The sequence below is a fragment of the Oncorhynchus masou genome, chromosome 11 (genome assembly GCF_036934945.1).
Source record: "Oncorhynchus masou masou isolate Uvic2021 chromosome 11, UVic_Omas_1.1, whole genome shotgun sequence".
Classification (NCBI taxonomy): domain Eukaryota; kingdom Metazoa; phylum Chordata; class Actinopteri; order Salmoniformes; family Salmonidae; genus Oncorhynchus; species Oncorhynchus masou.
In genome coordinates, this window is record NC_088222.1 from 14,807,068 (window position 1) to 14,878,656 (window position 71,589).

General features: G+C 43.6%; 4 protein-coding genes across 5 annotated transcripts in view; 3 read left to right on the forward strand and 1 right to left on the reverse strand.

Moving 5' to 3' along the window:
- The first annotated feature begins 4,036 nt into the window (after positions 1-4,036).
- Positions 4,037-8,919, forward strand: LOC135548166 (Golgi phosphoprotein 3). 2 transcript variants are annotated; one of them, XM_064977488.1, is made up of 5 exons: positions 4,039-4,104; positions 4,250-4,453; positions 4,751-4,882; positions 6,531-6,645; positions 6,873-8,919. In XM_064977488.1, exons 2-5 carry the CDS (start codon positions 4,250-4,252, stop codon positions 7,295-7,297), a joined length of 876 nt encoding a protein of 291 aa, XP_064833560.1. In that variant the 5' UTR covers positions 4,039-4,104; the 3' UTR covers positions 7,298-8,919. The 2 variants fall into 2 exon arrangements, with proteins under 2 accessions (XP_064833559.1, XP_064833560.1); XM_064977487.1 differs by having other exon boundaries at positions 4,037-4,453.
- Positions 8,920-12,622: 3,703 nt separating this feature from the next.
- On the forward strand, positions 12,623-25,825 carry LOC135548167 (activated RNA polymerase II transcriptional coactivator p15-like). The gene is made up of 5 exons (XM_064977489.1): positions 12,623-12,830; positions 21,805-21,886; positions 22,146-22,274; positions 22,377-22,485; positions 25,407-25,825. The coding sequence occupies exons 2-5, from the start codon at positions 21,806-21,808 to the stop codon at positions 25,484-25,486; spliced, it is 399 nt and encodes a 132-aa protein (XP_064833561.1). The 5' UTR covers positions 12,623-12,830; position 21,805; the 3' UTR covers positions 25,487-25,825.
- A 7,072-nt stretch (positions 25,826-32,897) lies between these two features.
- Positions 32,898-58,788, forward strand: LOC135548165 (proline-serine-threonine phosphatase-interacting protein 2-like). The gene is made up of 15 exons (XM_064977486.1): positions 32,898-33,039; positions 33,811-33,911; positions 34,947-35,021; positions 41,190-41,224; positions 41,402-41,508; positions 41,910-41,972; positions 48,897-48,995; positions 49,515-49,560; positions 49,660-49,739; positions 49,952-50,050; positions 50,244-50,340; positions 57,431-57,515; positions 57,700-57,734; positions 57,895-57,962; positions 58,115-58,788. The coding sequence occupies exons 1-14, from the start codon at positions 33,007-33,009 to the stop codon at positions 57,945-57,947; spliced, it is 1,008 nt and encodes a 335-aa protein (XP_064833558.1). The 5' UTR covers positions 32,898-33,006; the 3' UTR covers positions 57,948-57,962; positions 58,115-58,788.
- A 9,438-nt stretch (positions 58,789-68,226) lies between these two features.
- The window catches only part of dhx29 (DEAH (Asp-Glu-Ala-His) box polypeptide 29), a 26,220-nt gene continuing 22,857 nt past the window's right edge, over positions 68,227-71,589 (reverse strand). Inside the window, exons 23-27 of the mRNA XM_064977490.1 lie at positions 71,253-71,343; positions 70,324-70,656; positions 69,912-70,043; positions 68,807-68,903; positions 68,227-68,612 (exon numbers count right to left, since the gene is read on the reverse strand). Of these exons, the coding sequence (XP_064833562.1) occupies positions 68,557-68,612; positions 68,807-68,903; positions 69,912-70,043; positions 70,324-70,656; positions 71,253-71,343 (709 nt within the window). The 3' untranslated portion in view covers positions 68,227-68,556. The remainder of the gene's footprint in view (positions 68,613-68,806; positions 68,904-69,911; positions 70,044-70,323; positions 70,657-71,252; positions 71,344-71,589) is intronic.

A 71,589-nucleotide genomic window follows, 5' to 3' on the forward strand; every position in this document is an offset into this window, starting at 1 on the left:
GACTGTAATTTCTCCTTGCTTATTTGAGCTCTTCTTGCCATAATATGGACTTGGTCTTTTACCAAATAGGGCTGGCTTCTGTATACCCCCCTACCTTGTCACAACACAACTTATTGGCTCAAACACATTAAGAAGAAAAGAAATTCCACAAATTAACTTTTTAGAAGGCACACCTGTTAATTGAAATACATTCCAGGTGACTACCTCTGGAAGCTGGTTGAGAAAATGCCAAGAATGTGCAAAGCTGTCATCAAGGCAAAGGTGGCTATTTGAAGAATCTCAAAAGTAAAATATATTTAGATTTGTATAACCCTAACCCTAACTTTTTTAGTTACTACATGATTCCATATGTGATATTTCATAGTTTTGATGTCTTCATTATGATTCTACAATGTAGAAAATAGTAATAAATAAAGAAAAGCCCTTGAATGAGTATGTATTCTAAAACTTTTGACCGGAAGTGTATATGTTGAATGTAAAATAAAATAATTTAATGTGTTAGCTATTGTAACAGAAATGTTAGAAACAGGAATCAAATGTTATTGCTAAAGTTGTGGACTTTAAATCTAACTAGGGAAGGGATTTAGAATAATGATTGGACTATGACTGTGTGAATAGGGTGGGCGTTCTATGTTTTTGTATTTCTTTGTTTTTGGCCGGGTATGGTTCTAGATCAGGGACAGCTGTCTGTCGTTGTCTCTGATTGAGAACCAGACTTAGGTAGCTCTTGCCCACATGGGTTTTGTGGGTAGTTATTTTCTGTTTAGTGTGGTTTGCAACTGACGGAGCGGTTTCAGTTGTTTCTTTTGTTCCTTGTTAGTGTTCAGTTTATTAAAATAATGATGAACACTTACCACGCTGCATCTTGGTCCTCACCTTCTTCCACCAACGGTCATTACACTATCACAATATTACCTACTTCTTAAAGTGATGAAGACAGGTCTAGAACAAGAGAATCAAAATGGCTTTGAAGTGTGAGACCTAGAAGAGTATTAGTTGTTATTTAAGTGAATTAAACTTCTTAGCGACAGGATCCACAACACAGGAAGATGCATATGAGAACGCATTAGGTAGAAATGTTTTGCAGAACACAAACATGGTTGAGTGGGTATACCGGAGTCCATGTTTGTGCTCTGTGCGCGTGTGTATTTTACATCTGACTAGAAATTAAAAAGGAAGTTATTTAAACAGAAAAACATTTCCTCATGTGTGCTACCTACAGTTGAAGTTGGAAGTTTACATACACCTTAGCCAAATACATTTAAACTCAGTTTTTAATTATTTTTTTTACAATTCCTGACATTTAATCCAAGTAAAAATTCCCTGTTTTAGGTCAGTTAGGATCTCCACTTTATTTTAAGAATGTGAAATGTCAGAAAATAGAGAATGATTTATTTCAGCTTTAATTTCTTTCATCACGTTCCCAGTGGGTCAGAAGTTTACATACACTCAATTAGTATTTGGTCGCATTGCCTTTAAATTGTTCAACTTGGGACAAAAGTTTCAGGTAGCCTTCCACAAGCGTCCCACAATAAGTTGGGTGAATTTTGACCCATTCCTCCTGACAGAGCTGGTCAGGTTTGACCAGAGGACATTTATCCAAAAAGTACGATCTTTGTCATCTTTGCAGTTGCAAACCGTAGTCTGGCTTTTTTATGGCGGTTTGCACTTTTCACACCACAGTACATTAATCTCTAGGAGACAGAACGTGTCTCCTTCCTGAGCGGTATGACAGCTGCGTGGTCCCAGGGTGGTTATACTTGCGTACTATTGTTTGTCCAGATGAACGTGGTACCTTCAGGCATTTGGAAATTGCTCCCAAGGATGAACCAGACTTGTGGAGGTCTACAATTTGTTTTTTCAGAGGTTTTAGCTGATTTATTTAGATTTTCCCATGATGTCAAGCAAAGAGGCACTGAGTTTGAAGGTAGGCCTTGAAAAACATCCACAGGTACACCTCCAATTGACTCAAATGATGTCAATTAGCCTATCAGAAGCTTCTAAAGCCTTGACATAATTTTCTGGAATTTTCCAAGCTGTTTAAGGCACAGTCAACTTACTATATGTAAACTTCTGACCCACAGGAACTGTGGTACAGGGAATTCTAAGTTAAATAATCTGTCTGTAAACAATTGTTGGAAACATTCCTTGTGTCATGCACAAAGTAGATTTGCCAAAACTATAGTTTGTTGTGGAGTGGTTTAAAAACAAGTTTTAATGACTCCAACCTAAATGTATGTATACTTCCGACTTCAACTGTATATCCCCCCAATAGAATTCCCATACTTTAACTATGTGTTATGGGATTTTTTATGAATAATTACTAAATTATGTATACATTTAACATAGAATTATAACAAACAGAATTCTACCCTGTCTTTCTAGTAGTGTTAAATAATGTTTGTTCTTTAGGAAGGGGTTATGTAGCAGGTATATCTCTCTGGTCACCCACAAAACCAATTATTTCTTTGGCCGCCTCTCCAGTTCTCTGCTGCTAATGACTGGAACAAACTAAAAAAATATCTGAAACTGGAAACACTTATCTCCCTCACTAGCTTTAAGCACCAACTGTCAGAGCAGCTCACAGATTACTGCACCTGTACATAGCCCACCTATAATTTAGCCCAAACAACTACCTCTTTCCCTTCTGTATTTATTTATTTTGCTCCTTTGCACCCCATTATTTTTATTTCTACTTTGCACATTCTTCCACTGCAAATCTACCATTCCAGTGTTTTACTTACTATATTGTATTTACTTTGCCACCATGGCCTTTTTTTGCCTTTACCTCCCTTATCTCACCTCATTTGCTCACATCGTATATAGACTTGTTTATACTGTATTATTGACTGTATGTTTGTTTTACTCCATGTGTAACTCTGTGTCGTTGTATGTGTCGAACTGCTTTGCTTTATCTTGGCCAGGTCACAATTGTAAATGAGAACTTGTTCTCAACTTGCCTACCTGGTTAAATAAAGGTGAAATAAAAAATTAAAAAATAGATCTAGGAAGAAATTAATGTATGTGGGTGTAGAAAGAGAATGAAGAGGAGCATTAACCTATGTTTGAACCAAGAATTCAAAGTATGGCACAAACACCAAATTGAGACTCTGCATGCAGAATTCTGCACAAACATCCTCTGTGTGCAACGTAAAACACCAAGTAATGTATGCAGAGCAGAATTAGGCCGATACCCGCTAATTATCAAAATCCAGAAAAGAGCTGTTAAATTCTACAACCACCTAAAATGAAGCGATTCCAAAACCTTCCAAAACAAAGCCATCACTTACAGAGAAATTCACCTGGAGAAGAGCAGTCTGAAGAGCAGTCTGGTCCTGGGGCTCTGTTCACAAACAAAAACAGACCCCCCCCCCAGGACAGCAACACAATTTGACCCAAAATTAAGGAAATATTTGACTATGTACAGAATCAGTGAGCATAGTCTTGCTATTGAGAAAGGCCGCCAAAGGCAGACCTGGCTCTCAAGAGAAGACAGGCTATGTGTACGCTGCCCACAAAATGAGGTGGAAAATGAGCTGCACTTCCTAACCTCCTGCCAAATGTATGACCATGTCAGAGACACATATTTCCCTCATATTACACAGATCCACAAAGAATTCAAAAATAAATCCATTGTTGATAAACTCCCATATCTATTGGGTGAAATAGCACAGTGTGCAATCACAGCAGCAAGATGTGTGACCTGTTGCCGCAAAACAAGGGCAACCAGTGAAGAACAAACACCATTGTAAATACAACCTATATTTATGTTTATTTATTTTCCCTTTTGTACTTGAACTATTTTCACATAATTACAAAAGCATACATAGAAATAATATGACATTTCAAATGTCTTTATTATTTTGGAACTTCTGTGAGTGTAATGTTTACTATTTATTTGGTATTGTTTATTTCACTTTTGTTTATTATCTATTTCACTTGCTTGGCAATGTAAACGTATGTTTCCCAAGCCAATAAAGCCCCTTAAATTGAAATTGAGAGAGAGAGAATAGAGAGCGAGCGCATCCATCCTCATCGGACGTCATCACTTGTCGCCATATTGGTTCAGGAAGTTGAAAGTATCAAAGTAGGATTCTGTTGCAGGTTTGCTGCTGTATTTATTCGAATATTCACTTGACCTACAGCACAGTTTACGACAGCCGTGTTCATTTATGCATCGGAAACCCTAAAACCATCTTGAGGTACAGAAATAATTTGTAATTTATCTGTTGTTTGGACGTGCATCCAGATGACTTCCCTAACACAGCGAAGTTCGGGCCTGGTGCAGAGGAGGACCGAGGCCTCTCGTAATGCAGCCGCCGACAAGGAGAGGGGGTCCGAGGATGAGGACTACGAGCCGCGCCAAGAGGAAGAGGACGAGAAGGGAGACTCCAAAGAAACTCGACTGACGTTGATGGAAGAAGTGTTGCTGTTGGGATTGAAAGATCGAGAGGTATGTTAGCTAGCTATTGTCGTTAGCCTGTTGTGCTAGCGAGCTGAGTTAGCTTGCTAAAGTTAGCTGGTTTGTTTACGTTCTAACCAGCTAACGTTAACTAGTTAGCTAACATAATAATGTGCTATTCCTACATTTAGGTAGTTAACTAACATTACTAGCTGTATTTTCATATAATATTCAACATTACAACCTGAAGGTTATCAAACGTGTCACTTGTATGTCTGTTTTATTTATCCAGGAAGTGTCGCTAACCCTGTGAAGCAATACGGACTCATTACAATCTTTTTCCAACAGGGATACACTTCCTTCTGGAATGACTGCATTTCTTCTGGTCTTCGAGGGTGTATGGTCATTGAACTGGCTTTGAGAGGAAGACTGCAGCTAGAGGCTTGTGGCATGAGGAGGAAAAGTCTGTTGGCCAGAAAGGTGAGCACTCACAAGTTTCAAACGTTATATTAAAACATAGATAAACTTGGTCGCCTGCCAAACAGCCGGACTTCCGTCTTCACCCGATGATGATGATGATAATAGGGCTGTCTCGAACTCGTCATACTTGTATTTGTAATCCTATCCGTTTACCACTTAATAGGATACTGGTAATTGGATTTACTCGCGATCGGAAAACGCTCAGAGCGCTTCTGATGTTCCTTCACTCATGCACACATCGTTCACGATCCCGACATCTGAAAGGCACATTACTTACTTTCATAGTCCTGATTATCAACAAAATAGGTTCATACATAATGCATGGCTGGCCACTGCTGCCTGCATTTATTTCTTACGATTTAGTTGGCTCGTCCTAGAAGCTTAGGCTACATTTCACTTTCGAGGAGCAAAACTTATCCCAACTTGTAGCCTTTGTCACAACATTTCTACAATCAAAATGAACAATTTACATTTTCTAATTTTATTTTCTAATGATCTGTTGCTCAAAAAACAAGTCTGGGGGAAATAATAACAGCAAGCATGCACTGGCATAGCTCACTGCATAACAACAAATAAGTCTTCTTCAGCAATGGAATAGCCTATGCAGACAGACAAAGAAACCCACAAAACAACACCAAGTAGACAGAGAAAAACAACCATATGGTGGTATAAAGTAAAACTAAATTGATAGCTAGAACAACAATGACTAGTTATGGATTGTGATTCTCCAGTCTGGACTGGTGAGTTGATTCCTAAGGTGAGTGAGTGTAAGGGGAGCCTTGAGTGTGTATCTGGGGAATTAAGGGGAGGGAGAGCAGCTTCACCAATGCAATTGAGTTGACGGATAAAGTATTAACCAATGTCAAAAACTTCCATGATATGGCCTCAGAAAAGTCGACTGAAAATATAACTAGATTGATAGCTAGAAGAAAAGTGGCTAGCTATCAATCTATGGATTTTGATTCACAATGTTTGGAGAGAGTTGTGAGTGAAAGTGGGAGCCATAGCGTTTGTGCAAGAGACGTATCTGTCTGGGAAAACGAGAGAGGCTTTTTCTAATCCAATCATGGCCAACACCTGTCCGTGTCTTTACTGACAGCAGAATCAGCCTTGTTGAGGCAGTATTTGGCATGGCTTGAGTGATATGAGAGATTCTGGCTTTTGGCTTTCTCCAATTACAGAAAATTACATTGTTTCCTCATGTCCGTATTGATACTTGTTTTGTCATAATACCCCTAGACAATAACAACTCTGATCTGGAGTGGGAGGGGTCAGAGTCCAAAATGTCAATTCGGACATGCCAATTGATGGAATGTCCGAGCTTTGATTGGCAGCTCTGAGTCGTTGCTGATGCATGTCAAATCATACAATACCTGGATGGGTATTTTAAGTATCAGCTAATCACATATGTTATAGCAGTCTGGTGCCCGACTGCACAGTCGATGACTTCTCATGTGGCACGCAACAATTGGTTGATACATCTGAGCAGGGCAACGCCGCCTTGGCCTTCTGCGTGTTTATGCTGACAAGGTTGTCTGACGTGTGTTTTACGTGTTGCAATGTTTGGAGGACGAGCAGTGTATGCCAACACTAGCGGTGTAAACCTATGTGTGTTTGACCTTTTTAAAATGGGTTTATTTTTGGTCAGGTGATCTGTAAGTCGGACGCTCCTACAGGAGACGTGTTACTGGACGAGGCCCTGAAGCATATCAAAGAGACCCAGCCCCCAGAGACAGTTCAGAGCTGGATAGAGCTGCTGAGCGGTGAGCAGAAATGGATTACCCCCCTGTCCTTCTCCTGTTCTCTTAAGTCCCTCTGTTTATTTTACTGGCTTTCTTCATTATCATGTAGATTTGATTCAATCCATTTGACAGGTGCTCTCACTGTGCCCCCCCCCCTTTCCCTCTCCCATACCCAGTCCATTTTTAAACAAAATATCTTTGTTTTTATATATAATATAGGCCATTTACGATTTTGACTTGATGTTCAGGTGAGACGTGGAACCCATTGAAGCTGCACTACCAGCTGAGGAATGTCCGTGAGCGCCTGGCCAAAAATCTTGTGGAAAAGGGCGTTCTGACCACGGAGAAACAGAATTTCCTCCTCTTCGACATGACCACACACCCGCTGACCAACGACACCATTAAACAGCGGCTGGTCAAGAAAGTCCAGGAGTCCGTCTTGGACAAGTGGGTGAACGACCCGGGGCGCTTCGACAAGCGTGTGCTGGCCCTGATCTTCCTGGCCCACTCTTCAGACGTGCTGGAGAACGCCTTTGCCCCATTGCTGGACGAACAGTATGACCTGGCCATGAAGAGGGTACGTCTGCTGCTGGACCTGGAGCCAGAGGCAGAGAGCACCAAGGCCAGCGCCAACGAGCTGCTGTGGGCCGTGGTGGCCGCCTTCACCAAATGAAGCCCTACCGGAAACAAACAGACGGAACTTTAAAAAACACTACAGGCCTGTGGGGCTCAGAACTCCCATGTTCTGATATGATGATGGAGATGGCAGAGATGATTAAGATCACAGAGGGTGGCTCTCCCTCTGTGTTGAGACAGGACAGTTACCCCTGACCTCTGAGTCACTGTCCTGTCCTCTACCTGGCCAGTTGGTTGACATCCGGTACCCTGTGGGTGTCTCCCAAATGGCACCCTATTCCCTATATGGCTCTGGTCAAAAGTAGTGCACTATATAGTGAATCGGGTGCCATTTGGCACGTGACCTTTCTGTTCACTGTGAGACCTTGTGTAACCTTGAGCACTTGTGCCAGTAGCTGGCACCCACACAGGTCTCTGTTCTTCCATTTAGAAGGGACTTTAAAACTGCTAGGCCTTGCTTGACCACCATGGCCCAGACCTACCACCATGGCCCAGACCTACCACCATGATCATCTGACCTAATATGATGACCTATGACCTACCAGAGGACCTGATATGATCGTACAGAACATTATTTGTTCTTTGCGTTAGTCACTTTGAGGAGGGTGCATTCTACACAAGCTCTTAGACATGACCTATAGACATCGTGTCGTTTTATCTTGCTAATAAATGTTAACCATCTCCAAACCATTTTGCACATTCAACAAGGGATCTGGAAGGGTTTAATATTTGTATAAAAAAAACTAACAGAAAAAATATTGTAACGTTTTATTCCAAGCACCATTTATTTTGTTCAGGGCACCAAACAATACAAACTTTATTCCTGTTCGGTTTTCCTTCCTGTCCCTCTCCATGTACTAAAGTGTTGTAGCTTGTGAATGCCATCAGTTTCAGATTAGTCTCTGCAACTCTTATCATCCTATTGCAGATATCCAGACATTGCATGTCTCCTCTTAACAGGCATTGGTTTCGGGTGTTCATGTGTGCAGCGTCATTTTGAAGAGGTACAGTCTCAAGAAAAAAATTCTCTCAAATCGGACAAATATCTTTGTCCTTTAGTTAGTACATTGAAAAATATGACTGGATAGGAGTGGAAGCTTCTCCTAAATCAGGCTAATTGTATTTTATATGGCTTAGTGTCCCTATATGGCAGTATAATCTTAACGCTTTTGGTTTTATGCCATGTATTTTATTTTCCATTGATACATTTTTATTGCTTTAATATAATTCACATTTCATTCAGATTTAGTTGGTCGCCATCAATGGTTTGGGCTTTTTCTTTCCTCTTCTATGCCTGTGTTGGTTGTACTGTTCATGACTCGGTGAGTAGGAGTTGCTCCCAACCACTGACACGGGGTCAGATACCATTTGTTCCCCGTAATGGTTAACGTTAGGACAGTGGTCTGGTAGGGTTATCTGATCCTAGATCTGTGGTTAGGGGTAACTTCTACCTTGAGCATTTGACTCACCTGGAGGCTGTAAAGACCCAAGTATGGTGTAGGGATCGGATGGGGATGATGATTATATGGTATGGAGAAACTGATTATGTAGAATTTGATAAATGAATGTACAGTGTAATAAATGAAAGGGTGTTCTCTATACTTCTGTAGGTTTTTTTTTTTACTACACAATAAAGGATATTTTAAGTGCCTGAATATAGCACTGTGTAGCTCTCCTGTCATTCTTATCTGCCCTTTTTGTATCACAATTCCCTGCTGAAGATGAATTTGATGATTATTTCTATATCATACACACCACTTGGCTGAAACGGCCTACTATCTGACTGTGACATTATTGAACAACCAATACAGATCAATTCAAAATATTGCAGACTTTTAATCGCTCAAGGCACAATTCTTTAAAACAAACTGAATGTAAGCCTCACATAAGGCATCAGAGCACTTCAAAGTCATGTGTCCATGATCCAAAACATGTCCCCAACAACTGATAATCCTCCTTTGTCATCGTACTTTCTTGTAGGATCGGTCCTGTCAGCTCTGGTTCCGATGTTCGCGTTTGACGTCCATGTGAATGGCTGCCCATCGGGCTACCAAATGTCCCAACGACAAACCAGCAGAGGTCCACTGGTTTTGCCATTTACACAAAGTTACTGATCCTTTTCACTCTCCATTGACATGGTGGGGGGGGGGGGGGGTGAGCACTGGACACTTTGCCACTGGATTGTGGGGCAGGGCCAGGCAGACTGTCCTCTTGACTTCCATCTCAGGTGGCTGCAAATGCACCTCTAAACGACCAGGTGGGACTGCTGCACAGCTACCAAAACTGTGGACTGAGATAGTATTCTATCTTCTTGTTTCCGTGATCTTCACTGAGTGGGTTGAACTCCCTCACTTAACTTTGATTATATTCTTGTAATGTTTTGTCAATATTTCCAATAATTTGGATCTCCAGTCCAGGGTGTCACGAGCGAGGACGTCTCCAACTTTACGCAGCTGATGCGCACAGTCCAGAATGGCAGTTAGATCTGGAGAGAAGAGAAAGTCATAGTTTAGTCAAGAAATTAATCATAGTACAATGTCTCATTTGTGGTAAAATCTTAAATTCAATAGCAATTTTAACAAAACTATCAAATTAGCTGTTACGTAATTACCTTGTCCAGTCATGTTGATTTGCGCTTGCTTTCTGTTTCTTTGTTGAGCTCTTCAAGAGTTCTGTTTGTACTTGTGGTACAGAGTAGACTGAGTATCCAAACGTGTTCAGCTGTGTATGGCTCGTCAGTCAGTGAGAGTCTTCTGCTAACGTCAGAAGTTCACTCGATTATATAGCCTTAATGATGGTGATGTAAGTTGTGGATCCCACCTGTGCTAGTCCCGCCTCCCAATCACCTGCTGTTTTTACAGTAATTTTCAAACCTATGTTGTTAGACATGTCCTTACAGATTGAACTGAAATCAGATAGGCAGCTGTTTATCATTGTAGGCTAATTCCCTTGGAAGGAACACAGTGATATGTCCTTGTTTGCATGGAATCAAATTGTGCTATTGTTATTCCATTTGTACAGTGAACTTCAGTCAATGGTTACCATAGCAAAATATTTTTGTTTGTGAACAGAGCAGACCACTGACTCACCACATCCTAAAGCTATTGCTTAGGCTACATACATACATACAGTATATTATATTTTTAGTAATACATATGATATGATTGGTCATTTGTGGGGTGGGCCTTGAAAAAAGGTACACATCTAAAAACACATTTTTGGGCCTCACTGACAATGGGTGCCCAAAGACCCAAGTTAAGGTTCATAAGGACCAGAGATAATAACACTTTATACTATTATGTGGAATAAAAAGATCCTCATAAATATCTGAAGTATTGATTCATAAATTACTAGACAGTTATAACCTTATAATAATAGAACATATCAATTAGGGATATTCTCTTGGCCTCCATTTGAAAGTTAATTGGCCCAGTGCACTTTGCACAGCATCAAGCAACAGTCCATAAAGTGTGATAGGTGATGCTATGTGTACAGATATGTTGTGTACACTACGCCTGCAATCAATACTATGCTGGCTTAGGACACATGTTATTTGATATTTTTTGGATTGGGAGAGAGCTTGCACTTACATAAACCAGTCATAAAAATGTATTGGTTTGCTCAAAGTACAATCGGGAGTTCATAATTAGAACACAGGACAGGAACATCTGCCAACAGTTAACCTGTGATTGAAACATACGTCATTATTCATGAAGTAACAAATGACAATTAATAAAGCTAGATTGATTGTGCAACATGGCAAGTGTTTCTAAGAAATGCAGGTGCATTTGAGGAATAATTGTTGACCCTATAATGAACATTACAGAGCATCAGTTGACCTTACTATACTGAGTTTGACCTTTCTGGAGGTTAATTTTAGGGTACTTTGTGCTAACTTTCATGGGTTAACAAATCATGTCTAATATGTGTCAAAGTCCTGTATCTGCACCAGATTCAGATCTGATTTGAAGATAATTTCCCTCCTGTCCTGAGTGTCCTTATATCCCTGGCCATAATAGCTACAACAGTGGTGACTAACATGTTGTGGCTTGTCCTGGGTGTGCCTAACAGATGTGGGCCAGTACTGTACAGTTCTGTTGTCAGCTGACTCTTGGGTCCAAATTATTAGTGCACCCTATAGCAAAACGTTTTGGAAAGGAAAATGAAAAAATGGTTTCTTATTGGACAAGTTCAGGTAGTCCCTCCAAGTTTCATTCCATTTTCCTTTCCGTTTGGTGCCTGGTGAATATGACCCTTGGTTGAACCCGGAGGCTCAGAATGACATATTACAAGGAATTATAAAACACAAATGTTATGTTCTCTTCCCCTAAGGTTACTAACGCACTTTGACCCGTACTTAACATTGTGCCAAGGAAGATTTTTATAGGATGTTTTCATATTAGGGCCTCACAATGTGGAGCAATTGTATGCTTCTGTTTACAAATCTCGTCACCTTTAACCTACTCTCAACAATAACATCCTTTCTTCCAAAAATGGAACCTTCAGCTGTATAATGAACCAAGAGATAAATGAACCCTTAATATTGATCTGATGCAAAGGAAATTAGTTGAATATAGACCTATCAGATAGTACACTGTGTCTAGGCCTAGTTCACACAACCTAAAACAACTCTTACAAGCATTGATATAATACATTATTTTGATATTTTAGTGATTGCTAAAATGTATGCATTTTTTTCTTCAGAACTGTTGTCAAATTTACTATCAATACAAATGCTTTCTGTATGCATGTATTTTATTTAATAGCATAAAGACTGTAAATGTGGCTTTTAAAGGGGGCAATATGCATTTGCAACTTCCTTTTTGGACTTTTAAATTCATGATATTGTAGGAAACGGGCAAACGGCAGGGAAGCAAACCCGGGTCACTGGTGTGAAAGGCAAACACCCTGCGCATCGCACGAATAGTTACCCCAGTTGTGGGAATTGTATATCGAGCATCGCTACAATATAACCCATAGATTTTTTTGAAGACTTTAACTTATACATGCCTCTTGAACTGCCGGACCCTATCAGAAACCAACATATTATCTTGTTTTACTCCAATGTTTGCAAACAATGCAATTGTAAACAAACACTGTATAGCCTCAAAACATGGTATATACTATAAATTGTATATTGTGTATGGTAAGTAAGTCCTTGCATCCATAGCTGTCAATGAATTTGAATGGTTACTGGTTACATTTCTCCAGAAACATCCCTCAGCTATTTACCTAAACAGCGGCGCGGTTTTGCTTTAAATCGCAGATTGCCGCTTTAAAATTGTTAACACAGCCTAACTGTGACCAGAAGCACAGAAAGAGAACATAATTTCCCACAATTCAATATAAACGGTACGTCCGGGTGCAACGAACCTGAAGCAAACTCGCGCGACTGACTTCTAGATCACCGGGACAGCCTTCTGGTGAAAGTACTTCATCCAGTTCATTTGGAATCAAGATCTGGTAAACCTCGAACCACTAGGGTAGACATTTTGCGGGCCTGTATCTACCGCCTTCACACACAGCATCCGCGAACACTACACTCGAGCTCATACAGTGAAACATTGCACGTAAGTACTGTAGCTAATGTTGCTATTTAGATTTAATCCCGAGCGAACCCCTGTGCAAAGCTATCGTTATATGCAACATTGTAACGTGCTGCAAGGACGCTGCTGTTGCATGCTCGATTGATTTGATCGTGAGACATTTTTGGTTAATTCAGGCCTACCTATCTAGAAAATGTGTACTATAATAACGCAACGAGCTGTGCAATAATTCGAGCGAAACAGTCCAATATTGCGAATGAAAATAGTGAACAGAACAGAACAATGACTCATTTGCATATTCGATGATCACGTGGACAACGTTTGGATAAGGTGAAAATAATATTGGCAAATAATATACTGGTTTTATTGCTTTAAAAACAGTATATTATTTGCCTATATTATTTTCACCTTCTCATAATTCAAACAACCACCACCATTACCAGTAGTTCTTTCATACAGGTTCACTTCTTATTTGGGGAAACGGTAGCTAGGCAAAATTTTCTTCGCACCACATGACAATTTGTAGAATTGCAAGAACGAAGCTATAAACCTGCAATATTCTCCCCACCAACAAGAGGGGTGTGAACTATTTGTGTCATGAACAGTGCTTATGCGTACGCGCGCTGGAAGGGGGGTCCGAGTGAAAACATTTGGGAACCCCTGATTATTATGGATAAGAGCGAGAATTTTTTTATTTGTCAAATGGTTGTCAAGCATCGATCATGTCACCAGAATAGGACACTCGATATTTTTGGAAAAGTAGGGTCAAGATCACCGTGGATTTTCACCAAATCAAATTTATAATTTATTTAATCTGTAGCCTAATAAACTGAATGGTTTCCCAAGTCGTAGTGGGAGGAACACAACATATAAACTCGTGACTCCAAATTTACTATGATATGATGGTGGTTGTATCGATATTTGCGCATAAAGGCGTTTCCAGCGCCATTTCTGGCATAATTAATTTGACCAGCATTTAAACATCCCACCATTTTGAACCAACAAATGATCCGTCGGCATTTATAAAATAGTGCCGAAACTTCCTGTTTACATGACAGCTGTCGTGATTTATTTTTATACAGTTGACTTTACTCTCATAAAAACTGTCTGTAAAATGTTTTATAGTGTAGCTATTTTTCTAAGCTGGAAAATGTTCAGTGTAAATGTTATAGATATCTGCATATTATCAACCCAAGATGTCTACAGTATGAGGTATCCCAACCGGCCGGTAGATGGCGTTATTATTCCTTATACGTCGTTTGCCTTCTGCTTCCAACTGGAATGTACGCAGCCTGCTATACACTCATGACCCGCGGCGACCGGCTCGTACATTAAACATCCTCCATTCAGGCTGCAAGGGCGTCGGTTTCTGCCTTAACGAGCTTTAACGGCGAGCCGCCTGAAAAAAAACGACATGCGTACTGTCTCAATAAAACAACTTTCCACCAGGCTTGTAGATTGGCTAATGCTACTTCCTGATGCTGCACATAAAGATGAATGAAAACAGAAAGTAGCTTTTTGGTCTTAAGGTTAGATATAAGGTTAGCAATGTGGTTACGGTTAGAATCACATTTTTGTAAGAAGAACGATTGTAGAAATATACCTGATTTATGACTTTTTGGCTGCGGTAACTAGTAACGACCTTCAGCCAGACTGCTACAACCTGATTAGCTGAACATCAGGAAGTAGCATTTTTGGTGGGAAATTGTGTTTTATTATGACAGTTGTTGCAGTCCAAACACTTAAAAGACACACCCTGCCCACTCAGCCCTCAAATTAAGTGGACACTTTAGTTATTAATACTTATTTCCAAGTGAAAAAGGTCTTAGGAACATATGAATTTAAAAAAAAAAATCAGTTTTCATATGCTCTTAAAATAGCAGATACCCTTTTATTTAAATTATTATTTAGAATTTTATTTCTCAGAATAGTTCCTGATTACACTAAAGAGGGTTTTTAGTCTCTCTTACTACAAAGAACCCTTGGTTTGGTCTTGAACATAATATTCTGTTGAGTTGAATTTAAAAAGCCGAATAACATCTAGCTCAGAGTTTATGGAATAAGCTATTTTCACTTTAAGTTGACTTAAATGGTGCAGATCTCGGTTCCTTATCACTTACTTTCACTGCTCCTACGTTTGACTCATCCTACTACAGTTTATACTTTTATATAATCTTTGTTGTTTTGTCTTTGTCTATAGTTTCTCTTAATGTTAGTGGGTTACAAAACAATGTGAAGCACAAGGCCTTATTTTTATTTGCTAAACAATTTCGAACAGATTTCTGCTTTTTTCAAGAGTCTCACTCAATTTTGGCTCATGCCAACTTCTGGAGGTCACAGTGGGGCAACGATATTTGGCTTTCCCATGGATCTGAACGCTCCGCTGGTGTCACTGCAATGAAAAATACCTTTGGTGGTAATATTCTACACTTGGAATGTGACCCCTTCGGTCACTTTATTGGTCTTGTGATCAGTTACAATGACATTAAGCTCATTACTGTAAACTTCTACAGGTACAACACCAAACATTAGAATGATGAGTTGCTTGAATCTATAGAGAAACATATATTTCATTGGTTATGTAAATTTCTGAATTCGTTATTATTGATAGTAGGGGACTATAACATTTACTATAGATAATTCAATTGATAGATGGCCCCCAGGTAGGCCAAGCAATTCGAATACTTTTTATGGAATAGTTTGATCTTACTGATATATGGAGAGAGAGGTTTCCTGCCGACAGATCATTCACTTGGAGTAACAAAACAGGTTCCAGGCAATCCAGAATAGATTTTTGGCTTATATCCAAATGTATTGATAGTGAGTGTGTTACTACACATATTTGTACTACTCCCCTCACAGACCACAGGGCCATTTACATTGATATCAGAATATTAACCCCTGATACTAACCTTGGTAGAGCATCATACTGGAAGCTCAATCGCTCGTTAATAAATAATGATCTACACTGCTCAAAAAAATAAAGGGAACACTCAAACAACACAATGTAACTCCAAGTCAATCACACTTCTGTGAAATCAAACTGTCCACTTAGGAAGCAACACTGATTGACAATAAATTTCACATGCTGTTGTGCAAATGGAATAGACAACAGGTGGAAATTATAGGCAATTAGCAAGACACCCCCAATAAAGGAGTGGTTCTGCAGGTGGGGACCACCGACCACTTCTCAGTTCCTATGCTTCCTGGCTGATGTTTTGGTCACTTTTGAATGCTGGCGGTGCTTTCACTCTGGTGGTAGCATGAGAAGGAGTCTACAACCCACACAAGTGGCTCAGGTAGTGCAGCTTATCCAGGATGGCACATCAATGCGAGCTGTAGCAAGAAGGTTTGCTGTATCTGTCAGCGTAGTGTCCAGAGCATGGAGGCGTTACCAGGAGACAACCCAGCAGCAGGACCATTACCTCCGCCTTTGTGCAAGGAGGAGCACTGCCAGAGCCCTGCAAAAGGACCTCCAGCAGGCCACAAATGTGCATGTGTCTGCTCAAACGGTCAGAAACAGACTCTATGAGGGCCAGACGTCCACAGGTGGGGGTTGTGCTTACAGCCCAACACCGTGCAGGACGTTTGGTATTTGCCAGAGAGCACCAAGATTGGCTAATTCGCCACTGGCGCCCTGTGCTCTTCAGATGAAAGCTGGTTCACACTGAGCACATGACAGACGTGACAGAGTCTGGAGACGCCGTGGAGAACGTTCTGCTGCCTGCAACATCCTCCAGCATGACCGGTTTGGCGGTGGGTCAGTCATGGTGTGGGGTGGCATTTCTTTAGGGGGCTGCACAGCCCTCCATGTGCTCGCCAGAGGTAGCCTGACTGCCATTAGGTACCGAGATGAGATCCTCAGAACCCTTGTGAGACCATATGCTGGTGCGGTTGGCCCTGGGTTCCTCCTAATGCAAGACAATGCTAGACCTCATGTGGCTGGAGTGTGTCAGCAGTTCCTGCAAGAGGAAGGCATTGATGCTATGGACTGGCCCGCCCGTTCCCCAGACCTGAATCCAATTGAGCACATCTGGGACATCATGTCTCGCTCCATCCACCAATGCCACGTTGCACCACAGACTGTCCAGGAGTTAGCGGATGCTTTAGTCCAGGTCTGCGAGGAGATCCCTCAGGAGACCATCCGCCACCTCATCAACAGCATGCCCAGGCGTTGTAGGGAGGTCATACAGGCACGTGGAGGCCACACACACTACTGAGCCTCATTTGGACTTGTTTTAAGGACATTACATCAAAGTTGGATCAGCCTGTAGTGTGGTTTTCCACTTTAATTTTGAGTGTGACTCCAAATCCAGACCTCCATGGGTTGATAAATTTGATTTCCATTGATCATTTTTGTGTGATTCTGTTGTCAGCACATTCAACTACGTAAAGAAAAAAGTATTTAATAAGAATATTTCATTAATTCCGATCTAGGATGTGTTATTTTTAATGTTCCCTTTATTTTTTTGAGCAGTGTAGTTACGTTTGAGGTTAAAGATCTGCTTTCACACTTTTGGGAAAGGGCTTGTGAAGAAAAAATCTTATTGCAAGAACTGGGAGCTCTTTAAATTTGAGGTGTCCGAATACCTTAGAAAATATGGTAGTAATCTTACTAAGACCAGAAGAGCTGAGGAGGAAAAGGTGATCATTAAGATAACTTCCCTTTCTCAGAGGTCCCCAGCCGACCTCTCGGGGGAGGAGAAGATGGAACTGATTAAGTTACCAAATAAACTGGATAATATTAATAGATTCAAAGCAGAAGGGGCCTTTATTAGATCTAGGAAAAATGGATTGAGGAGGGAGAACAGAATTCATCCTGTTTCTTTAGACTTGACAAATTTCACTCTACAAATAACACTATCCATAATTTAAACATTGATGGTGTTAAAATTAATCGCTAAATACTGTAGCAGTTTTTACAGAAAATTGTATAGCTCTACGTACTGTCAGGAATCCACAGATATGTTTTTTGAATCACTGAATAATGTTCTCTATCAGTGACATAGGATCTAAACAGTGTGATGAACCCATCAAAGTTGAAGAGATTATGGAATCCTATCAAACCTTTAAAATACAATAAATCACCAGGTGTTGATGGAATTACATCAGAATTTTACTAATTATTTTCTGAACAAGTAGCTCCCTTCCTATTTGAAGTCTTTTTAGAGAGTATTAAAAACAATGTTCTCCCTCCTACAATGAGTTAATAACACTGATACCTAAGCCTAAAAAAGAAGTGCTGCTCATCGATAACTGGTGTTCAATTTGTCTTCATAATAATGACTATAAGATATTAGCCTTACTACTTTCAAAAATAATTAAAGAAGTCCTGGATGCAATCATTGATGAAACGGTCTGGCTTTATGAGGAACAGACATATTTCTAACAATGTCAGACTAGTATTAGACATACTTGACTACTCAGACCTAATAACTGAGGATAGCTTCATATGATTTTTTAGATTTTTATAAAGCATTTGACACAGAGCGTCAGTTCCTCTTCCACTCCCTTGAGAGACTTGGCTTTGGGTATTTTTTTTCTGTAAGTCTATTAAGAGACTCTATACAAATGGTAACAGCTCTATCAAATTGAAATATGGCACCTCACCTAGATTTGAGTTAAAGAGAGGAATTAGGCAAAGTTGTCCTATCTCTCCGTACCTGTTTTTATTAATCACCCAACTTCTTACAAATTCTTTAAATAACAGTCCTGTACATGGTATTTCCATAGCTGGTAAAGACATTATTATAAGCCAGCTGGTTGATACTATACTTTTTCTGAAAGACCCTAACCAAATTCCCATAGTGATCAATGTGATACAATCCTTTTCAAAAACATTAATACATGTGAACTCATAGCTGTCAAAGATTGTGACACCTTCATATTATGGTATTCAAGTAAAAGAAGAACTGACATTATTTAGGCATAACCATTACAAATGATCAGAAGTCTAGAGGCTTAGTACATTTTAACCCTCTTATTTTAAAAAACCCAGAAGAAGCTAAATCAATGGCTACAGAGGGACTCATCTTTAAAAGGAAGAGACCTTCAGCCTTGGTTATTAGGAATCTCTAGTCCAACATATGGCACTCTATCTTTTTATCTTGAAGGTAAAATAACCAAGGAGATAGACCAGATGCTTTTCAACTTTCTGTGGAGAAACCATACCCATTACATTAGGGAAACTGTTGTAATGAACACATAACATTTTCTGGACTTTACTACCTTAAATAATACTTAAGATCAATTGAATAAAACAATTCCTAAGAAGACTCACTTCTATGTGGAATTTTATTCCTCATCATGTCTTCTCTACTTTTGATGGCCTTATCTTCATGTTGGTTTGCAATTATAATATTGACAAAGTTCCAGTGAAACTTTCTGCTTTTCATCGGCAGGGTTTCTTGCCATGGTCCTTAATGTCTAAGCATAACTTTTCTCCACACATATATTATATATGGAATAATCGGGATATATTGTATAAAAATACTTCTTTGTTTTTAGAATATTGGTTCTGAAATAATATCCTATTGGTGAGCCAACTGGTAAATGCAGAGGGTCTTTTACTCAGTTATAAAGGATTCTTATCACTTTACAAGGTCCCTGTAACACCTAAAGATTTGCAATTGTTTTAGATGCCATTCCCTCAGGTATTTCTTCATTATTCAGGAATGTGTCAAGACCTGACCCTCAGAGCCTACCTTCCGTTGACCCTGTTGACTCATCAGTAGGAAAGATTTGTTTCTCTATTGGTCCGTTCAACAACAGAGCGATACAAACCCTGTTTCAGCAGGATATTGTATCTATACCTTATGTCATGCCTTATTGGAATGGATTTATTGATAATATCTTTTGGAAAAAAGTTTGGATGTTGCCACACACACACCTACTTGTTAACAAAATTAAGGAAGTTTCCTTTAAAATTATTCATAAATATTATCCTGCCAACCACTATATGAAGAAGTTTAAGGAAAACATCAACTCAAATTGCTCTTTTTGACTACCCAGAAACAGTGTTGTATCTTTTTTTTGTATTCATGTAAGAACTGTGGCAAGACATCAGTAGATTTATAATTGAAACATTTTGTTTATGAAGATCTTACACTATTGTGGAGAGATGTACTGCTTAGATTCTTTACCTACAATAGAAATAAGCTGAAACATTTTTGTGTAATTAATTTAATTATACTTTTGGCCAAATTTCATATTCACAAATGTAAATTTACAAACACAACACTACCTTTTCTTACCTTACAAAAAGAAATTGAACTGTATATGAAGACAATTACATCCTCTACTAACAAAATAGCTGTAAGAATAATAAGTATGTATGTCCCTTAAGGTCCTTGTGTAATATAATATTGTACCCCCTAGCCCAATTGTCCTTTTTCTATATTATTTATATAGACTTGTGTTCCCACATGTACTTCCTGTTTTGATGAGTTGTTAATTTAAAAAAATTAAAGGAAGGATTTTTAAATGGATCACCTTTTTTTGTGTGAATTTTTACCCCTTTTTCTCCCCAATTTCGTGGTATCCAATTGTTGTAGTAGCTACTATCTTGTCTCATCACTACAACTCCCGTACGGGCTCGGGAGAGACGAAGGTTGAAAGTCATGCGTCCTCCGATACACAACCAGCCGCACTGCTTCTTAACACAGCGCACATCCAACCTGGAAGCTAGCCGCACCAATGTGCCGGAGGAAACACCATGCACCTGGCAACCCGTCCCGCCACAGGAGTCGCTGGTGCGCGATGAGACAAGGACATCCCTACCGGCCAAGCCCTCCCTAACCCGGACGACGCTAGGCCAATTGTGCGTCGCCCCACGGACCTCCCAGTCGCGGCCGGTTACGAACCCAGAGTCTCTGGGCGCGAACCCAGAGTCTCTGATGGCACAGCTGGTGCTGCATTACAGCGCCCTCAACCACTGCGCCACCCGGGAGGCCCTTAAATGGATCACCCTTGGCCGGAAATTCGTCACTCGTTCATCCGCGATGATTGTGTTTTAATTTGTGGGTGCTTTATATGCGCCACAGTCAATTGAGTGACTGTCTACTTATATTAAATATATAATAGCTCACAAACTAACGTTAACCTGCTTAGCTGGAACTTCTGAAGAATGAAAATGTTTTATTTCTACAATTTCCAAAAGATAACCAAACAAAAATATATTTACTCTTTACGTAGTAACGTTAGCAAAATTTCGAACTTATTTGCATTCGTTTTTACTTACACTTGTATGTTGACATCTCCATTGACGTTAAGTTTTCTCAGACTTTTCTTAGCGGATGTACAGTCGTCGCGAATTGAATTATGGGAAGTTTCAGGCCAGGAGTGAACATAATTATATACTCGCAAAAGCCGACTAAAAACAAGGGCTGAGGGGCTTACGTATCCAAGCAAGGGAAGTTTGCAAATCATTTCCCCAAAGTGCATAAGGCAGGTCTTTTTAAGTGTTTGGACTGTAGTCCTCAACTTAAGTGTATTTTCCCAGGTTTTTTTTTCTCCCCGGCGGCTCGCCGTTAAAGCTAGTTAAGAAGGAAAGCAACGCACCTTGCAACATGAATGGAGGATGTTTTTTGTATGAACCGGTCGCCAGGGAACACGGGTGTATAGCTGGCTGCATACTTTCCAGTTGGACACAGATGACAAACGACATAAAATGAATAGCTGCTGCTGGCGCTATTATTTGGCGCTTCTTATTTACAATGACGGCCTACCCAGCCAAACCCTCCCCTAACCTGGACGACTCTGGGCCAATTGTGCACTGTCCTATGGGACTGGTTGTGATACAGCCTGGAATCGAACCAGGGTCTGTAGTGACGCCTCTAGCACTGAGATGCAGTGCCTTAGACTCCTGCGCCACTCGGGAGACAAAACACTATGATTGAACAAAATCATGCAGATTGTAATGTAGATTTATTTGAAAACATTGTATGAAGTTCTATGGAAGGATGGTATTTATTCAGCTATTGCATCCCTCCTTTTCCAGGATGCCCAAGTCAAAGGAAGTTCTGTCCTCAAGCTCTGGCAGTGGCAGTGGCAGTGACTCCAACAGTGAAGCTGAGACCAAGGTAAATGTGACTCTAATCCCCCCCTCACACAGCCATAGAGTAAAGACAGCCTCTTGTGACTGTTTTGTAGTTCAGTCAATAAAATAAAAAAGGACACAAATATTTCAAAATGCTCAGACGGGTTCAATATGGAAGCTGTGTTTTTATATAGTACTTATGGTGCTGATGTCCATATTGTTATCAGAAGGTTAATGTTGCACTTTCAAAACAAATGTTTATACATATTTATGTGACGTATTGAAATGAACCCCTGTTGTAGTCCAAGAAGAGAAAGCAGGCAGCACCAGAGAAACCAGCAGCTAAGAAACCGAAAGGGGGAGAGAGTTCCAAGCCGGGTGGAACCTCCAAGGGAAGTCGCAACCAGGACAAGGATGACAACAAGTTCCAGGTAAGCAGTGAAGAACAGTGTTAGTCTGTCCCCAGTACAAAAGATGCAACATTACCTGCATGTCGATATGGTTTTGTCTCTACGTTACTTTTTTTATTTTAGATTGGGAAGATGCGGTACGTGAGCGTTCGTGAATTCAAAGGTAAATGTCTGATCGACATCCGTGAGTACTGGATGGATCAGGAGGGGGAGATGAAGCCTGGCAGGAAAGGTAAGAAACCTGTCATTGGGGTATGAAACCTACTACATGGCCCCTTGTGCCTCATTTATAACCGTTGCGTAAATTGAACACCAAATATCTGCGCCATGTCTGAAAAGACTGCGCACGCTCAAAAATATTGAGATGTATTCACTTGGATCACACTATACATGCATGTTTCCTGTTATAGTTCAGACTTGTCATAAAACTACGTGCGTGAATGAGAATTCTAACTCTGCCTGAAATACACCCATTCATCTTTTATTGTGACAATAACACCCTTATTTGCTGTATACTTTGGAAGTATTGGAATCAGGCCAAGAGAGTATCTCAAGAAAATAGCAACGGCGAACATAATCAAATATCTTTGGAGGTGTTGGCCAGTTTTCTTTTTCTTGCGAAAATTGTGTGGACCTGTAAACGGGTTTGAATTCAATGTTTTGCAATAACTTTTCCCCGAAAAAAGATTTTCTGCACTGCCTGCAAATTCTTGTCTACTCTGGGAAAAGGAAAACTACAGTGTCGGCCTGCTGATAAAGGTCAACAAGAAGTATCAGTAAATAAATGATTTTGATTCGATATCATGACTGTGTAAACAAGGGACTGCTCATTTTGCTGGTTATTTTGGTAGCCTTCGATATAAAATATCAACTGTCTGTTCACACATTGAATTCTATTGTATGTTATAAACTGCACCACCATGCAGATCCATAGAGCATAAACTTGGAATTATAAGCGCCTATCTAATAGGCCCAATTAAATGAGGGGTGCATGGTAATTTGGTGTATGGCTACTTCGGGAATGTTAACTTATCATGTCCAGAAAATGTGAGGAATGTATTCTGCAATGGTTATGATATACAGTATTATGTTTATAAATTAAATATTGCTTATTTGAGAAATTTGACATTACAGTATTCAGATGTAGCCTGCAAATAATCAATGGAAAAAATTAACTATCTGTTCTACCGTTAAACTGCTCTTCGGATCAGATCTCATAGAGCAAAATACTTGAAATAGCATATCTATTTACTACTGTGAAGTAGGTCCAATTAAATGAGATGGGACGAATTCTAGCCTATTCTAACTTGTTGTAGGCCTATAGGCTATTTTGCAAGTATGAAAAGGTGAGGAATTTATAATGCAATGATTGTGGAAATTTAAATATATAATAGGAAGTAGATGCCTATTTCTAATTATTTTAGAAGGCAAAGATTAAATACATTGATTTTCGTTCTTCTCAAAAATGGCAACTTATTTCATCTTGTTATTATATTTAGCTAGCTGTTGCTATGAGTATGAGTGTCATCATATATTCCCCAAAGCTACTAGGCTACTTTTGCCTTCGTGCAATGAAATACTTCAACCACTAGAAACTATCCGTACGCATGGTCTAAAGTTTACGGGAGGATAAGCACATTCTCACGTCAAGTTCAGTTTTTAGAAATGACAACTTTTGCATGAACTGGTGCGCACATGTTTTGGGGCACATTTTGTCTTTACATAGTGTTTTATAAATGAGTCACCTGGCCCCTGAACCAACAGCCATGCTGTTGCTATACAAACATATAGATTGATGAATCATTGGTTTTATCGGCATTTTGGTGCTTCAACCAACAAGGATATATATTTGTTTATTCATGATTTGTAAACTGCTAGGTATGAACTAATTGACTGTCTATTATAAACTCATTAAGTCAAGTTGCATTTCAATATGGGTATTTTATACTTTCATTTCTAAAGGGGCAATCAGCAGTTGAAACAATAACAAAGCCACCCCGACCCTGTTTTGGTAAAAAGCTTAGTGATGGGGCTGGAGAAATGTAACAGCTCTCAAATTCATAGACCGAGCTGTACAGTCGTGGCCAAAAGTATGATAGCAATTTGCAGATACTCCAGAATGATATGAAGAGTGATCAGATGAATTGTAAATAATTGCGAAGTCCCTATTTGCCATGCAAATGTACTGAATCCCCCAAAAACATTTCCACTGCATTTCAGCCCTGCCACAGAAGGACCAGCTGACATCATGTCAGTGATTCTCTCGTTAACACGGGTGTGAGTGTTGACAAGGACAAGGCTGGAGATCACATTCATTCACACCTGCCTGCTGCCATTCCTGAGCAAGTTCTGTACTGGTGGTGCCCCGATCCCACAGCTGAATCAACTTTAGGAGACGGTCCTGGCACTTGCTGGACTTTCTTGGGTGCCCTGAAGCCTTCTTCACAACAATTGAACCGCTCTCCTTGAAGTTCTTGATGATCCGATAAATGGTTGATTTAGGTGCAATCTTACTGGCAGCAATATCCTTGCCTGTGAAGCCCTTTTTGTGCAAAGCAATGATGACGGCACGTGTTTCCTTGCAGGTAACCATGGTTGACAGAGGACGAACAATGAAACGAGAAACAATTCCAAGCACCACCCTCCTTTTGAAGCTTCCAGTCTGTTATTCAAACTCAATCAGCATGACCGAGTGATCTCCAGCCTTGTCCTCGTGAACACTCACACCTGTGTTAACGAGATAATCACTGACATGATGTCAGCTGGTCCTTCTGTGGCAAAGCTGAAATGCAGTGGAAATGTTTTTTGGGGTTTCGGTTCATTTGCATTGCAAAGAGTGACTTTGCAATTCATCTGATTACTCTTCATAACATTCTGGAGTATATGCAAATTGCCATAATACAAACTGAGGCAGCAGACTTTGTGAAAATTAACATTTGTGTCATTCTCAACTTCTGGCCACGACTGTACAGTGCTTACCCAGATTTCATGTTTGACATAAAGCCCAGTGATGCTACTCTCCGCATTCTATAACTGAACCTAGATCAGTGGACCTGCCTCTGTCTAACTTGTCTCTGGTCTGTCCCAAGGTATTTCACTGATACTAGATCAATTTACTAACCACTCTCTGACTGGTCTCTGCTCTGTCCACAGGTATCTCACTGAACCCAGAACAGTGGAACCAGCTAAAAGATCAGATCTCTGAGATAGACGACGCCGTGAAGGCTATATAGAAGGGAGGCCTCTGGCTGCCTGGGATTTACAATCCACAACCTTACATTCTGTTTTTGTTATCTTTACAACTTTTTTTAAATATAATCTTAGTGAAATGTTTTTAAAGGAAGAGACCAACATTTTTAAAGTAATTACCAAGACAACATTGTGTATATTTTAAGCTAAGTTTCTGTTGACTTGTGCTGTGTTTTGAAAAACCCAACATATGTTATGTTTGTTGAGTGATTCTGATGTAGTGAAAGGTGTGTGTGTGTGTGTGTGTGTGTGTGTGTGTGTGTGAGAGAGAGATTGGGTTTGCTCTAATAAGTAATTAATAAAAGCCATTTAAAGGGACAAAACATATTGTACGCTTATTTTTGTATTCGTAGTATCACTAATAACCCATGAACATAAGTTACATTACTAGCACTGAGGTGGTTTGCCCTAGTCGGAAGCCCACTGTGTGCAGTTCACCCTACACTATCAACTCAAACATAAATATCACTGTCCTATCTACCTCTGATAAGCATTCCAGTAAAGCAATAAAAATAGCCAACATTAACATACGTAGCCCAAGGAACAAGGTTAAGGAAATCAATAATTGCTAGTAACAGAACATTTATGTGTGTAAAATTCTTAATGAATGTGACATTAATCAAGCTGTCCACTCAAAAGGAAGCTTCAAGCTGCAACATGGTTCAGGTTATCAGTCAACCTACCAGGGTATTTAGACCGGCATAGGAAGGAAATCAAAGTTCACATCTTTACTAATGCTGTAGAAATCTGCTCTAAAGCAGTATCCCAATCCATTAGATGTAGAGCTCATAATATAGTAGCCATGTCTAGGAAAACCAAAGTTCCAAAGGCTGGGCCTAATATAGTGTATAAGAGGTCATACAATAAGTTTTGTAGTGATTTCTATGTTGTAAAGAATATTTTCTGGTCTATGGTGTGTAATGAGGAGCAACCAGAGGCTACACTTGATACATTTATGAAGTTGCTTATTCCAGTAACTAATAAGCATGCACCCATTAAGAAAATAAGTTGCTGAATGTCAAACGTACTGTACATTGAGAAATCATGTGACTAAACTAAGCAAAAAGAATTAACTACACTATGAAACAACTAAATTATATAAAGAATAATAGTAAAAAGCTTTGGATCACCTTAAATTCAGGTCCATCCTTCATTGACTCCGATGACTCATTCATCACAAAACCCACGGATATTGCCAACAACTTTTTTTATTGGTAAGATTAGCTACTGTAAGGCATGACATGCCAACAAACCTACACATTCATAACTGACCACATTATGAAACACCATAAGCATTGTAATTTTTAATTCCGTAATGTGAGTGTGGATGAGATTAAACATATTGTCTATCAACAATGACAAGCCACCTGAGTCTGACAGCTTGGATGGAACATGACTGAGGGTTATAGGGTAATATATTGCCACACCTATTCACCATCTCTTCAAAGCCTACAGGAAAGTCTTTGCCCTCATTCTGCTACCCAAGAAGAGCAAAGCACTCTTTACTGGCTCAAACAGCCACCCAATCAGGCTGCTACCAACTCTTAGTACATTTTTGGAAAAAAATGTGTTTGACCAGATACAATGCTATTTCACAGTAAATAAATTCAGCATGATTATAGGGAGTGGCACACATGTTCAGCACTTACACAAATGACTGATGATTGGGTGAAAGAAATTGATAATAAGAAGCTTGTGAGAGCTGTTTTGTTAGACCAGTTCAGCTTTTGACATTATCGATAATAATCTGCTGCTGGAAATAAGTATGTATTATGGCTTTACATCCCCTGCCATATTGTGGATTGAGAGTTACCTGTCTAACAGAACACAGAAGGTGTTCTTTAATGGAAGCTTCTCCAACATAATCCAGGTAGTGTCGGGCATTCCTCAGGGCAGTTATCTAGGCCCCTTACTTTTTTCAATCTTTACAAATTACCTGCCTCTGGCACTGAGTAAACCCTGTGTATATATATGCTGATAACTCACCATTATACACGTCAGCTAACATAGCAAGTGAAATCACTGCAACATTTAACAAAGAGCTGCAGTCAGTTTTAGAATGGGTGGCAAGTAATAAGATAGTACTAAATATTTCAAAAACTGAAGCATTGTATTTGGGACAAACCATTCACTGAACCCTAAACCTCAACCAAATCTTGTAATCAATAAGGTGGAAATTGGATCGTAAACTGTCATGGTCAAAACACATTGATGCAATGGTAGCTAAGTTCGGGATAGGTCTGTCCATAATAAAGTGCTACTCTGCTTTCTGGACATTGCTATCAACAAAACAAGTCCAACAGGCCCTAGTTTTGTCGCACCTGGACCACTAATTAGTCATATGGTCAAGTGCCACAAAGAGAGACATAGGCAAATTACAGTTGGCCCAGAACAGAGCAGCAGAGCTGGTCCCTTAAATGTACACAGCACTAGAGGTTGGTGGCACCTTAATTGGGGAGGACAGGTTCCTGGTAATGGCTGAAGCAGAATTAGTGGAATGGTATCAAATACATCAAACACATGATTTCCATGTGTTTGATGCCATTCCATTAACTCCAGCCATTCCAGCCATTATTATGATCCATCCTCCCCTCAGCAGCCTCCTTTGGTACATCAGTAACATGCATGCCAATCTCTCCTGGTTTAAAGTAAAGGTGAGATTGACTGAATGTTACTTTTTATTGAATTTTTAACTTTAGTTTATGTAGTAAATATTTTCTTAACTCTGTTTATTGAACTGCATTGTTGGCTAAGGGCTTGTAAGTAAGTATTTGGCTCGTGTGACAAATAACATTTGATTTGATTAGAGCTGAGCTGTCTGTTCAAAGGACTTGCACACAGCTCAGACTCCCATGCATACGCCCACAAGACATGACACCAAGGGTCTCTACATGCGGCAGGGTAGCCTAGTGGTAGCCTAGTTAAATAAAGGTTTTTAAAAATGGTTCCGAAGTCCAGAACAGACTGCGAGAAACTCATAGTACTACACAGAGCCATGACTACATGGAACTATATTTCACATCAAGTAGCTCATGCAAACAGTAAAATCAGATAAAAAAGCAGATAAAACTACACGTTATGGAACGACACAGACTGTAAAGAGATACAGTGCCTTGCGAAAGTTTTCGGCCCCCTTGAACTTTGTGACCTTTTGCCACATTTCAGGCTTCAAACATAAAGATATAAAACTGTATTTTTTTGTGAAGAATCAACAACAAGTGGGACACAATCATGAAGTGGAACAACATTTATTGGATATTTTAAACTTTTTTAACAAATCAAAAACTGAAAAATTGGGCGTGCAAAATTATTCAGCCCCTTTACTTTCAGTACAGCAAACTCTCTCCAGAAGTTCAGTGAGGATCTCTGAATGATCCAATGTTGACCTAAATGACTAATGATGATAAATACAATCCACCTGTGTGTAATCAAGTCTCTGTATAAATGCACCTGCATTGTGATAGTCTCAGAGGTCCGTTAAAAGCTCAGAGAGCATCATGAAGAACAAGGAACACACCAGGCAGGTCCGAGATACTGTTGTGAAGAAGTTCAAAGCCGGATTTGGATACAAAAGATTTCCCAAGCTTTAAACATCCCAAGGACACTGTGCAAGTGATAATATTGAAATGGAAGGAGTATCAGACCACTGCAAATCTACCAAGACCTGGCCGTCCCTCTAAACTTTCAGCTCATACAAGGAGAAGACTGATCAGAGATGCAGCCAAGAGGCCCATGATCACTCTGGATGAACTGCAGAGATCTACAGCTGAGGTGGGAGACTCTGTCCATAGGACAACAATCAGTCGTATATTGCACAAATCTGGCCTTTATGGAAGAGTGGCAAGAAGAAAGCCATTTCTTAAAGATATCCATAAAAAGTGTTGTTTAAAGTTTGCCACAAGCCACCTGGGAGACACACCAAACATGTGGAAGAAGGTGCTCTGGTCAGATGAAACCAAAATTGAACTTTTTGGCAACAATGCAAAACGTTATGTTTGGCGTAAAAGCAACACAGCCCATAACCCTGAACACACCATCCTCACTGTCAAACATGGTGGTGGCAGCATCATGATTTGGGCCTGCTTTTCTTCAGCAGGGACAGGGAAGATGGTTAAAATTGATGGAAAGATGGATGGAGCCAAATACAGGACCATTCTGGAAGAAAACCTGATGGAGTCTGCAAAAGACCTGAGACTGGGACGGAGATTTGTCTTCCAACAAGACAATGATCCAAAACATAAAGCAAAATCTACAATGGAATGGTTCAAAAATAAACATATCCAGGTGTTAGAATGGCCAAGTCAACGTCCAGACCTGAATCCAATCGAGAATCTGTGGAAAGAACTGAAAACTGCTGTTCACAAATGCTCTCCATCCAACCTCACTGAGCTCGAGCTGTTTTGCAAGGAGGAACGGGAAAAAATTTCAGTCTCTCGATGTGCAAAACTGATAGAGACATACCCCAAGTGACATACAGCTGTAAGCGCAGCAAAAGTTGGCGCTACAAAGTATTAACTTAAGGGGGCTGAATAATTTTGCACGCCCAATTTTTCAGTTTTTGATTTGTTAAAAAAGTTTGAAATATCCAATAAATGTCGTTCCACTTCATGATTGTGTCCCACTTGTTGTTGATTCTTCACAAAAAAATACAGTTTTATATCTTTATGTTTGAAGCCTGAAATGTGGCAAAAGGTCGCAAAGTTCAAGGGGGCCGAATACTTTCGCAAGGCACTGTATGTGACCAATACAATTTGATTTGATTTGAGGAAGAGAAGCTGATTCCTTGGCAGCAGCTAATGGGGATCCATAATATATTCAAATACTTCACTTCTCTATATCAAAACAAATCAAATTTTATTTGTCACATACACATGGTTAGCAGATGTTAATGCAAGTGTAACAAAATGCTTGTGCTTCTTGTTCCAACAATAACCAACGATTAATCTAACCTAACAATTCCACAACTACTACATTATACACACAAGTGTAAAGGGATGAAGAATATGTACATAAAGATATATAAATGAGTGATTGTACAGAACGGCATAGGCAAGATGCAGTAGATGGTATTGAGTAAAATATATACATATGAGATGAGTAATGTAGGGTATGTAAACATAAAAGTGGCATAGTTTAAAGTGGCTAGTAATACATAAAGATGGCAAGATGCAGTAGATGACATAGAGTATAGTATATACATATGCATATGAGATGAGTAATGTAAGGTAAGTGGCATTGTTTAAAGTGGCTAGTGATACATTTTTTTACATCAATTTCCTTCAATTCCCATTATTAAAGTGGTTGAAGTTGAGTCAGTATGTTGGCAGCAGCCACTCAATGTTAGTGGTTGCTGTTTAACAGTCTGATGGTCTTGAGATAGAAGCTGCGCCTTCTTCACAATGCTGTCTGTGTGGGTGAACTAATTCAGTTTGTCCGTGATCTGTACGCTGAGGAACTTAAAACTTACTACCCTCTCCACTACTGTCCTGTCGATGTGGATAGGGGGGTGCTCCCTCTGCTGTTTCCTGAAGTCCACAATCATCTCCTTTGTTTTGTAGATGTTGAGTGTGAGGTTATTTTACTGACACCACACTCCGAGGGCCCTCACCTCCTCCCTGTTGGCCGTCTCATCGTTGTTGGTAATCAAGTCTACCACTGTAGTGTCGTCCGCAAACTTGATGATTGAGTTGGAGGCGTGCATGGCCACGCAGTCGTGGGTGAACCGGGAGTACAGGAGAGGGCTCAGAATGCACCCTTGTGGGGCCCCAGTGTTGAGGATCAGCGGGGTGGAGATGTTGTTACCTACCCTCACCACCTGGGGGTGGTCTGTCAGGAAGTCCAGTACCCAGTTGCACAGGGCGGGGTCGAGACCCAGGGTCTCAAGCTTGATGACGAGTTTGGAGGGTACTATGGTGTTAAATGCTGAGCTGTAGTCGATGAACAGCATTCTCACATAGGTATATTCCTCTTGTCCAGATGGGTTAGGGCAGTGTGCAGTGTGGTTGCGATTGCATCGTCTGTGGACCTATTGGGGCGTTATGCAAATTGGAGTGGGTCTAGGGTGTCAGGTAAAGTGGAGGTGATATGGTCCTTGACTAGTCTCTCAAAGCACTTCATGATGTCGAAAGTGAGTGCTACGGGGTAGTAGTATTTTAGCTCAGTTACCTTAGCTTTCTTGGGAACAGGAACAATGGTGGCCCTCTTGAAGCATGTGGGAACAGCAGACTGGGATAAGGATTGATTGAATATGTCTGTAAACACACCAGCCAGCTGGTCTGCGCATGCTCTAAGGATGCGGGTGGTGATGCTGTCTGGGCCTGCAGCCTTGCGAGGGTTAACACGTTTAAATGTTTTACTCACTTCGGCTGCAGTGAAGGAGAATCCGCAGGTTTTGGTAGCAGGCCATGTCAGTGGCACTGTACTGTCCTCAAAGCGAGCAAAGAAGTTATTTAGTCTGTCTGGGAGCAAGACATCCTGGTCCGCGATGGGGCTGGTTTTCTATTTGTAATCCGTGATTGACTGTAGACCCTGCATCATACCTCTTGTGTCTGAGCCGTTGAATAGCGACTCTACTTTGTCTCTATACTGACGCTAAGCTTGTTTGATTGCCTTGCGGAGGGAATAGCTACACGGTTTGTATTCGGTCATGTTTCCGGTCACCTTGCCCTGGGTAAAGCAGTGGTTCGAGCTTTCAGTTCCGTGCGAATGCTGCCATCAATCCACGGTTTCTGGTTTGGGAATGTTTTAATAGTTGCTGTGGGTATGACATTGCAGATGCACTTCCTAATGAACTCGCTCACCGAATCAGCGTATTCGTCAATGTTGTTGTTGGACGCAATGCGGAACATATCCCAATCCATGTGATCAGCTTGCCAATGAGGATTTTTAACTGTTCTCCAGATATAACCTGATTTCACCAATAAAAGCATATTTACAAGAGAAGGGCATAAATACAGATAAAATAGCCAATAGAAAGATATCCTTTCTTCTCTCCTGCTGTTCCCGCTTGTGACCAACAAGTGGCACTCTCTCTCGCTCTTGCGCTCTCTTGCTCGCTCTCTTGCTCTCGCTCTTGCGCTCTCTCTTGCGCTCTCTCGTTCTCGTTCCTGCGCTCTCTCAATTCAATTCAAGGGTATTTATTGGGATGGGAAACATGTGTTAACATTGCCAAAGCAAGTGAGGAAGATAATATACTAAAGTGAAACAAACAATAAAAATGTACAATAAACCTTACACATACAGAAGTTTCAAAACAATAAAGACATTACAAATGTCATATTATATATATATATACACAGTGTTGTAACAATGTACAAATATCTCTCTCTTGCTGCATCTCGTCGGTCGTTAGGACCCAGCAAAGCATATTTAGTGCTCCATTGAGATATGAGCGGAGTCATAAACGCAACAATCCAATGGGAAGTCCATCAGTCACTAACACAGTATTAACATCGCAAAAACCAGCGGAATTGCAAGAGTTGTACTGCCGTTATTCTTGACTACAATGAGAGAACTTCACTTTAAGGATTACTTTTGGGTAAGTGCAAATTTTTGTCTTTGCGTTGTGTGTCATCTGAGTTTAACCCTCATTAACTGTGCTTGCAGAACTATTTGTTTTTAGAGATCGAAATCAGATTTCGAAGTATTACCAAGTTGTAAACACAACTGAAGGAGCATACACAATTATCTATTTAACAAGTCTAGTGATGTTTGTTTGGTCATTGAATTTATTCAGAATATTACACACCGCATGGACTGGCTGTTTTATTAGCACGTCTCTAACCCAGGAGTGTAGTTCTTTCTGATCCTTTTGAACACCTTGTAATATGTGCAGATGGCAATCAGATTGGCAGGGCTCAGGAGTATACCTACCCCTGCAGCGTAGGCCTACTGTATACCTCTTTTAATCACGTGGTCAAAATGATTATATGTCATTATCTCATGCAGACATACATTACAGGGCACTTCAACTGCAGTTTATCATCTCAAACACATATTTATTCATGCTCACGAAATACTTATATTGCTTCATTGCTGTTAGCTTTATTGTTTCCGTAGTCTGATGTATTGTGCGCTAAAGCCCATTGGGAAGCTTTTACGTTCTGGATTATTTTGTTTTTAGCCCTTGGGGGTCTTCTCTGTCAGTAATGTTGTAATGAGTTGTTTCCTTTTTGATAGACTGTTAAAAGGCAATGCAGCGAGGAGTATAGGATATTGATAGACCAATACTGGGAGGGTGTGAGAGACCCTCCATGGTGTGCTATGATTTGATTACTTACTGTTATTCCATCTTCCCCAATGTTGCCAGAATGGGGAGCTGACCAGTACTGGGGGTTATGACTGTATCATCCAGCATCTCAATGATGGTAAGAGGACATGCAAGGAGATAGAAGACTTCATGAAAGCCAGGTGAGAAACCATGTGAGATATCATCCAATAGAAACCATTAATTGAATCCTCAGACTACTGCAGAGAATATGCTCTGAAACAACAGTATGGATGCTGTTATTCTGTCTAGGTTACAGCGCCCACAGGTTCTGCTGCCATGTTGTTGTTGTTGTTTCTGTGTTTATTTTAACTGAATAGCAGTAATGTTTTGTTGTGGACTGACCTTTTCAAAGGGCACGAGGGCTTCGTTCCATGATACAGAAGTAAAAAAGTCAGTCATCATTTATTTTCCACCATGCTTTAGATCATGTGGGCGCAGAAAGATGAATCCTTCTATATCTGGGCAAAGTGTACTGTGAATGGTTGTTGGTGTTCAACAAACACTGCTGCTGTGTTTCCTGTTTCTGGTGTCACTGAGTATCCACTTACAGTAAAAGCGAGTGGTTCATCTGTTTTATCTGCTATTTCCTCATTTTGGACAGAAATGACACTATTATCCAATGGTCTAGAATGGTGTCAGTGTTAATTTAATACAGTATGTAGACTATAGTTGACATATTTGTCTTTAGCTCTTGTCCTACTTCATATTTACTGTGTATACACCTCACGATTTTGAATGTGGAGATTTTTCCTACCAATCTAAATTCCTGACCAACTGCTACAGCATACTCAAACTTCTTATTATGAAACATTATTATGTTTAATACTTTTGATTTTTTGGTTTGCTCCCTCCTCTCTGGACTGTACTGTTTAATGATTAATCCAAGCACAATACAGACTGTGCAATCAGTCATGCACAAGGAAACAACTCCATAATTACACTGTGTGATTTTGCATGTGTTAGTTCCTCTAAGATAAAGAAATTGAATGCCATTTTGAAGTTATCTTTTTTTTTAAATCTCATGGACACTGTGAACTTCCCCTCTGTGGTGCATTGTGGTGCAGATCCTCATGCTATTGCCTAATGTTCTCTCATGCGCATACTGTAGCTAATGTTTGTTAAGTGTATAGCTTGTTGAATGCACATATGAAGAGATGTGTTTGGTTATCTTTCAGAGCATCCATAGAGGAGAAGTATGCCAAAGAGCTACTGGGTCTCTCCAAGAAGGTGTGTGGGCACAATGAGATGAAGTAAGTCAATATTCCTGTTGCTGATGTTATTCATTCTTGAGTAGATATTGCTTGTCATCAGTCAGGGACTGTAAGGATGTATACAAAAATGATTTGAAAGCCCTGCTATTGAAGGTAGATAACCTTGTAATGGGCTTCAGGTGCGGACTAGGACCAACAATCGGCCTTGGCATTTCTAACCCACTGGTAAAATGCTTTCCTTGAGGCCCTCACACCTGCCTATTTGATTTTTCCCCTTGAGGCCCTAACACCTGCTTATTTGTTTTTTCCCCTTGAGGCCCTCACACCTGCTTATTTGTTTTTTCCCCTTGAGGCCCTCACACCTGCCTATTTGTTTTTTCCCCTTGAGGCCCTCACACCTGCCTATTTGTTTTTTCCCCTTGAGGCCCCCACACCTGCCTATTTGTTTTTTCCCCTTGAGGCCCCCACATTACCATTTTTTTTAGCCAGATAATGATAATTTTGAGATCAAAAACCCAAGATAGACAGGCCCACTAGGCAACAAATTGACTGGCCCATTAGGCAACAAATTGACCAGACGATCTGTCATTTGCCCAAAATACCAGATGGCCAGTACCCCTGATGGGCTTTGTTAAAAGCCATCACATATTTAATAGCCTTCTGATTGCCTGGGTGCCATTCTGTCTCAAGCAAGACAAGGAAATACAAACGTATATAGAGTTGTTGATATTGTCTGGTACACAGCCTTCAGATGGCACACTAGAATGCTGTGAATCTAGCCACTGATAGCACTGTCTGACGTTGACAAAACCATTTTGTTTCGCATATAGAAAGATGGTATCTGCAGTGGTTCAATGGCCCATGCAGCACTATACATAGAGATACAAGTATGCATTAAGGTATTAGTGTTATTAGTGCGTTACTGTTGTTAGATTGAATTGCTGTTGAGCCTTTTTTCTTGTTGCGAAGGATTTTGTCAGTGGCTTGAGTGCCCATCCTGTTTCAGTATGATCATCATTTTGATTCATCAAACAGCTCATGCTGGTTACATTTACTGATTTACTATTAAATCAGAAATACTAAAAACACCATTGTCTAATGAAACCCTGAAAAGTAATGTACCATAGATGAGGTCTGGTGTTTGGAGGGGTTTTAATGCAAACCCAATGAAGGTGCTAAGATACACTGAAAGGGTTTTAAAACAGAATTGAAGTATTCTGAAATGCCCAAAGTGGTTCTTCAATCTGAGGATTGGTGTTTTTAAGAGAGTGTCATGAAAGCACTTCTCAATGCATGTAAAAGGCACCATCAAAACACAACAATATTTTTTTGTGGACTGTGTCTCTCATACAACCAAATGGTTTAGAAATGCAACTAGTTACCCTAAATATTGATCGATTATCATTTTCAATCAATATTTAAAACTTATTGTAGGCTCTTTTGCACATTCAGACAGAGCTGTCAAATGTTCCACAACTTTATGAAATATCTTAACATTTTTAAGACACTGGGCTAATACAACTCAGGATATAACTTGTGATATTATACATTATGTTACAATCAAAATGTTTAGGGCTACCTATAGCAGAGGTAACATGTGTAAAGTGGGCCTTCATCACTGGTATTTGTGTGACAAGGTGGATTTGAACCTGGGTCTCCTGTTTGTCAAGACACTGCCTTAGTCCACTCAGACAGTCTTCAGGACTCAATGGTTTAACGGAACCAGCCTTGTAACACTGAGCACATGGGCCCAATTCATACTTGAGATGAGTGGACTTTACATGGACTTAAGTCAAAAGAACATGGACTTAATTTAAAACATCTTGCTGAATATTTAAACTTCTATCAAGTTTGAGTAGGGCCTATGAAGAATCTTTTTGTGTAATTCCACCTTTATTCCACCGCTCGGATGCTTTCTCCGGTGAGATAGTTTCAACCTCTTGCGAATTTAAGAAACGTTGGTGGGTGCACTGTTTGGATGCTGGAATTATTTTTGGATGACCGCGCAAAGGTAGCCTACTGTTTGAAGTGATTTGTTTGACAATAAGATGAAAACATCATGACTGGTTGTGTTCATGGCACATAAAAAGATAATACATTTTATGTTTACTCCAAACTAAATTTATTTAGCACGAAGACAATTGTTTCTTTTGAAGGTAGTTTCCTCCCTGTTCTGTTTGCTTCTGTTTGGTTCTTAAACTGTAAACTTTTTCCGCTGCAGGATGTAATGAATAAACCCTGGTTTTCTTAATGCTACATGTAGTTCATTGACTCATGCCACTGCCTTGTTTGTCCATGACCTTTGTGAGCTTTGTCTATAGCCTATGGCTTACCATGCCACATGTTATTGCATCCCACTTTTGACATTCATATTCATTCATCTTGTTGCTATATTTGCATACCTTTTATTCATGTACATGCATTTGCATATATTGCTATTTATATGTTTAATTATTGGATATTCATATTGCAATTTATTTATATTTATAGCAGTTAATAACTAATTATGCATTCATGTACTTCATATGTAATTATTGCTTGATATGTGGTTTCTCTGTCTCCCTGCAGAAAACCATACATACAACCATACATACAGACATACATACATACATACATACATACATACATACATACATACATACATACATACATACATACTGTTCAAAGTTTGGTGTCACTTAGAAATGTCCCTGTTTTTGAAAGAAAAGCAAATGTTCATTAAACCCGCAAAACACCAGTCTCAATGTCAACAGTGAAGAGGCGACTCCGAGATGCTGGCCTGCTAGGCAGAGTTGCAAAGAAAAAGCCATATCTCAGCCAATAAAAATAAAATATTAAGATGGGCAAAATGACACAGACACTGGACAGAGGAGGTCGGGTGATTGTGGAGGCCAGATGAGATGGCGTATCGCTGCAGAATGCTGCGTGCCTTGAATTCTAAATAAATCACCAACAGGGTCACCAGCAAAGCATCATCACACCTCCTCCTCCATGCTTCCCGGTGGGAACCACACATGTGGAGATCATCCATTCACCTACTCTGCGTCTCACAAAGACATGACGGTTGGAACCAAAAATCGCAAATTTTGACTAATCAAACGAAGGACAGATTTCCACCGGCCTAATGTCCATTGCTCGTGTTTCTTGGCCCAAGCACGTCTCTTCTTATTATTATTGGTGTCCTTTAGTAGTGGTTTCTTTACAGAAATTTGACCATGAAGGCCTGATTCACGCGGTCTCCTCTGAATAGTCGATGTTGAGATGTGTCTGTTACATTTATTTGGGCTGTAATTTCTGAGGCTGGTAACTCTAATGAACGTATCCTCTGCAGCAGAGGTAACTGGGTCTTCCTTTCCTGTGGCGGTCCTCATGAGAGCCAGTTTCATCATATCACTTGATGGTTTTTGCGACTGCACTTAAAGAAACTTTCAAAGTTCTTGACATTTTCCGATTGACTGACCTTCGTGTCTTAAAGTAATGATGGACTGCCATTTATCTTTGCTAATTTGAGCTGTCCTTGCCATAATATGGACTTGGTTTTTTACCAAATTGGGCCATCTGTGTGCCAACCCTATCTTGTCATAACGCAACTGATTGGCTCAAAAGCAATAAGAAGGAAAGAAATTCCACAAATAAACTTTTAAGAAGGCACACCTGTTAATTGAAATGCATTCCAGGTGACTACTTTATGCGGCTGGTTGAGAGAATGCCAAGAGTGTGCAAAGCTGTCATCAAGGTGGCAGTGTAGCCTAGTGGTTAGAGTGTTGGACTAACCGGAAGGTTGCAAGTTCAAACCCCCAAGCTGACAAGGTACAAATCTGTCGTTCTGCCCCTGAACAGTGTAACGGCTTTCTTCTACCTCCTTCTCTGATGAAGAGGTGGAATAAGGATCGGACCAAAATGCAACGTGGTTCGTTCAATACATCTTTAATTTGACGAAACACGAACAATACAAAACAACAAACGTCGAAAACCGAAACAGCCCTGACTGGTGCAACAAACACAGAGACAGGAACAATCACCCACAAACACACAGTGAAACCCAGGCTACCTAAATATGGTTCCCAATCAGAGACAACGATAATCACCTGACTATGATTGAGAACCGCCTCAGGCAGCCATGGACTAATCTATACACCCCACACAACCCCAAGACAAAACACACTACAAATAAACCCATGTCACACCCTGGCCTGACTCAATAAATGAAGATAACATAATAAATATAGACCAGGGTGTGACAAACAGGCAGTTAACTCACTGTTCCTAGACCGTCATTGAAAATAAGAATTTGTTCTTAACTGACTTGCCTAGTTAAATAAAGGGGGGAAAAAAGGCAAAGGGAGGCTTCTTTGAAGAATCTGAAATATAAAATATTTTTAGATTTGTTTCACAATTTTTTTGGTTACTACATGATTCCATATGTGTTATTTCATAATTTTGATGTCTTCACTATTATTCTACAATGTAGAAAATAGTAAAACATAAAGAAAAACCCTTGAATGAGTAGGTGTGTCTAAACTTTTGACTGGTACTGTACATACCTACAAACATACATACATACATACATAATAAATACATACATACATACATACATACATACATACATACATACATACATACATACATACATACATACATACATACATACATACATACATTTATATGTATGTACATATATACATAATACATACATACATAATACATACATACATACATACATACATACATACATACATACATACATACATACATACATACATACATACATACATACATACATACATACATACATACATACATTTATACGTATATACATAATACATAATACATACATACATACATACATACATACATACATACATACATACATACATACATACATACATACATACATACATACATACATACATACGTTTTTAAAAAGAAGAGAAAACAAAGTGATAACTAACTATTTTTGCCAAAGGATTAGTTGCAGGTTAATGCGTCATGAGTCTTGTCCTGTAGGCTAACTTTGTTTTCCCCTTAGATATGCCAGCTGCAGTCAAAATTGGCTATATTGTCATAATTTTTTATTTATGTCTTGATTGGTTGTGATTAGGATTGACCAACCGGGGGTACGTACGTACGTTTCCCACCGGTTGGTCAATCCTAATCACAACCAATCAAGACAAGGATCACAGATTAATGCCAACTGAACTGTCAACTGTTAGTCATATCATCTAACTCAAGTGTACTGTGATTCAATCTGAATACAATATATATGAACATATCTGAATATAATGTAATTGTCCCTTGATTTTGAAGAATATGAATATTATAAATACCTTGCAGATCTTGGAACTGTTTTACTTTATCAATATAAAAATGTGAAAGACCAGTTAATGTTTTGTCATTGGATCATTTGCAAAGAAAAGATAAAGCATTTGAAGCTTGTACATATGATTCATTGTGCTTGTATTAATTATTATCCTAGACAATCTTATTAGTTTTTGTATTTTCACAAAACTATATTTTCTGGTGTTCTTTATTTGTGAATAATACTCTACATTTGACATTCTGAAATGACCAATGAGGAGTTTATCAACACATACCGTATAAGAGCAGGGAAAGCATTCTGCACTAGAAAGGATGTGAAACACCATCATTAGTGTTCAGGAGCTTTAGAGGGAGGAATCTATGTCTGCACTAAACAGGACTCGAAACAACAAAATAGTGTTTTTATCATTTCCTTGTAGCGCTCCCAGTCTCTGGCAATGTGTTGCACAACTCTTGATTATGTGGTGTTACAACACACCATGTCATGTTTCGGAAAATCTCAGAATGACATGTTTCAACACTCTTGCAAAGTCAAAGTTTTGTCTCCTTAACGTTGGTGGCAGTGTAACGGAAGTGAAACGGCTAGCTAGTTAGCGGTGGTGCGAGCTAAATAGCGTTTCAATCGGTGACATCACTTGCTCTGAGACCTTGAAGTAGTGGTTCCCGCAGCTTTTGTGGAGCGATGGGTAACGATGCTTCGTGGGTGACTGTTGTTGTTGTGTGCAGAGGGTCCCTGGTTCGGGCGAGGGGACGGTCTAAAGTTATACTGTTACAGCAGCTCAGTTGCCACTATTTTTAGTGTTACAAAACGCTTACATTTTAACAGCATAGGTTGTACTGCATGCATTACTTTTCATAAAGCTGGTGTTTGTTTGTTTCATTATTTAGCACACTGAAGAGATCGCTGGACATGTTCAAACTGCGTAAGTGTTCTGCTGTCACAACAAATGTTTCTGATGTATGTTGATGTCTAAGCTCAATTCTTTCTATTTCCATGTGTGAGTGAGTGAGTTCGAGTGTGTGTGTGTGTGTGTGTGTGTGTGTGTGTGTTCATGTAATTTACTAACTCTCTCTTTACTAAACCCTCCTTTACAACATAGAAACTGAACATGTGAGTTTATCACACCTACAACTGGCACAAACAATGCGGGACGAGGCAAAAAAACTGGAAGACTTCAGAGAGAGACAGAAAGAGACAAGAAAAAAGGTACATTAGAAACCAACCAATTGCTTAAAAAATTACACAAATGTAGGAATTAATACGACCTTTAATTACCAATAGACCTTATACGTTGCTAATACAGTGCACTTTGCTTAATAGTGAATGCAGTTATAGCGAACAATTGCTTATCAACCGCTTATATCAACTTATTTAGCGAGGCGAGCCACCAACCAGAGGGTTGCCTGTTTGAATACCATGTCTGACGGAAACCTGAAACCTCTGTGTGTCTTTCGGGACGGGATGGGAAGTCAGATTTCAGTTGGACCTTGTGATCTTAATCCTAATCGCCCTGCACAGATGTGATAATTGTCGTGGTGCAAAACATGGATATATCATCTCTATGTTCTTTGCTTTAATATAATATATTTGACACCTCTTCTTCACAGGTAGAACAACAGATGGATGCCCTACACAAACAGAGGGCCACGCAGTTCAAGAAAACCATGGAGGTAAACTGGAGAACTTTCCTACATTTTTTTGTCAAACCAGCAGTTATCATCCCTGAATTAAGTAATCCTGAATTGATCATCTGTTCTCTAAAGGCATGTCTGGTTTCAGGCATCATGCTACCAAAACATGAAGCAGTCTTGTAATACTTAATCTGAGAAGAGGGGAGTTCATCAACAGCCATGGGGAGTGAATGGAGGAACCTCTCAAATAAATGGACAGTTTCATTATGTACTGGGGCACCTCAATTAAATGGGAAGTTACTGTGAATTACATACATATTATGTAGCCTACATAGAGCAGGTCACTGAGCAGGTCCCTTTTCTAGTATGGTCTATTTAGACTACATTTGGTTTGTAAAACCTTATGACAATAAAGTCTGTTCCATACAGATGAAGGATCTTAATTTGACCTCTATTGTCACAGCAAAATAATCCTGCAGCCACATAATGTTGCTTGATCAGTGGTTCGGCTTTCAGCTGGCTAAAAGTAGTCTTCATGAAAAGTGCAGTACTGTTAATATAACCGTGTGTTAGTCTGTGTTTTCAGTGAATGTATGTAAATCATGAAGCTCATCTGCATTTCCGTGGGTGCAGGAAAAATCTCAGCAACAGAAGAGTGATCAAATTAAGGTCCTGCTACTATATCGGGTTCTGGGAATAACAATAGCTATAAAAACACATTTTCCTTCTGTTTTCCTTATTATCCCCTTCTATCCTGCAGGGCTACAGGGCAAAGGTTACTAGTAAACACAAGTTGTGCTTTGTGCAGTTCCACTCAGAGAGCGCTGGAGTCTGTCCTGGGCCCGTATTCACATTTTAGATTATGATGAATGAGATCAAATCAGATTTTATTTGTCACGTGTTGAATACAATATGTATAGACTTGACAGTGAAATGCTTACTTACAAGCCCTTAACCAACAATGCAGAGTAATAAAAAAAGTAAGTAAGAAATATTTGCTAAATAATCTAAAGGAAAAATAGTAACAAAATAAAAATAACACTAATGAGGCTATATATATAGGGGGTACCGGTACCGAGCCAATGTGCTGGGGTACGGGGTAGTTGAGGCAATTTTAATTGCAACCTGGAATTAAAATTGTCCTGATTTTTGGGGAGTTTGTACCATTTGATTTAAACAACATGCCTACCACTTTGAAGATGCACATTTTTTTGTGTGTGAAACAAACAAGAAATAAGACACAAAAAAACAGAACTTGAGTGTGCATAACTATTCACCCCCCCAAAGTCTGTACTTTGTAGAGCCACTTTTTTCAACAATTACAGCTGCAAGTCTCTTGGGGTGTGTCTCTATAAGCTTGGCACATCTAGCCACTGGGATTTTTGCCCATTCTTCATGGCAAAACGGCTCCATCTCCTTCAAGTTGGATGGGTTCCGCTGGTGTACACAATCTTTAAGTCATACCACAGATTCTCAATTGGATTGAGGTCTGGGCTTTTACTAGGCCATTCCAAGACATTTAAATGTTTCCCCTTAAACCACTCGAGTGTTGCTTTAGCAGTATGCTTAATGTCATTGTCCTGCTGGAAGGTGAACCTCCGTCCCAGTCTCAAATCTCTGGAAGACTGAAACAGGTTTCCCTCAAGAATTTCCCTGTATTTAGCGCCATCCATCATTCCTTCAATTCCGACCAGTTTCCCAATCCCAGCCAATGAAAAACATCCCCACAGCATGATGCTGCCACCTGCCATGCTTCACTGTGGGGATGATGTTCTCCGGCTGATGAGAAGTGTTGGGTTTGCACCAGACATTGCGTTTTCCTTAATGGCCAAAGAGCTCAATTTTAGTCTCATCTGACCAGAGTACCTTCTTCCATATGTTTGGGGAGTCTCCCACATGCCTTTTGGTGAACACCAAACGTGTTTGCTTATTTTCTTTATTTTAGCAATGGCTTTTTTCTGGCCACTCTTCCGTAAAGCCCAGCTCTGTGGCGTGTACGGATTAAAGTGGTCCTATAGACAAATACTCCAATCTCTGATGTGGAGATTTGCAGCCCCTTCAGGGTTATCTTTGGTCTCTTTGTTGCCTCTCTGATTAATGTTCTCCTTGCCTGGTCTGTGCGTTTTGGTGGGTGGCCCTTTCTTGGCAGGTTTGTTGTGGTGCCATATTCTATCCATTTTTTAATAATGGATTTAATGGTGCTCTGTGGGATGTTCAAAGTTTCTGATATTTTTTTATAACCCAACCCTGATCTATACTTCTCCACAACTTTGTCCCTGACCTGTTTGGAGAGCTCCTTGGTCTTCATAGTGCCGCTTGCTTGGTGGTGACTCTTCCTTAGTGGTGTTGCAGACTCTTGGGCCTTTCAGAACAGGTGTGTGTATATATACTGAGATCATGTGACAGATCATGTGACACTTGGATTGCACACAGGTGGACTTTATTTAACTAATTACGTATCTTATGAAGGTAATCTTTTTTAGGAGCTTCATAGCAAAGGGGGTGAATACATATGCACACACCACTTTTCATTTTCATTTATTATTGTTTTCACTTTATTTTCACTTTACCAATTTGGATGTTGTTTTGTATGTCCATTACATGAAATCCATTTAAATTACAGGTTGTAATGAATGAAAATAGGAAAAACGCCAAGGGGGTGAATACTTTTGCAAAACACTGTACTCATTCAAGGGTTTTTCTTTATTTTTTTACTATTTTCTACATTGTAGAATGATAGTTATGACATCAACACTATTAAATAACACATGGAATCATGTAGTAACCAAAAAAGTGTTAAACAAATCAAAATATATTTTATATTTGAGATTCTTCAAAGTAGCCACCCTTTGCTTTGATGACAGCTTTGCACACTCTTGGCATTCTCTCAACCAACTTCACCCAGGAATGCTTTTCCAAAGTCTGAGCACGTGTTGGCTGCTTTTTCCCAAACCATCTCAATTGGTTTGACTTGCCGTTCCTGTACCACTTGCCATGTGATAGCAGAGAGAACAGTCTAGGACTTGGGTGGCTGGTGTGTTTGACCATTTTTAGGGCCTTCCTCTGGCACCGCCTGGTTTAGAGGTCCTGGATGGCAGGGAGCTCGACTCCAGGAATGTACGCCTTGCGGTCAGATGCTAAGCAGTTGCCATACCAAGCGGTGATGCAACCAGCAGGATGCTCTCGATGGTGCAGCTGTAGAACCTTTTTAGGATCTGAGGACCCATGCCGAATATTTTCAGCCTCCTGAGGGGGAATAGGCGTTGTCGTCACGACTGTGTTGTTCTGCTTGGACCAACATAGGTCCTTATTGATGTGGACACCAAGGAACTTGAAGCTCTCGACCTTCTCCACTAGAGCCCCGTCGATGTGAATGTGATCGTGCTTGGCCCTACCTTTCCTTTAGTCCACGATCAGCTCCTTTGTCTTGCTCACGTTGAGGGAGATGTTGTTGTCCTGGCACCACACTATCAGGTCTCTGACCTCCCTGTAGGCTGTCTCGTTGTTGTGGATCAGGCCTACCACCGTCGTCGGCAAACTTAACCTCTTGAATCTATGGGGCACTAATTTTTATGATTGGAAAAATAACGTTCCCAAAGTAAACGGCCTATTTCTCAGGACCAGATGCTAGAATATGCATATAATTGACAGAGTAAGATAGAAAACACTCTAAAGTTTTCAAAACTGTCAAAATATTGTCTGTGAGTATAACAGAACTGATATTGCAGGCGAAACCCTGAGAAAAATCAAACCAGGAAGTGGCTTCTATTTTGAAAACTCCATGTTCCATAGCCTCCCATTTCTCCATTTAAAGGGATATCAACCAGATTCCTTTTCCTATCGCTTCCTCAAGGTGTCAACAGTCTTCAGACATAGTTTCAGGCTTTTATTTTGAAAAATTAGCCAGAACGATAACATCGTGCCAAGTGGTCACATGAGTTTTGCTCACGCAACAGAATTTGGAAAGCTATTGTTTTTCCCTCTCCTACTGTGAAAGACATTTGCTTGATTGATATATAATCGATTATATATTTTAAAAACAACCTGAGGATTGATTATAAAAACGTTTGACATGTTTCTGTGGACATTACAGATATTATTTGGAATTTGTCTGCGTTGTCGTGACCGCTCATTCCTGTGGATTTCTGAACATAATGCGCCAAACAAACGGAGGTATTTTGGATATAAAAATAATGTTTATGGAACAAAAGGAACATTTGTTGTGTAACTGGGAGTCTCGTGAGTGAAAACATCCGAAGATCATCAAAGGTAAACGATTAATTTGATTGCTTTTCTGATTTTCGTGACCAAGCTACCTGATGCTAAGTGTACTTAATGTTTTGCCATGCGATCGATAAACTTACACAAACGCTTGGATTGCTTTCGCTGAAATGCATAATTTCAAAATCTGAGACGACAGGTGGATTAACAAAAGGCTAAGCTGTGTTTTGCAATATTGCTCTTGTGATTTCATGAATATGAATATTTTTAGTAATATTATTTGACTGAGGCGTTATGCTATTCAGCGGTTGCTGATGACAATTATCCCGCTTAAGGCATGGGTAGCGTCAATAAGTTAATGATGGTGTGAGAGTTGTGCATGGACACGCAGTCGTGGGTAAACAGGGAGGACAGGAGGGGACTAAGCACGCACCCGTGAATGACCCCTTTGTTGAGGGTCAGCATAGCGGATGTGTTATTGCCTACCTTCACCACCTGGGGGTGGCCCCTCAGGAAGTCCAGAATCCAGTTGCAAAGTTGTTCAGTCCCATGGTCCTTAGCTTAGTAATGAGCTTGGAGGGCACTGTGGTTTTGAACGCTGAGCTGTAGTCAATGAACATTCTCACTTAGGTGTTCATTTTGATCAGGTGGGAAAGGGCAGTATGTAGTGCAGTAGAGATTGTGTCATGTGTGGATCTGTTGAGGCGGTATGTGAATTGGAGTTGGTCCAGAGTTTCTGGGATGATGGTGTTGATGTGAGCCATGATCAGCCTTTTCAAAGCATTACATCACTACAGATGTGAGTGCTATGGGGCTATAGTCATTTAGACAGGTTACCTTGGCATTCTTTGGCACAGGGACTATGGTGGTCTGCTTGAAACATGTAGGTATTACAGACTAGATCAAGGAGAGGTTAAAAATATCAGTTGCCAGCTGGTCTGCGCATGCTTTGAGTATGCGTCCTGGTAATCTTTCTGACCCTGTGGCCTTGTGAATGTTAACCTGTTTAAGGGTCTTACTAAAAAATGGCTACGGAGAGCGTGACCATACAGTCGTCTGGAACAGCTGGTATTCTCGTGCATGGTTCAGTGTTGCTTGCCTCAAAGCGAGCATAGAAGGAATTTAGCTCATCTGGTAGGCTCCCATCACTGGGCAGCTCGCGGCTGAGTTAACCTTTGTAATCTGTGATAGTTTGCAAGCCCTGCCACATCCGATGAACATAGTAGGATTCGATCTTAGTCCTCTATTAACGCTTTTCCTGTTTGATGGTTCATCATAGGGCGTAGCAGGGTTTCTTATAAGCGTCTGGATTAGTGTCCCGCTCCTTGAAAGCGGGACCTCTAGCCTTTAATTCAGTGCGAATGTTGCCTGTAATCCATGGCTTCTGGTTGGGATATGAACGTACTGTCACTATGGGGACGACGCCGTCAATGCACTTATTAATGAAGCCGGTGACTGATGTGGTATATTGCTAAATGCCATCGGATGACTTCCAGAACATATTCCAGACTGTGCTAGTGAAACAGTCCTGTAGCCTAGCATCCACTTCATTGGACCACTTCTGTAATTGAACACTGGTTGAGTGCGGGCACTGATACCTCCTGTTTTGAGTTTTTGCTTGTAGGAAGGAATCAGGAAGATAGAGTTGTGGTCAGATTTTCTCAATGGAGAGCTGTAAAGATGATCTAGAGTTTTCTTTCCCCTAGTTGCACAATTGACATGCTGGTAGAAATGAGGTAAAACGGATTTCAGTTTTCAGCGTTAAAGTCCCCGGCCATGAGGAACGCGATCTCTGAATGAGACTTTTCTTGTTTGGTTATGCCTTGTACAGCTTGTTGAGTGCAGTCTTAGTGCCAGCATTGGTTTGTGGTGGTAAATAGACAGCTACAAAGAATATAGATGAGAACTCTCTTGGTAAATAGTGTGGTCTACGGCTTATCACGAGGTACTCTAACTAAGGCGAGCAAAAGCTACAGACTTCTTTAATATTAGAGATCGTGCACCAGCTGTTGTTAATAAAGAGACACAGACCCACCCCCCTGATCTTACCGGAGGCTGCTGTTCTGTCTTGCCGATTTATGGAAAACCCAACTAACTGTATATTATCCATGTCCTTGTTCAGCCACTAATATTACAGTTTTTAATATCCCATTGATAAGATATTCTCGAACGGAGCTCATCCAGTTCATTCTCTAGTAGTTGCACGTTCACCAGTATAACGGAGGGTAGAGGAGGATTATCCACTAGCCGACGCAGTCTCGCCAGGCATCTGGCTCGCCGACCCCTGTAGCGGCTTCTCCTCTTCTTACAAATTACAGGGGTTTGGGCCTGGTCCCGGAAGAGATTATATGCACAGAGGGGACCTCATTCTAGATCAGCATTCTAACTCTGTCTCTTTCTAAATTATTTTCCTGATTTGATTTTGATCCTAAATGCCTGCCGTTTTTCATTGGTCAGACAAAGTGGTACTGTTAGGGCTGTGCATGTTGTGCCACATTGCCATGCCAACTGCTACTGAAACATCAGGCATTTTATACACAGTGGAATGACCTCAGAGTGTTGAAAAATGCAGGTTGTGGTACTTGAATTGAAATGCATGGGCTTCATGTTTCATTTAGAGACTCTTATGTTAAGTGAAGACAGTATAGAGTCTAGTAGAGTCAGTAAACTATATTATCAATTGTTTCCTACCATCACCCCCCCCCCACCCCCACCCCTTCCTGTCCATGTCATTACCCACAGACAAAGAAGACATATGAGCAGAAGTGTCGAGACAAAGAGGAAGCAGAACAGAACATGAACCGAAACGCCAGCACCAACAATGTCAAGCAGCAGGAAAAGGTGAGTATTCTGAGAGACTGTGGGGGGTTGGGCAGGGGGCAGGGGGCAGGCGGCTGGGGGAGGGGGTCTAGTGGCAGTGCTGCTGCCCCCGGACCACACGTTGCCCCTGCAGCCATGGGTTCAGAACCAGACAGCAACACTTTCCATTCTATGTCCATCTCCTTTATCTCCTCATCAATCACTTATTCACTGTGTTTGTTGATTAAAAAAATATACATCAAAAAGAAACAGAAAGCACTAGTGACAATAAATAATGTGAGTGAGCCATGGGAATCTTTCTGAAGGAAATAGCATACCTATTTTGAGCACAGGAATCAGACCACAAAAATTAGGCCGACACTGACCACAGAAAGAACAAGGCTACCTAGTTTGTACCCTGTTTATTGAGAGGACATTTACCAATCAGACATGTGCTTTCACTCCTATATGCAGCATTGCATTGAAAGTAATATCTGAACCCCAGAAACGGTTGAATAAAGTACAGAATCAGTGATTTTTTCCCCCTTCTTCATCTTTCAGCTATTGACAAAAACACAGCAAGCAAAGCAGAATGCAGAAGAAGCTGGTAACAATGACAACATATTCTCCTTTGGTCTCTTAGCAACCATCAACATGAAAAACCACCATTTAGTCTAAAGATAATCCAAAATGATTTGAATCCCAGACAGGATATACATGCACAACGTGTCTGTGCTGGGGAAGACCAGGGAGGACTGGCAGAAAGAACACATTAAAGCATGTGAGGTAAGGGCCAGAAAGCATGATGATATTTACTTTATTTGTTAGTTACATACTGTATTACTGATGTAGTATGTGTAACAGTTTGACTACATCCAGGTATTTGTTTCTTAGCTATATGTTGTAGTATTGGTATATATAATTTACATCCAGTTATTTGTTTGTCAGCTATAGGTTGTATTACTGGTATATATAATATAGTGCTCTGTTACATCCAGGTATTTGAGAAGCAGGAAGTGGAGAGGATCAATACTCTAAGGAACATGGTATGGACTCACCTCAACCAGCTCTCCCAGCAGTGTGTCACCAGCGATGAGGTAAAGTGCTTCTAGGGACTCATCAATGTGCAATCTGCAATATTACTTACTGGTATTGCATTTGTATTAATGATACCCATTGATTCTCTAAGAATATAGCAAATTAAGGATTGTGGCTGTAAGTGACCATCCGTATTGCTTTGTGTTTCTATCTTGCCTGCCTGTGTGTTTCTGTCTGTGTCTATGGGTTCAGCTTCATGAGGAAGTGAGGAAGTCTCTTGAACAGTGTGACATACAGGAGGATATAGAACACTTTGTGAACCTCAGACGGACTGGGGACAAACCACCTGGTACAGTTCTCACTCTTCACAGATCACCTTTGACAACAGACACATACAATACATTATAGGTCCTCTAAGGACCACAATGAAAATCAGACTGACTTTTTAGTGCCATCCTTGATGGCATAAATGTTGTCCTAATTTTGGTTTGTCCGGGTCCCCCTCCCTGACAGTCTAGTTGCGTATTGTAGTTGTACTGTCCTCACCCCCTGGCCTGCTCTGTCCTCACCCATCACTCCTTGGCCTGCTCTGTCCCCACCCACTGGCCTGCTCTATTCTCACCCCTCACTCTCTGGCCTGCTCTGTCCTCATGCCCTGTCCTGCTCTGTCCTCACCCCTCATCCCTTGCCCTGTCCTCACCCCTCACCTCTCACTCCCTACCCTGCTTTGTCCTCACTCCCTGGCCTGCTCTGTCCTTACCCCTTACCCCCTGCTTTGTCCTCCTCCCCTGGCCTGCTTTGTCCTCACCCCCTGGCCTGCTCTGTCCTCAACCCTCATCCCCTGATTTGTCCTCACCCCCTGGCCTACTCTGTCCTCAACCCTCATCCCCTGCTCTCTCCTCACCCCCTGGCCTGCTCTGTCCTCATCCCTCACCTCTCACTCCCTGGCCTGCTTTGTCATCACCCCTCTCTCCCTGGCCTGCTCTGTCCTCACCCCTCACTCCCTGGCTTGCTCTGTCCTCACCCCTCACTCCCTGGCCTGCTCTGTCCTCACCCCTCACTCCCTGGCCTGCTCTGTCCTCACCCCCCACTCCCTGGCCTGCTCTGTCCTCACCCCTCACTCCCTGGCCTGCTCTGTCCTCACCCCTCTCTCCCTGGCCTGCTTTGTCCTCACCCCTCACTCCCTGGCCTGCTCTGTCCTCAGCCCTCATCCCCTGCTTTGTCCTCACCCCCTGGCCTGCTCTGTCCTCAACCCTCATCCCCTGCTTTGTCCTCACCCCCTGGCCTACTCTGTCCTCAACCCTCATCCCCTGCTTTGTCCTCACCCCCTGGCCTACTCTGTCCTCAACCATCATCCCCTGCTCTGTCCCCACCCACTGGCCTGCTCTATTCTCACCCCTCACTCTCTGGCCTGCTCTGTCCTCATGCCCTGTCCTGCTCTGTCCTCACCCCTTATCCCCTGCTTTGTCCTCACCCCCTGGCCTGCTCTGTCCTCAACCCTCATCCCCTGCTTTGTCCTCACCCCCTGGCCTGCTCTGTCCTCACCCCCTGGCCTGCAATGTCCTCACCCTTCATCCCCTGCTCTGTCCTCACCCATCATCCACTGCTCTGTCCTCATCCTTCACTTCTCGCCCCCTTGCCTTCTCTGTCCTCACCCCTCACGTCATGGCCTGCTCTGTCCTCACCCCTCACCCCCTGGCCTGCTCTGTCCTCACCCCCTGGCCTGCTCTGTCCTCACCCCTCATCCCCTGGCCTGCTCTGTCCTCAACCCTCACCTCCTGGCATGCTCTGTCCTCACTCACTGGCCTGCTCTGTCCTCACCCCCTGGCCTGCTCTGTCCTTAGCACCTGGCCTGTTCTGTCCTCACCCCCTGGCCTGCTCTGTCCTCACCCCCTGGTCTGCTCTGTCCTCACCCCCTGGTCTGCTCTGTCCTCACCCCCTGGCCTGCTCTGTCCTCATCCCTCACCCTTCACTCCCTGGCCTGCTTTGTCCTCACTCCTCACTCCCTGGCCTGTTCTGTCCCCAACACTCATCACCTGCTCTGTCATCAACCCTCATCCCCTGCTCTGTCCTCACCGCTCTCCTCTCACTCCCTGGCCTGCTTTGTCCTCACCCCTCACTCCCTGGCCTGCTCTGTCATCACCCCTCATCCCCTGCTCTGTCCTCACCCCTCAACCCCAGGCCTGCTCTTTCCACACCCCTCATCCCCTGCTTTGTCCTCACCCCTGCTCTGTCCTCATCCCTCACCTCTCACCCCCTTGCCTTCTCTGTCATCACCCCTCACTCCCTGGCCTGCTCTGTCCTCAACCCTCATCCCCTGCTCTGTCCTCACCCCTGCTCTGTCCTCAACCCTCATCCCCTGCTCTCTCCTCACCCCCTGGCCTGCTCTGTCCTCATCCCTCATCCCCTGCTCTGTCCTCACCCCTCAACCCCAGGCATGCTCTTTCCTCACCCCTCATCCCCTGCTTTGTCCTCATCCTTTGTCCTCATCCCCTGCTTTGTCCTCATCCCTCACCTCTCACCCCCTTGCCTGCTCTGTCCTCACCCCTCACCCCATGGTCTGCTCTGTCCTCACCTCTCACCCCCAGGCCTGCTGTGCCCTTACCCCTCACCCCCTGGCCTGCTCTGTCCTCATCCCTCACCCCCTGGCCTGCTCTGTCCTCACCCCCTGGTCTGCTCTGTCCTCAACCCCTGGCCTGCTCTGTCCTCATCCCTCACCCCCTGGTCTGCTCTGTCCTCACCCCTCACCTCCTGGCCTGCTCTGTCCTCACTCACTGGCCTGCTCTGTCCTCACCCCCTGGCCTGCTCTGTCCTTAGCCCCTGGCCTGTTCTGTCCTCAACCCCTGGCCTGCTCTGTCCTCACTCCTCATCCCCTGCTCTGTCCTCACCCATCATCCACTGCTCTGTCCTCATCCTTCACTTCTCGCCCCCTTGCCTTCTCTGTCCTCACCCCTCACGTCATGGCCTGCTCTGTCCTCACCCCTCACCCCCTGGCCTGCTCTGTCCTCAACCCTCACCTCCTGGCCTGCTCTGTCCTCAACCCTCACTGGCCTGCTCTGTCCTCAACCCTCACTGGCCTGCTCTGTCCTCACCCCCTGGCCTGTTCTGTCCTCACCCCCTGGCCTGCTCTGTCCTCACCCCCTGGTCTGCTCTGTCCTCACCCCCTGGTCTGCTCTGTCCTCACCCCCTGGCCTGCTCTGTCCTCATCCCTCACCCTTCACGTCATGGCCTGCTCTGTCCTCACCCCCTGGCCTGCTCTGTCCTCACCCCTCATCCCCTGGCCTGCTCTGTCCTCAACCCTCACCTCCTGGCATGCTCTGTCCTCACTCACTGGCCTGCTCTGTCCTCACCCCCTGGCCTGCTCTGTCCTTAGCACCTGGCCTGTTCTGTCCTCACCCCCTGGTCTGCTCTGTCCTCACCCCCTGGTCTGCTCTGTCCTCACCCCCTGGCCTGCTCTGTCCTCATCCCTCACCCTTCACTCCCTGGCCTGCTTTGTCCTCACTCCTCACTCCCTGGCCTGTTCTGTCCTCAACACTCATCACCTGCTCTGTCATCAACCCTCATCCCCTGCTCTGTCCTCACCGCTCTCCTCTCACTCCCTGGCCTGCTTTGTCCTCACCCCTCACTCCCTGGCCTGCTCTGTCATCACCCCTCATCCCCTGCTCTGTCCTCACCCCTCAACCCCAGGCCTGCTCTTTCCACACCCCTCATCCCCTGCTTTGTCCTCACCCCTGCTCTGTCCTCATCCCTCACCTCTCACCCCCTTGCCTTCTCTGTCATCACCCCTCACTCCCTGGCCTGCTCTGTCCTCAACCCTCATCCCCTGCTCTGTCCTCACCCCTGCTCTGTCCTCAACCCTCATCCCCTGCTCTCTCCTCACCCCCTGGCCTGCTCTGTCCTCATCCCTCATCCCCTGCTCTGTCCTCACCCCTCAACCCCAGGCATGCTCTTTCCTCACCCCTCATCCCCTGCTTTGTCCTCATCCTTTGTCCTCATCCCCTGCTTTGTCCTCATCCCTCACCTCTCACCCCCTTGCCTGCTCTGTCCTCACCCCTCACCCCATGGTCTGCTCTGTCCTCACCCCTCACCCCCAGGCCTGCTGTGCCCTTACCCCTCACCCCCTGGCCTGCTCTGTCCTCATCCCTCACCCCCTGGCCTGCTCTGTCCTCACCCCCTGGTCTGCTCTGTCCTCAACCCCTGGCCTGCTCTGTCCTCATCCCTCACCCCTGGTCTGCTCTGTCCTCACCCCTCACCTCCTGGCTTGCTCTGTCCTCACTCACTGGCCTGCTCTGTCCTCACCCCCTGGCCTGCTCTGTCCTTAGCCCCTGGCCTGTTCTGTCCTCAACCCCTGGCCTGCTCTGTCCTCACTCCTCATCCCCTGCTCTGTCCTCACCCATCATCCACTGCTCTGTCCTCATCCTTCACTTCTCGCCCCCTTGCCTTCTCTGTCCTCACCCCTCACGTCATGGCCTGCTCTGTCCTCACCCCTCACCCCCTGGCCTGCTCTGTCCTCAACCCTCACCTCCTGGCCTGCTCTGTCCTCAACCCTCACTGGCCTGCTCTGTCCTCAACCCTCACTGGCCTGCTCTGTCCTCACCCCCTGGCCTGTTCTGTCCTCACCCCTTGCCTTCTCTGTCCTCACCCCTCACGTCATGGCCTGCTCTGTCCTCACCCCTCACCCCCTGGCCTGCTCTGTCCTCAACCCTCACCTCCTGGCCTGCTCTGTCCTCAACCCTCACTGGCCTGCTCTGTCCTCAACCCTCACTGGCCTGCTCTGTCCTCACCCCCTGGCCTGTTCTGTCCTCACCCCCTGGCCTGCTCTGTCCTCACCCCCTGGTCTGCTCTGTCCTCACCCCCTGGTCTGCTCTGTCCTCACCCCCTGGCCTGCTCTGTCCTCACCCCCTGGCCTGTTCTGTCCTCACCCCCTGGCCTGTTCTGTCCTCACTCCCTGGCCTGCTCTGTCTTCACCCCCTGGTCTGCTCTGTCCTCATCCCTCACCCCTCACCCCCTGGCCTGCTCTGTCCTCACCCCTCACACCCTGGCCTGCTCTGTCCTCACCGCCTGGCCTGCTCTGTCCTCAACCCCTGGCCTGTTCTGTCCTCAACCCTCACCCCCAGGCCTGCTCTGTCCTCACCCCCCATCCCCGGCTTTGTCCTCACCCCTCATCCCCTGCTCTGTCCTCACCCCTCACCTCTCACCCCCTTGCCTGCTCTGTCCTCACCCCTCACCCCCTGGCCTGCTCTGTCCTCACCCCCAGGCCTGCTCTGCCCTCACCCCTCACCCCCTGGCCTGCTCTGTCCTCACCCCTCATCCCCTGCGCGGTCCTCACCCCCTGGCCTGCTCTGTCCTCACACCTCATCCCCTGCGCTGTCCTCACGCCTGGCCTGCTCTGTCCTCACCCCTCATATCTGGCCTGCTCTGTCCTCAACCCTCACCCTCTGGCCTGCTCTGTCCTCACCCCCTGGCCTGCTCTGTCCTCATCCCTCACCTCTCACCCCCTTGCCTGCTCTGTCCTCACCCCTCATCCCCTGCTCTGTCCTCACCCATCATCCACTGCTCTGTCCTCACCCATCATCCACTGCTCTGTCCTCACCCCTCATCCCCTGCTCTGTCCTCATCCCTCACTCCTCGCCCCTTGCCTTCTCTGTCCTCACCCCTCACGTCCTGGCCTGCTCTGTCCTCACCCCTCACCCCCTGGCCTGCTCTGTTCTCACCCCTCATCTCCTGGCCTGCTCTGTCCTCAACCCCACCTCCTGGCCTGCTCTGTCCTCACTCACTGGCCTGCTCTGTCCTCACCCCCTGGCCTGTTCTGTCCTCACCCCCTGGCCTGTTCTGTCCTCACTCCCTGGCCTGCTCTGTCCTCACCCCCTGGTCTGCTCTGTCCTCATCCCTCACCCCTTACCCCCTGGCCTCCTCTGTCCTCACCCCTCACACCCTGGCCTGCTCTGTCCTCACCACCTGGCCTGCTCTGTCCTCAACCCCTGGCCTGCTCTGTCCTCAACCCTCACCCCCAGGCCTGCTCTGTCCTCACCCCCCATCCCCTGCTTTGTCCTCACCCCTCATCCCCAGGCCTGCTCTGCCCTCACCCCTCACCCCCTGGCCTGCTCTGTCCTCACCCCTCATCCCCTGAGCGGTCCTCATCCCCTGGCCTGCTCTGTCCTCACCCCTCATCCCTGGCCTGCTCTGTCCTCAACCCTCACCCCCTGGCCTGCTCTGTCCTCACCCCTCATCCCCTGCTCTGTCCTCACCCCTCATCCCCTGCTCTGTCCTCACCCAATCATCCACTGCTCTGTCCTCATCCCTCACTTCTCGCCTCCTTGCCTTCTCTGTCCTCACGCCTCACGTCCTGGCCTGCTCTGTCCTCACCCCTCACCCCCTGGCCTGCTCTGTCCTCACTCCCTGGCCTGCTCTGTCCTCACCCCTCATCTCCTGGCCTGCTCTGTCCTCAACCCTCACCTCCTGGACTGCTTTGTCCTCACTCACTGGCCTGCTCTGTCCTCACCCCCTGGCCTGTTCTGTCCTCGCCCCCTGACCTGTTCTGTCCTCACTCCCTGGCCTGTTCTGTCCTCACTCCCTGGCCTGCTCTGTCCTCACCCCCTGGTCTGCTCTGTCCTCATCCCTCACCCCTCACTCCCTGGCCTGCTCTGTCCTCACCCCCTGGCCTTCTCTGTCCTCACCCCTCACGTCCTGGCCTGCTCTGTCCTCACCCCTCACCCCCTGGCCTAATCTGTCCTCACCCCCTGGCCTGCTCTGTCCTCACCCCTCACACCCTGGCCTGCTCTGTCCTCACCCCTCACCCCCTGGCCTGCTCTGTCCTCACGTCATGGCCTGCTCTGTCCTCACCCCTCACCCCTGGCCTGCTCTGTCCTCACCCCCTGGCCTGCTCTGTCCTCACCCCTCATCCTCTGCTCTGTCCTCACCCTTCTTCCCCAGGCCTGCTCTGTCCTCATCCCTCACCTCTCATCCCTGGCCTGCTCTGTCCTCAACCCTCACCCCCTGGCCTGGCCTGTTCTGTCCTCAACCCTCACCCCCTGGCCTGTTCTGTCCTCAACCCTCAACCCCTGGCCTGCTCTGTCCTCACCCCCTGGCCTGCTCTGTCCTCACCCCTTGGCCCTGCTCTGTTCTCAACCTCACCCCCTGTCCTGTTCTGTCCTCAACCCTCACCCCCTGGCCTGGCCTGTTCTGTCCTCAACCCTCACCCCCTGGCCTGGCCTGTTCTGTCCTCAACCCTCACCCCCTGGCCTGTTCTGTCCTCAACCCTCAACCCCTGGCCTGCTCTGTCCTCAACCCTCAATCCCTGGCCTGCTCTGTCCTCAACCCATGGTCTGCTCTGTCCTCACCCCCTGGTCTGCTCTGTCCTCACCCACTGGTCTGCTCTGTCCTCACCCCCTGGTCTGCTCTGTCCTCACCCCCTGGCCTGCTCTGTCCTCACTCCTCAGCTCCTGTTCTGTATGAGAACTTCTACAGCGGTCAGAGGGTCCCCGCAGGACCACCATCCTCCCGAACGGCTCCTCCTATCACTAGGTGAGAGAGGTTTTATCAATAAAATTATTTTTTAAGCAAACCAAGAGTTGCTGAATATTGTTTCACCCTGAGAGAGGAATGACCCACACAGCAGATGAGGATCTTCACCTCACCACAAAAATCATGTTTTTCATAATTCTCATCATGTCATGTTGATTTCTACTGTCTGTTTTGTGAAAATCAGGAGAGGACCATTGCCTAACCCAGACAATACCGAAGGTACATGTTAAAAAACTCCAGAGATATACAGATAGATATTATGACAGTTGTCAGATTTGATCCATCATTGAATATATTGATAAACTGTTATTATATTTCCTTTTTAATGACAAGCCACTGTTTGTCTGTTTTATTTGTGCTTTGAATTCCCCTGCTGTAGGTGATGTGATCTACTCAACTGTAGATCCAGGCTACAGTGCTCTACAATACTAGAACATTTATTCAGTGGTAAGTACTTTATTCTTCAGTATTACAGCTTTAGTCAAATGACTATTGTTATCACAATAAGTTTGAGCCTGACTAAAACCATGGGTTTATTGTTTCTTAAGTCTTTGTTTCCACTTTTCCATGGATATTGACTGTCTGGTGGATTTACACAGATGGCCGAGTGGGGATTCCTTCATTGATGGACATGAAGAGTGGACTCTGTGACTTCGTGGTCATTCAACAGTGACACCTGACAAACCAACTACCTAAATAGCAGCAATGCTGACGTTAGTAGAGCATGTTTGATTGTGTCACCATTGTGGCTTTATAGCTGTGTTATAAACAGTAAGATGATGTTTCATAGCTCAATATATGTAAATAGGTTCCAGAATGTATGAATATACTTCGTTTTCTACAGTCTAAACCAGGAAATGTTATTAAAGCAAAAATAAAAGTAATCCCTTTATAAGTTATGAACATTGGGACAGCAGACATTCCAAAGCATTTTGCAACTCTTCAATATAAGAGGGTTACTTTTATTTGTTGATTAATAACATGAATATTACAACAATACAGGTACATGATCTAAATGTTTTAAAGTTGTGTGATGAAGGCAAAATAACTTTAATCATTTAAGTATTTGTTGTTGAACAATAAATATGTTTGTCAGTCACTTAATTAACACATTATTCTGTACCTTTGTAGAACCTAGTTGTTTCCTGTTGTGGTCGATAATATCTGATTGGTCTGTACTTGAACACTACATTGTGTTACTCAGGCTAGTTTCTGGTTGATGATTGCACACAGATCATGATAAGAAAATTGAATAAAGGGCAGTTTAAGGTTGTATTAAGCATTCCCTGATTAAGAATATTCTGTAAGTGACAATTGTCATCATGGAGAGGTCAAACACACTCATAAATTATGTTATGAAAACACTGACAGACTTTCTTGTAAAAACTCACTTCCTATTCCAGGTCTTCTATTGTCTTTTGCCCCCATTCAATACAATTGAGGAACAAATAAGTGAGGGTGCACAGGAACCTGGCACACTAATAATATGAGAAAATCTATTGGTTGATAGAATGGGTGTTGTACTTACACCCAATATGGACGCAAAGTGTTCAGCTTGTCTGGCAAGCTCATTGAGATGGGTATTTTGCTCTTTTAAAGTGAAGATCTCTTCCTGTTTCTGCTTAGTGTGGCAGGGGAAAGATCTCAATTGCATACTCCTCTCGCGTCTTCGTCTCCTCAAAATCCATTAGAGAAGAAGGTCAAAGAACGGAACCTCTGGCTTTCTCATCCAATGGGTTTTTGTGAAGAAGACGAGGAGTATGTAATTGAAATCATCCCACGACACGTAGCTGTGGAGATTCATATTGAGTCAGATCTCAGAAAGATATCTAAATAATTAAATTAAATAAGTCCTAAGAGTGAATTGCAGTATACCAAGTATGTCTATATTTGGTCCTTTTTGTTTTGCGAGGCCTGACAAAACAGTGATAGAATCAGCGGAAATTGGAACTCCCACAATAATGTTTCTCAACACTCTACTGTTCAAAACGTCAACTGGTGGTTAAAACGACACAATGATTCTTTCTTAACTTCTCCCCTGTCACTCAGGGGTGAAGGTCATGCTGGGGTCACCTCCATGTTTTTGAATGTCTCCTTTATTCAACTTGGTAATCTCATTAAGATAAAAGAAAATCAACGCTACATGACCAAAAGTATGTGGACAGCTGCTCATCTAAAATTTAATTCCAAAATCATGGGTTTTAATATGGAGTTGGTCCCCCTTTTGCTGCGATAACAGCCTCCACTCTACTAGGGAGGCTTTCCACTAGATGTGGAAACACTAGGTGTTCAATGGGGTTGATGTCAGGGCTCTGTGCAGGCCAGTCAAGTTCTTCCACACCGATCTTGACAAAGTATTTCTGCTTTGTGCACAAGGGCATTGTCATGCTGAAACAGGAAATGCCTTCTCCATACGGTTGCCACAAAGTTGGAAGCACAGAATAGTCTAGCATGTCATTGTATGTCTTAGCATTAAGATTTCCCTTCACTGGAAGTTCACTGAAAAACAGCCCCAGACCATTAGGCCATTATTCCTCCTCCACCAAAGGTGGCATCCTATGACGGTGCCACATTGAAAACCACTGAGTTAATCAGTAAGGCCGTTCTACTGCCACTGTTTGTTTATGGATATTGCATGGCTGTGTGCTCAATTTTATACAGTTGACAGCAACAGGTGTGGCTGAAGTATCCAAATTTACTCATTTGAAGGGGTGTCCACATACTTTTGTATATATAGCGTATTCATCAAGAGAGACCAGTCACTGTGTGAGGTAAGTCCGTGTTCATATTGGTGTGTTTGTCAGACAAAGATCAGGGAAGTAGCTATGGACAGCAGAGATGGACTATATAACCTGGAGGCCTTTTGGTCTATTCAGGAAATCAAACTGTAGATCAATACCACACTATGATAACACACACTGTGTACAAAGTTAAAACAAGAGATTAGTTAACCCTCCGGGTTCATGGGATGGCCACAACTTTTCTGTGATTTCTGAATGTCAAGTCATGTAAATTGCAGTTATTTCAATAATTTTTTTGTGATTGCTGATCGGTTAATTTGTATATTTATGATTTGTATATTTATGAATCAAAAGTTTGAACACACCTACTCATTCAAGGGTTTTTCTTTATTGTACATTCTAGAATAATTGTGAAGAGATCAAAACGATGAAATAACACATATGGAATCATATAGTAACCAAAAAAAGTGTTCAACAAATCAAAATATATTTGAGATTCTTCAAAGAAGTCACCCCTTTCCTTCATGACAGCTTCAAATCAAATCAAATGCATCTGTCACATACACATGGTTAGCAGATGTTAATGCGAGTGTAGCGAAATGCTTGTGCTTCTCGTTCCGACAATGCAGTAATAACCAACGAGTAATCTAACTAACAATTCCAAAACTACTACCTTATACACACAAGTGTAAAGGGATAAAGAATAAAGAATATGTACATAAAGATATATGAATGAGTGATGGTACAGAACGGCATAGGCAAGATGCAGTAGATGGTATCGAGTACAGTATATACATATGAGATGAGTAATGTAGGGTATGTAAACAAAGTGGCATAGTTTAAAGTGGCTAGCGATACATGTATTACATAAAGATGCAGTAGATGATATAGAGTACAGTATATATAGAGTACAGTATGACAGCTTCAAATCAATGACCCAACACACACCTCCAGGCTGTGTAAGGGCTATTTGACCAAGAAGGAGAGTGATGGAGTGCTGTATCAGATGACCCAGCTTCCACAATCACCCGACCTCAACCCAATCGAAATGGCTCTGAATGAGTTGCTGCAGAGTGAAGGAAAAACAGCCAACAATTGCTCAGCATATGTGGGAACTCCTTCAAGATTGGTGGACAAGCATTTCAGGTGAAGAATCTACTTTGAAGAATCTCAAATATAAAATATATTTTGATTTGTGTAACACTTTTTTGGTTACTATATGATTCCATATGTGTTATTTCATAGGTTTAATGTCTTCACTATTATTCTACAATGTAGAAAATAGTAAAAATAAAGAAAAACCCTTGAATGAGTAGGTGTGGCAAACTTTTGTGTGGGTGTGGCAAACGTATGTATGGACTCCCACATCACTGTAGTGAGCTACTATAGACTGCCCTCGGCTGCTACAGACCGCCCTCGGCTGCTACAGACCGCCCTCGGCTCTTATAGACCGCCCTCGGCTGCTATAGACCGCCCTCGGCTGCTACAGACCGCCCTCGGCTGCTACAGACCGCCCTCGGCTCTTATAGATCGCCCTCGGCTGCTACAGACCGCCTTCGGCTGCTATAGACCGCCCTCGGCTGCTACAGACCGCCCTCGGCTGCTACAGACCGCCCTCGGCTGCTACAGACCGCCCTCGGCTCTTATAGATCGCCCTCGGCTGCTACAGACCCCTCCTCGGCTGCTACAGACCGCCCTCGGCTGCTACAGACCGCCCTCGGCTGCTACAGACCGCCCTCGGCTGCTACAGACCGCCCTCGGCTGCTACAGACCTCCCTCGGCTGCTACAGACCTCCCTCGGCTGCTACAGACCGCCCTCGGCTGCTACAGACCGCCCTCGGCTGCTACAGACCGCCCTCGGCTGCTACAGACCTCCCTCGGCTGCTACAGACCGCCCTCGGCTGCTACAGACCACCCTCGGCTGCTACAGACCTCCCTCGGCTGCTACAGACCGCCCTCGGCTGCTACAGACCGCCCTCGGCTGCTACAGACCGCCCTCGGCTGCTACAGACCGCCTTCGGCTGCTACAGACCGCCTTCGGCTGCTATAGACCTCCCTCGGCTGCAATAGACCGCCCTTGGCTTTGGGGGACGCACTAAACTCTTTCTGATGTCCTGCACAAGTTAAAAGACTCTAAACTCATTATTTTAGGAGATTTGAACTGGAACATGCTTAGATCTGTATTGGACTCTTTTAAAGAATTGTGTGACTCTGAATCTCACTCAATTAATTAATGCTCCTACAAGACGAATCCCAGAGCACCAAACAAATCAACTCTATTGAACATTCCTCTAACGAATACCCCTCACAAATACACACCGACTGGGATATTCTGTGATGTCAGTGATCACTGTGCAATTGCTTGTGTTAGAATTACAAAAATGACCAAAGCCAATCCCCGTTAGATTTTTAAAAGACGTTTTCGACACTTTTATGAGCAAACGTTCACACATGATTCACACACATGATCTGTACTATAATATTGATAGAGTACGTCTGATTCTCGATGTTGACACTGTCTGGGACTATATGAAATGTGTGTCCATTTGTGATAAGCATGCCCCTGTGAAGAAATTTAGAATCAGTGGAAAGGACAATCCCTGGTTTTCAGATAACTTGGCAGAATTAAAGAGAAAGAGAAATGTCTCTTGGGCTCAAGCTAGACATACAAATGCTCCTGTTGACTGGGCCACCTTCAGAGCGCTAAGAAACAATTGCACAAGATTGATCAGGAAGTCCAAATCAGATTTTGATCCAAATGCAGTCACAGAGAACCTGAACAACCCTACCAAGTTCTGGAAGCTAATTAAAATCTGTGTCAGGTTCTAATACTGAGGTAAAGACAGTTTCAGGTTGGATATTCAACGGATATTCGCGCTTTCAAACCTCAATAGCTTTTAAACTACTTCAGCAAAAGAATCCAAATAAGTGTCATGATGTTGGAAAAATTAGTTCTTATTTTCAAGATATATACATTAATTTGCTTTCCAAAGCTAATAAACATTTGGAAATGTGAGCAGCATTTTGTATTCCTAGTTGAATTAGTTAGGGAGCATAAGCAAAGTACTTCTTTTTTTTACATTCGAATTTCAACAGCTCCTTGGTAATGTGACTGACTGACCACAAACAAGGTTCAGAATGTACACTGTGGGCCTCACACGATTTTATATTAATTCATTTTCAGTGTTTCCAATTTCAATAGCTCTTTGGTCATGTGACCTACTGGACTTAAACAAGGTTCAGAATGTCCACCGACTACCCTTCTATACATTTTACATTTACATTTACATTTAAGTCATTTAGCAGACGCTCTTATCCAGAGCGACTTACAAATTGGTGAATTCACCTTCTGACATCAGTGGAACAGCCACTTTACAATAGTGCATCTAAATCATTTAAGGGGGGTGAGAAGGATTGCTTTATCCTATCCTAGGTATTCCTTGAAGAGGTGGGGTTTCAGGTGTCTCCGGAAGGTGGTGATTGACTCCGCTGTCCTGGCGTCGTGAGGGAGTTTGTTCCACCATTGGGGGCCAGAGCAGCGAACAGTTTTGACTGGGCTGAGCGGGAACTGTACTTCCTCAGTGGTAGGGAGGCGAGCAGGCCAGAGGTGGATGAACGCAGTGCCCTTGTTTGGGTGTAGGGCCTGATCAGAGCCTGGAGGTACTGCGGTGCCGTTCCCCTCACAGCTCCGTAGGCAAGCACCATGGTCTTGTAGCGGATGCGAGCTTCAACTGGAAGCCAGTGGAGAGAGCGGAGGAGCGGGGTGACGTGAGAGAACTTGGGAAGGTTGAACACCAGACGGGCTGCGGCGTTCTGGATGAGTTGTAGGGGTTTAATGGCACAGGCAGGGAGCCCAGCCAACAGCGAGTTGCAGTAATCCAGACGGGAGATGACAAGTGCCTGGATTAGGACCTGCGCCGCTTCCTGTGTGAGGCAGGGGCGTACTCTGCGGATGTTGTAGAGCATGAACCTACAGGAACAGGCCACCGCCTTGATGTTAGTTGAGAACGACAGGGTGTTGTCCAGGATCACGCCAAGGTTCTTAGAGCTCTGGGAGGAGGAAACAATGGAGTTGTCAACCGTGATGGCGAGATCATGGAACGGGCAGTCCTTCCCCGGGAGGAAGAGCAGCTCCGTCTTGCCGAGGTTCAGCTTGAGGTGGTGATCCGTCATCCACACTGATATGTCTGCCAGACATGCAGAGATGCGATTCGCCACCTGGTCATCAGAAGGGGGAAAGGAGAAGATTAATTGTGTGTCGTCTGCATAGCAATGATAGGAGAGACCATGTGAGGTTATGACAGAGCCAAGTGACTTGGTGTATAGCGAGAATAGGAGAGGGCCTAGAACAGAGCCCTGGGGGACACCAGTGGTGAGAGCGCGTGGCGAGGAGACAGATTCTCGCCACGCCACCTGGTAGGAGCGACCTGTCAGGTAGGACGCAATCCAAGCGTGGGCCGCACAGGAGATGCCCAACTCGGAGAGGGTGGAGAGGAGGATCTGATGGTTCACAGTGTCGAAGGCAGCCGATAGGTCTAGAAGGTTGAGAGCAGAGGAGAGAGAGTTAGCTTTAGCAGTGCGGAGCGCCTCCGTGATACAGAGAAGAGCAGTCTCAGTTGAATGACTAGTCTTGAAACCTGACTGATTTGGATCAAGAAGGTCATTCTGAGAGAGATAGCGGGAGAGCTGGCCAAGGACGGCACGTTCAAGAGTTTTGGAGAGAAAAGAAAGAAGGGATACTGGTCTGTAGTTGTTGACATCGGAGGGATCGAGTGTAGGTTTTTTCAGAAGGGGTGCAACTCTCGCTCTCTTGAAGACGGAAGGGACGTAGCCAGCGGTCAGGGATGAGTTGATGAGCGAGGTGAGAAGGTCTCCGGAAATGGTCTGGAGAAGAGAGGAGGGGATAGGGTCAAGCGGGCAGGTTGTTGGGCGGCCGGCCGTCACAAGAAGCGAGATTTCATCTGGAGAGAGAGGGGAGAAAGAGGTCAGAGCACAGGGTAGGGCAGTGTGAGCAGAACCAGCGGTGTCGTTTGACTTAGCAAACGAGGATCGGATGTCGTCGACCTTCTTTTCAAAATGGTTGACGAAGTCATCTGCAGAGAGGGAGGAGGGGGGAGGGGAGGAGGATTCAGGAGGGAGGAGAAGGTGGCAAAGAGCTTCCTAGGGTTAGAGGCAGATGCTTGGAATTTAGAGTGGAAGAAAGTGGCTTTAGCAGCAGAGACAGAGGAGGAAAATGTAGAGAGGAGGGAGTGAAAGGATGCCAGGTCCGCAGGGAGGCGAGTTTTCCTCCATTTCCGCTCGGCTGCCCGGAGCACTGTTCTGTGAGCTCGCAGTGAGTCGTCGAGCCACGGAGCGGGAGGGGAGGACCGAGCCGGCCTGGAGGATAGGGGACATAGAGAGTCAAAGGATGCAGAAAGGGAAGAGAGGAGGGTTGAGGAGGCAGAATCAGGAGATAGGTTGGAGAAGGTATGAGCAGAGGGAAGAGATGATAGGATGGAAGAGGAGAGAGTAGCGGGGGAGAGAGAGCGAAGGTTGGGACGAAGGTTGGGACGGCGCGATACCATCCGAGTAGGGGCAATATTATATTGCACACCCTTTAGTTCATGTAAAATCGTGTGAGATGAAAATGGACAAACTAAAGGGTGTGCAATGTGTAGGCCCACTGAGTGTACATTCTGAACCTTGTTTGAGCTCAGTATCAATGTTTATTGCAAAAGTAACAATGTTTATTACAGCAACAGAGGCAGGCAACTGACAGGTCAAGGCAGGCAGGAGTCGATAATCCAGAGTAGTGGGGCAAAGGTACAGGACGGCAGGCAGGCTCAGGTCAGGCAGAGGTTGGTAATCCAGAGTAGAGGCAAAGGTACAGGACGGCAGGCAGGCTCAGGTCAGGCAGAGGTTGGTAATCCAGAGTAGTGGGGCAAAGGTACAGGACGGCAGGCAGGCTCAGGTCAGACAGAGGTTGGTAATCCAGAGTAGTGGGGCAAAGGTACAGGACGGCAGGCAGGCTCAGGTCAGGCAGAGGTTGGTAATCCAGAGTAGTGGGGCAAAGGTACAGGACGGCAGGCAGGCTCAGGTCAGGCAGAGGTTGGTAATCCAGAGTAGTGGGGCAAAGGTACAGGACGGCAGGCAGGCTCAGGTCAGACAGAGGTTGGTAATCCAGAGTAGTGGGGCAAAGGTACAGGACGGCAGGCAGGCTCAGGTCAGGCAGAGGTTGGTAATCCAGAGTAGTGGGGCAAAGGTACAGGACGGCAGGCAGGCTCAGGTCAGACAGAGGTTGGTAATCCAGAGTAGAGGCAAAGGTACAGGACGGCAGGCAGGCTCAGGTCAGGCAGAGGTTGGTAATCCAGAGTAGTGGGGCAAAGGTACAGGACGGCAGGCAGGCTCAGGTCAGACAGAGGTTGGTAATCCAGAGTAGTGGGGCAAAGGTACAGGACGGCAGGCAGGCTCAGGTCAGGCAGAGGTTGGTAATCCAGAGTAGTGGGGCACAGGTACAGGACGGCAGGCAGGCTCAGGTCAGGCAGAGGTTGGTAATCCAGAGTAGTGGGGCAAAGGTACAGGACGGCAGGCAGGCTCAGGTCAGGCAGAGGTTGGTAATCCAGAGTAGTGGGGCAAAGGTACAGGACGGCAGGCAGGCTCAGGTCAGACAGAGGTTGGTAATCCAGAGTAGTGGGGCAAAGGTACAGGACGGCAGGCAGGCTCAGGTCAGGCAGAGGTTGGTAATCCAGAGTAGTGGGGCAAAGGTACAGGACGGCAGGCAGGCTCAGGTCAGACAGAGGTTGGTAATCCAGAGTAGAGGCAAAGGTACAGGACGGCAGGCAGGCTCAGGTCAGGCAGAGGTTGGTAATCCAGAGTAGTGGGGCAAAGGTACAGGACGGCAGGCAGGCTCAGGTCAGACAGAGGTTGGTAATCCAGAGTAGTGGGGCAAAGGTACAGGACGGCAGGCAGGCTCAGGTCAGGCAGAGGTTGGTAATCCAGAGTAGTGGGGCAAAGGTACAGGACGGCAGGCAGGCTCAGGTCAGGCAGAGGTTGGTAATCCAGAGTAGTGGGGCAAAGGTACAGGACGGCAGGCAGGCTCAGGTCAGACAGAGGTTGGTAATCCAGAGTAGTGGGGCAAAGGTACAGGACGGCAGGCAGGCTCAGGTCAGGCAGAGGTTGGTAATCCAGAGTAGAGGCAAAGGTACAGGACGGCAGGCAGGCTCAGGTCAGACAGAGGTTGGTATCATGCATCCTTTATTACAAATGCCAAGTCACTCACCCACCATTGCACCTTCTACCAAATGGTAGGTTGGACCTCACTTCATATACGTAGAAAGCTACATTAGTATATGTACATCTACAAAGCCCTTTGGGGTAAACTCCCTCTTCACCACCAGCCAACTTCTGTTTGGTAGCATCCGAACCGTTTGGGCTACAAACCAATGGGACCCCACTATAGAAAGATTCTGAGCAACATGATGGTGTTCTTGTAAAGGCCAAAATCAATATTTTTTTCTGCAAATTTTTGAATATACATTTTTTTAAATACCTAAATCAAATGGCTAAATGAGCCGTAGTATGACCATCTTAAACCATTTCCATATGTCACCTTTTCACCCCCCTCCCCCAACATCTTAAACTTTAAAGAATTATGCAATAAGGCCCGAGGGGGTGTGGTATATGGCCAATATACCACGGTTAACGGCTGTTCTCTGGCACGACGCAACTCAAAGTGCCTGGATACAGCACTTATCCATGGTATATTGGTCATGTACCACAAACCAGTGAGGTACCTTATTGCTGTTATAAACTGGTTACCAACGTAATTAGAGCAGTGAAAATAAATGTTTTTTCATACCCATGATATATGGCCTGATATACCATGGCAGTCAGAACCACCCAGTTTATAATCTGAAATAACTGTTTGGGCAGCACCAGTCTGACATAATTGCAGGAATATTTCAAGGATGCTTACTAGGCGAACACACAAGGCCATTAGAGTTTTGTTTATTTTAGAAAACAAAGACATGCTAATCACCAAAGGATGTTTGTTACATTCCGAGGGAGGGAGCTATGAATTAATTTAAAATGTTTATTTCCCTAAAACAGATATCAAACATAAATTAGCCATCAACACCTCATACAGCTTTATTTTGTTTGGCAACAGTTATCATTGATAAGAGAAGAAATATTCTTTAATTTCATGATTTAAATGTCATTATACAGTACAACCACCACCCTCTGATCTTTAGGCTGTCCATCTGTCCTTGGACAACCATGTATGACCGAGGTCTCCAATGAGAGGTCAGAGGTCACAGTGGTCAGAAGACATTCTCCATCTTGATCAGTTCTATTATCAACTGGATGGTCTTCTCATCTACGGGAGAGAGTAAAAGAGTAAACAATACCATTTACCACCACACAGTTAAACAACACACAGCACAATGTCATGAACACAAAAAATAAAAATGTTGCGGGCTTAGGAAGAGACGAAGGATGAGGAAGAAGGAAACAGAGAGGGATTCAAGATAAAAGGGAGGGGGAAAAGACAGAAAAAGGGTAGAATATTACCTTCTAGATTCATCCTTGGGTTCTCCAGCTTCTTCTCCAGTAGTGAGTCTATGAGCTTCCTCAGATGTTTAAAGATCACTCCGATCCTCACTGGGGCCTGGGAGAGAGAGAGGAGGACAGGGAGGAACAGAGATCAGACAGAGCCTTGCTTGTGACAGTATGCTCAACTACAAGGGTTTCCTGGACCTAGATTAAGGCTGCAGTCCAAACACAGTAATTTTAGCCCTCGCAATAGCCACTTTCCCTTGGGGGAATCCTCGTCAAAACCGGATGCAGTTTGATTGCCCTCTTAAGTGGAGGTCCAATTCACTAACGTTGCCCCCTCGGCCCTTGATTTAGCTTGAGGGAGCGAGTGAAGAACTTTGATCACTTGTGGGGTTGATGTGACACACACTTCAATGCAAACTGTAGTCACGTGTCAAATTGAATCAACATGGCTGAATTTTCGGCATGTCAGACAAAATTATGATGCTAGCTTGCTAAAAAATAATATATAGATGACATTGATTTTAGCTGTGGCAAATTGGCTTAGTCTCGTAGTGAGGACCCTATAAAAACGTAGTTAGCTTCATAAACATATTTTTGGGGAATTCAGAAATTTATTGGAATAAATCAACTATAATACTAGCTAGCCAGCTATGGGCAACTGTAGCTAGCTACCTGACAGGACTGCTAGCTAGCTGTTAGCTTACTAGGTACATTAATAGCTTTAGGTTGTTTGTTTTTAAACTCAATTTCAATATTTCCTCCAACAACGTTGCCTCTCCGATCAACACTCTTCCTCACTTGGGCAAGGGACATTTAAAGTACACTCGGATGTAATGATGTAAAACATCATTCAAGGGCTGAGGGTTTAGGGCCGAGGGCTGTCTACTTTGAATTTGGATTGTGGCCTAAGACTAGTATTGGACTATAGAGCACTTACAATGGAGATTCTCTATTGAGAAGTAATTTTATTTTTGATCTGGGTCTTGGAAACTGGCTACAAGAGTTTGATTTTCTTTCTCTTTGTGTATCACACTGTCTCTGCTGTGGCACTGACACACCACTCTAGTCATTCACGACACAGACATGTAATACAGCTGACCCAGATATGAACTCTGACCTGGAAGTGTATCCATCCATCCAGAGAGATGAGTCTCTCCCGGTGTTGTACGTCGATGTCCCCTCCAAACAGTAGCATGGGGAAGGGAGAGATCAGCGTCGTGTCCCGCAGGTAGATCTTAGAGTATTTTACCTGAGGGAGAGTCAAAATTAGATTTAAAAAATTAGCAACTTAATAGTATTTTACCTACAATTACACACAGTAAATTATTCTATTTAGGCCTACCTGGGAGTTAGATGTTGCCCTGGCCTAGCCACACCCTTGGTTAGGATTACAAGTAGGGAGAATTTGATCCTCTATCTCCAGTTAAGGGCACCTTCTACACCCAGTGAGTAATCGATTTCACCATAGAGATTACAGACGGGTAGATTGAATGATCATGGATCAATATATCTCTATGGGACCAACTGACCTTCTCCTGGAAGAGCAGCCAACCGCGTGTCTGCAGGCAGCGGTTGACAGAGGAGGGGTGGACTTGGGCCTTCCCCTGGGCAGTCTCCACAGAGCACGCCACCCGGTCCAGGACGTCCACAGAGGGAGTGTAGAGGATCCGCCCCACGCTGTCATACAGTCCTGCCGTCAGCACCGCGTTCAGGACACAGATCTGAGGCTTACCAAGGGGGGTGAGGGGAGCCTGGGGACCCCTGGGGTCAGACCGATCCCAGGAAGGTGGTCCTCGACCGGACCTGGAGGAACCAGAGAATCCAGCCTGGTCCATCATACGCATCAGCTCCTGTTTGATGTCCTGATGGAGAGGAGATCCAGGTTTAATGTCCTTACCAACCACTCTAAATGTCGTATGATCTCTTATAACTACTGTCACGGTGTACAGCAGTTGTACATGCTCAACAGGGTTGGGGTAAATTCAATTTCAACGGCCTCCCGAGTGACACAGTGGTCTAAGACACTGCATCGCAGTGCTAGCTGTGCCACTAGAGATTCTGGGTTGGAGTCCAGGCTCTGTCGCAGTCGGCTGCAACCGGGAGACCAATGGGGCGGCGCACAATTGTCCCAGCGTCGTCCGGGTTAGGGGAGGGTTTTGGCGGCAGGGTCCTTGTCCCGTCGCACACTAGCGACTCCTGTGGCGGGCCGGGCACAGTGCACACTGACACGGTCACGGTGTTTCCTCCGGGTTAAGTGGGCATTGTGTCAAGAAGCAGAACTCCCATACGGGAGTTGCAGCAATGAGACAAGACTGTAACTACCAATTGGATACCACGAAATTTCAATTCAGTCAATTCAAGAAGTAAACTGAAATTCGAAATTGACCCCAACCCTGACGCTCACTGTTAAAGCATATCAGATGAGCAAACCATACACACAAGTTAGAAAATAGAGTACCTCTATGGTGATGAGGGCGGTACGGTTCAGGAAGTATTTCCTGCAGTAGGCCATTTCGGCTCGATATCCCTCACTGCGTATGTTCTTCCACCTGTTAGCAGAACAATACCATTAGAGAACAGAAACCAAGATGGTGGCTGAGCCATTAAAATGGCACAGGAACAATCAACTTCTTCAGGGTTAGGCTATGTGTCATTGCTTTAAAAAAATGTATTAGGCACAACATGGAATAAAATGTATTGAAACAGAGAGGGACTAGGTGAACTTGACCAAGAAACACATGTTTTCTTTACTGTCGCAAAACAATTTGCTGCCACGTGCCCAACTGAACATGACC

Excerpts from the sequence above, each read along its gene's own strand:
- LOC135548166 (XM_064977487.1), top strand. The coding sequence starts at position 4,250 with ATGACTTCCCTAACACAGCGAAGTTCGGGCCTGGTGCAGAGGAGGACC. Across the intron at positions 4,883-6,530 it reads AAAGTCTGTTGGCCAGAAAG|GTGATCTGTAAGTCGGACGC; the intron begins GTGAGCACTCAC and ends ATTTTTGGTCAG. Across the intron at positions 6,646-6,872 it reads CTGGATAGAGCTGCTGAGCG|GTGAGACGTGGAACCCATTG; the intron begins GTGAGCAGAAAT and ends CTTGATGTTCAG.
- LOC135548167 (XM_064977489.1), top strand. The coding sequence starts at position 21,806 with ATGCCCAAGTCAAAGGAAGTTCTGTCCTCAAGCTCTGGCAGTGGCAGT. Across the intron at positions 21,887-22,145 it reads ACAGTGAAGCTGAGACCAAG|TCCAAGAAGAGAAAGCAGGC; the intron begins GTAAATGTGACT and ends CCCCTGTTGTAG. Across the intron at positions 22,275-22,376 it reads AGGATGACAACAAGTTCCAG|ATTGGGAAGATGCGGTACGT; the intron begins GTAAGCAGTGAA and ends TTTTTATTTTAG.
- LOC135548165 (XM_064977486.1), top strand. The coding sequence starts at position 33,007 with ATGAGAGAACTTCACTTTAAGGATTACTTTTGG. Across the intron at positions 41,225-41,401 it reads GCTGGACATGTTCAAACTGC|AAACTGAACATGTGAGTTTA; the intron begins GTAAGTGTTCTG and ends TTTACAACATAG. Across the intron at positions 57,735-57,894 it reads TAACCCAGACAATACCGAAG|GTGATGTGATCTACTCAACT; the intron begins GTACATGTTAAA and ends CCCCTGCTGTAG.